The sequence below is a fragment of the Eschscholzia californica genome, unplaced genomic scaffold (genome assembly GCF_041429995.1).
Source record: "Eschscholzia californica isolate CP2 unplaced genomic scaffold, dmEscCali1.0.p SCAF_3, whole genome shotgun sequence".
In the NCBI taxonomy this organism is placed as follows: Eukaryota; Viridiplantae; Streptophyta; class Magnoliopsida; order Ranunculales; family Papaveraceae; genus Eschscholzia; species Eschscholzia californica.
The window spans coordinates 19,667,412-19,728,359 of record NW_028238420.1 but is presented as its reverse complement, the minus strand read 5'-3'; the positions used below and the strand labels follow the sequence as shown (position 1 = coordinate 19,728,359).

The following is a 60,948-nucleotide window of genomic DNA, read 5'->3' as shown; positions in this document are numbered from 1 at the left end:
TTTCGTGGGTTTTCTACAAAATTCTAAAACCCATCTTTGAATTTTGCTCATTAAATCTTTTTCGATTCTTTCAAACTACAAAAACGAAAATACAAAACACAATACTAAAAGTTAGGGTTTTACCCCATCAATATCATTATTTCTTACTATAAAAACGCCCGGAAAAACTTATTTAGGTGGAGATTGAGGGATTTTATCTTCCTCATCCATCTAAGGTTTGAGAAATAAGATAGTGAAGTGGTAGAAGTTGTAGTTTACTTGTAATAGCCGTAAAAGAACAAGAATAAAACTAACAAAAAGAAGAAGATGATGAAGATCAGGAAGAAGAAGAAGAATGGAAGTTAGCTTTTCTATTTTAATTTATTATATTTGTTTCTAGTCCTGAGATTAATTAGTTTTTTAATACTTAAGGTATTATAGAGTCGTCCCCTTATTAAATCAAAGTCAATAGAGTCAAGCATAACTGACTTGCACCGGACCCGAAAATAATTGTCCACATAAGATAATTGGTTGTCCATATATTGACCACCTTAAAATAATAATACGGGTAATTAACAATCATGCCATTTCTAATTTTTTGGTTCCCAAACTAACCTTGCATATTAAAACTCATTTTTTTCAAACCACCGAAACAATTTAGGGCTTCTTCTTCTTCTTCTTCTTCAATTTGCTTCATCAAACTCACTCTGATTTAATAGTAATATGAAATTCAAGTTTAGAGATTGAAGAGAAAGTTGAATTTGTAGAAGAACCTGATCTTTCTGTTGAAGGAAACACTTCTTCTTCTATGAAATCAAATTGAGATTAAGCAGTGAAAACATTGTAATTGGCAGTTTTTCAAGATACAGTTATTCTAGAATGCCCAATATTTTGACCTAAGTTTCTTGCGTAAGGTATTAAGAAATCTTCCTTTTTTCAGGGTTTTTGTTCGTGCCCTGAAAGTTCTTGATTTATGGACTGAAAGTGTTCAGGAAAAATGGGTAATGGTATTATATTGGGAGGATCCAATTTTCAACTCCAAATTTTGGTTAATTGTTGGGAGGGTTCAATTTTTATTATACGAGGTTTCCGCCGCGTCCTACGGACGCGACAAATCCCTCTTGGCTAACGCCGGATATGACATTTAAATCAAAATTCCTAAAAGGAACCCTCTGGAGATGGAATTTTATACCAGCCATCGGATAAGATCTCTGTCAAACTCCCAATAAAAAATAGACGATCAGACTTATCCTTCGTTACTTATCCCTCGTGTAACCGACTGACCAGTTTTACTATATAGGAATGGGAGGATTTGGTATTATAATGGCAATCATTAATTTGAAGAGTTTAAGGATCTCCATCCGGTCTTTAATGCATATATGGAAAAGCCCTCATTTGTGGGAGAATCACATTCATGCTATTTTATGGATGTGTTGAACTTTACTGCAAAAGGACAATTTATTCTTTCTTGTCAATTAGAAGAAAGGAACCGTTGTCTGTTGTTGCATCAGTTTAGATGTTAATTTCTCCACGATCAAATTCTAGAATAATTTGCTCCTTTAGTGAAGAATGTGACTTAGGAGTATATTAAAGAATTGGTTTGATTAATATTAGCGCTCATAGTTTATGTAGCTATTGCCTTGTCTGCATAACAGTATTATTCCTTGTGAGTTTTGGAGTATGAATTTCTCGGTTTCATAGAGCAACCACAAATCTTTTAGGGTTTCTAATTTTTTAGTTCTCAAATCTTCTTCTTTGTCTTTGATCTTCTACTTCTTAGTCTTCTCGGAATCTTCTTCTTATATATGCAGGGCTTAAGAGAAAAATACATATAGAGTATTGATTTCAGATGACCCAGCATGAAGATGAACAGACAAACCCAGACTAGACAACTAGTCCTCTTTTAAGCCCAAATGACTGGAAATATTTATACAAGTCATATTTGATTCACTTGAAACTATACTGCAATAATAGAGCTCTCAATAGGTAGATTCTTACTTTTGTTCCCACTTCTCAACCCCATTTTCTCCAATACAAAAGGCTTCACATTTTAAAGGAAGCAACATTTATGGGTACTAGAGAGAATACGCAAGGACAACACTAGAACTAAGTTCTTTCCTTCCCTTCAAACAATTCAATAGTTTTCTAACATACTTACCTTTTAGTACCCATCAATCAAGCACTCATCACAACAACTTTTTTTCTCCAAGAAAGTTCCCACAATATTAATATAATCTTTATATCCTTTCTTAAACATGCTCATCAGTCATCACTTTCTCAATATCAACATAGTTTATGATTCATGAGATCACCATGTATTGTTCACTAAGTCCAGGCATGGATAGAAGATGGGAAGATAGATTTACACCCCTAAGAAATCCCTTGTTTGTCCTCCTGCTTGATCAGTACTAGCATCCACCTTTCGGCGTTTTGCCGGGTAGGTCTCCAATGGATTTGATATGGAAAGATCTACTGATGGATTCTTTAAATGGGGCCCAATAACATTAGATGGGATTGAACCAAGAAATCCACTAAATTGGCTTACTTGCTTGGCATGGTTTTCACTGCACTTACTAGCTCCAAAGCTCATTAGAAATGATGTGTCGGAGGAAGTTACTCCTATTTCGGAAGCTTTTTGTAGCAAAGCGGTGGCCGACATATTCGCTACAAGTTGTTGGTGCGGCTGAGTACTATAAAGAGATGGAGCACTTACCAGTTGAAGAGTGCGAACATCTTTAGTGGACGTAAATTCACTCAAGTTCGTCAATGAAAGTTTGTTTCCAAGAACCCAATTTATTCGATGACAATCTGGTTCTTGAAGATTGGAAAATGGCAGACCAAATGGATCACCATAAAGTTTTCCTGAATCTATAGATCCAATTTGATGCAACTCTGGGATACTAACTGTATTTAGGTTAACTAGGGATCCTTGACCACCCATCCACAAAGAAAGACCCGGCATATTGCAACCCGTCCGTTGTTCTTTGTTGCTTGAAATTGGCTCGAACATAGAAGAGAAAGGTTGTACCATACTAGGTCCTAGAGGATTTCCAATAAAATGATAATTGGGTGTGATAGAGTGGTTGATATTACATGCTGCAGTAACTCTTGCAGTTTCTTCAGCTAGGGCATCACAGAAGGCTCTATGAGTAAGAAAGCTATCTCTCCTGCTCAAAAAAACATAATACACATTTCAGATTAAGTATAATCTGCAAAATGAAGAATGAAAGAAAACCTATAATAGAGATATATGAAAAAGAAAACAATGCATGGGAACAAGAAATGATACTACAATTTTACAAAAAAAAATTGCAGAAAGAGTGAAAACCTAGAAATGATGAACATTATACATAGATTTCTTAGTCCCTTTCTACAAACTCTATATGGAGAGAGAGAGAGAGAGAGAGAGAGAGAGAGAGAGAGAGAGAGAGAGAGAGAGAGAGAGAGAGAGAGAGAGAGAGAGAGAGAGAGAGAGAGAGAGAGAGAGAGAGAGAGAGATGGTTTCCTATAATGTCTGTCACATGCAAAACATTTACAGACAAAAAAACACATAACAACTCATAAGTATACTCTACCTTTGACTCCTAAATCCTTTCTTCTTCTTTGGCTATGGATTGCTAAGTACAAACAAACCTAGCTAGCTTGTTTCCAAGACTTGCCTCTAGGAGATGAAGACTGAACCATCACCTCCTAAGATAAATGCTAGAGAACAAGAAACACTAGGACGAAATCCTATGTGGCTTTTCGCGATTTGCGGTTCAGTGGATCAGAATCATCCGAAGCATGAATCACAACAAGCCACATAAAATTTCTGCCTAAGTCTGCTTAGTTTTTCTTATTCTCTAGCATTACTCCCTCCTAATACCAAGCTAGCTAACTTAAATCTATAAGCACCAAATTAAGCAAAATTGTCTCTCTGAAAATATGTAATAATAAGTAAAGAAAATCAATCTTAGTAATAGATAAAAAACCTTGAAAATAGAGTCCCGCAATCGCACTTGTACTCCCTAGTGCCACATGTTTTCGAGTGAGCCTTCCAATCCGACTGAACAGCGTATCGTTTCAAACATTTATCGCACTTCCACTTCTTCTCACCGTGTTTCCTGCAGAAGTGTTTTTTGATACCGGTAAGGTCACCGAGAGCCCTAGAAGGGTGATGGTGAACACAACTATTCTCTGGACACACATAAACACGTTTCTTTGGTTCTTTGCTACTTCTTTGCCTCAGCTTCCATGGAAGATTATGCCCTCTTCTATGTAGTTGAAGGTTTTGATCTCTTTGAAATCCTTTCCCACAAATTTCACACAAGAATCTGTTTGTAGCCATAAGAGTCTTGGGAGATAAAGCAATTACTTCAGCTTCAGGATCTGCATATGTCAAGTGCATACTTTTTAAGTTAAACCAAATCAATCAATTAAAGATAAAAAACCTAATCAAATCCATGAATATACCCCTTGATCATAAAAACACGAGTAATGCTAGAGAATAAGAAAAACTAGGCAGATTGTTGACAGAAATTCTATGTGGCTTGCCGTGATTCGCTGTTTGATGGATCAAAATCATCCAAAATACGAAACGCGACAATCTACCTAGGATTTCTGCCTAGAGTCTCCCTAGGTTTTCTTGCTATCCCGAACATTTTTATAAGAACATATGGAGTGAGTGTGAGAGAAAGAGAGAGAGAGGGAGAGAGGTACCTGGTGTTCCTGGTAGGTTTCTCTTTTTCTTTATGATGGGTTGGTTAATTGGTCCAACAAAATCTATGTTTTGAGTATTACTGATGAAAGTACTAGTCAGAATTGATGGTTGTTCTACTGCTATCTTATTCATTATCAACATTAGGTTAAAGAAAACAAGAAAAAAACAACAAGAGATCTGCTGATTCAAAAGAGAATTGTAGTAATGAAGATATGGTGATCAATGAGACCAAGAGAAAACCCAAGAGTATGGGTAGTCTTTTATGGCTCTAATATTGCTAATAAAATAAGCTCATAATGGATGATTCTCTTTCTCTCTCTAATTATCTTTCTTTCTCTCACCACTACCTCTCTCTTTGTGTGTTTTTGTGCACACTTGCAAGAATTGCAAGAATAATTTATGTATTAACGTATACACATGTATACACAAACACACCCGACCACTTGGGTGTGTCAATACCCACAAACACCCTCATGTACTTAGTCAACTATCAAACTCTAGTTGTTAAGATTACTTTAGATTGTATCTTGTTAATATCTTATCATACACTAACCTATATATATATACATGTATAACAGCCTAAATGAATACATAGAAATCATTTTCAATATCTCTTCTTTACTCATCCTGTTCGGTTCATCCCTCTCTCTCCTTTTCGATCTTCACTTCACACACAGACTCGGTTGAGTCTTCATATGGTATTAGAGCATATTTGTTTTTTTTAGTACTAATGGCTTCCTCAACTGATCTCTCGGGTTCCAATCCCTCTGGTTCTATCCCTACCAATGGTGCTCAATCATCTCCTTTGTTTGATGTTCACCATTCGGAATCGCCAACAACAATCTTGATCACACCACTTCTATCGGGAGACAATTATCCTTCTTGGTCTCGTGCCATGAAGATGGCTTTACGTGCCAAAGACAAGTTTGCTTTTGTCGATGGTTCTCTCCCACGTCCAACTTCTCCAAACGATCTCCATTCATGGAATCGTTGTAACGACCTTGTTACTAGTTGGCTATTGAACTCCGTAGAACCGGACATCCGTCAATCGATTCTTTACGATGACAACGCTGCAGAAATATGGCAAAACTTACATGAACGGTTTTATCAAACCAATGCCCCGAAGATTTTTCAACTCAAACGTGCTATTACATCTTTAAGACAAGATGGATCCGACGTTTCCGCATATTTCACACGTTTGAAGTCTCTTCAGGATGAACTTCAGTCACTCATTGTTTTTGAACCATGTATGTGTGGTCATGGAAAAACAATGATGGATCGCTTGAATCAAGATCGTGCCATGGAATTTCTCCAAGGTTTACACGATCGTTTCTCCTCCATTCGAAGTCAAATCTTGCTTATGGACCCGTTTCCATCCATATTACGTATACATAGCTTGGTCAAGAAGGAAGAGGTGCAACAAAACATTATGAATGACAATGTTATTACTCCAGAAGGTGCTGCCCTTGCGGTTCATCAATCGACTCATGGACATTTTAATCGATCGGACAAAGTTGACAACATTGAGAAACCACGTACTAAACGTCCACGTCCATTTTGTGAAAACTGTCGTATGCATGGTCATCTAATCACTACTTGCTATAAGATCCACGGATACCCACCTCGTCCTCGACAACACCATACTGCTGCTGTCCACTCGGTTCCAGCCAACAAGGAGGCGCCCCTAGCCACCTCTATGTCCCACGAGCAATATGTGAATTTATGCAACTTACTGTCCCAGCAGTCACGGTCCTCTGTAGGCACCCCACCGGTCCAACCTTCAACGTCTTCTCCTGGTCCTTCCACTACCGACCCGCATGTGAACCTTACAGGTAATTATTCTAACCACACTCCTGGGTTATAGACTCGGGTGCTTCCCGACATATATGTTCGGACTTATCTTTGTTTTCTATTTATTATCTAGCTCCGCCTAATTTCTTTGTCCGATTACCCGACGATAGTCGAGTTCGTGTATCTCACATTGGTTCGGTATCTTTTTCAAGCTCTCTCTCTTTACAACATGTATTACATATTCCATGTTTTAAATTTCATTTAATCTCCGTTTTCGAAGTATCTAAATCACTTGATTATGAAGTGATTTTCAATTCTTCTTCGTGTATCTTTCAGGACCGAATAACGGGAAAGAAGATTGGACATGGTGATCAAAGGGACGGCTTATATTTTCTTCACACGGAACCTAGAATTTTGTTTTCTTCGTTATTTAATTGCAATAATATTTCGGATTTATGGCATTGTCGCCTAGGACATCCGAGTTTTTCCCGTTTCAAGTATTTAGTGAATAAAATTTCGTGTATTCCGTTTAATTCATTGAATAAGAATTCTTGCAATGTTTGTCCATTATCAAAGCAAACTAGATTACCATTTCCCATTAGTACGTCTACTTCTTCCAAACCATTTGAACTTATTCATGTTGACCTATGGGGTCCTTTTTCTCTCCCTTCTCTTTCCGGAAGTCGTTTTTTTCTTACCATCGTCGATGATTTTTCTCGATGTACTTGGGTATTTCTTTTCTTTCCTCTAAATCAGATACTAAAAATTATCTTATGAATTTTTTAAGTTTTATTAAGACTCAATTTGGTTCTTCTATCAATACACTTAAATCCGGTCAAGGAGACATCCCTTTTCCTCAAATACAAACAATCCATTCCGACAATGGAACTGAATTCTTAAATCGTGACATCCAAACTTGGCTTCACGAAAATGGTATTATTCATCAACGATCGTGTCCTTACACCCCCCAACAAAATGGGGTTGTCGAAAGGAAACATCGCCATATTTTGGAAGTTGCCCGCTCACTACGTTTACAAGCAAATCTTCCACTTGATTTTTGGGCCGAATGTATACTAACGGCCGTCTATATAATTAACAAATTACCTACACCTCTTCTCGATGGGTTATCCCCACACGAGAAGCTCCTCGGATCTCCTCCAACCATTTCCCATCTTCGGGTTTTTGGTTGTTTATGTTTCGCCCGTCATCCCTCACCTAAAACTAAACTTGATCCACATTCGATTCCGGGTATTTTTTTGGGCTACCCTCATGGTCAAAAGGGATACAAAGTATTTTCTATCCAATCACGCAAAATTTTTATATCTCGTGATGTTATTTTTTATGAGGACCGATTCCCCATGTCTACCGTCGGCAGTCCTTCTCCCGACCGGATTCCTGTCCGTCCATTTATTCGTATTTCGGACGACGGTTCTTTCCAATTCAACTCTACTTCTCAATCCCTCTTACATCAGTCGGGCAATATAATGGACCCCTCCACTGACCCGTTGGTCCATATAGGCACCTCGGGAGAACATCACCCATCTTCTAGTTCGGATTTTGTGGGCACCCCCACCACCGAACCCATCTTAGACACCAACTTTAATATTGAACCTCAAGATTCTGGAGGCACCTCACATCAGGACGTCACTCCCGGTCCAGCAGATACAACAGTCCGTTCTACTCGGACTCGTCGACCACCCCTCCATTTAAAGGATTATATTTGTACTGCCATCCAATCTCCTACTCCCGAGGTTGATCACCCCTTACCTAATATTATAAATGTAGACTCTATCTCTTCACAACATAGAGCTTTTCTTACTTCGGTAATCTCAAACATCGAACCAAGATCTTATTCTCAAGCCATGACATCTCCTCACTGGCGTGACGCTATGGCAAAGGAAATTTCTGCATTAGAATCTAATAATACCTGGTCCTTGGTACCCCTTCCTCCTGGTAAAAAACCCATTGGCTGCAAATGGGTCTATAAAATCAAACATCGATCTGATGGTTCGATTGAACGGTACAAAGCCCGTTTGGTTGCCAAAGGCTATACTCAGGTCGAAGGCCTTGACTATAATGACACATTTTCCCCTGTAGCTAAACTTGTCTCGGTCCGAGCACTTTTGTCAATCGCAGCAATTCGAGGATGGTCTCTCCATCAACTTGATGTCAACAACGCTTTTCTTCAAGGGGATCTTGAGGAAGAGGTATTTATGAAACTTCCGCCAGGATTTTCTAGTCAGGGGGAGACTCGTGTTTGCAAATTAAACAAATCTCTTTATGGTCTCAAGCAAGCCTCTCGTCAATGGTTCGCCAAGTTTTCTTCGGTCTTATTACAAAAGGGATTCACCCAGTCCATGGCCGATTATTCTCTTTTCACTTTCAAAAACAAATCCATTTCTATCTATGTTTTAGTTTATGTTGATGATATCATCATCACTGGATCTAATGAATCTGCAATTTCTGATCTAAAGTCTTTTTTGGATCGCACTTTCTCCTTAAAAGATCTGGGTGATTTACAATATTTTCTCAGGATTGAGGTGTCTAGATCTTCCAAAGGAATTTTTTTATGTCAACGTCGTTACACACTTGACATTCTTGAAGATTCCGGTCTCACTACTTCCCGGCCTTCTTCATTTCCGATGGAACAGAAACTTCGCCTTCGTCCGGACGAAGGTTCTCCTCTTACTGATCCTACCGTTTATCGACGTCTAATTGGTCGTCTCATTTATCTTACGGTAACCAGACCAGACATCATGTATGCGATTAACACGTTAAGTCAGTTCATGCAAAACCCTCACACGTCACACCTTGATGCTGCACATAGGGTTCTAAGATACCTTAAAGGATCTTTTGGTCATGGTATTTTCTTATCTTCGACAAGTTCACTTCATGTGTCTGGTTATTGTGACTCCGATTGGGCCGGATGTCCCTCCACTCGAAAATGAACCACGGGCTATCTAACAATGCTTGGTAATAGCCCGCTATCCTGGAAATCTAAAAAGCAATCGACAATCGCTAGATCGTCTGCTGAGGCCGAATACAGGGCAATGGCTTCTCTTTCTTGCGAACTTCAATGGTTAAAATTCTTACTCCAGGATCTAGGTGTTGATCACTCTGACCCTATGTCTGTCTACTGCGACAACCGTGCTGCGCTCCACATTGTTGATAATCCAGTATTTCACGAACGAACGAAGCACATTGAAATTGACTGCCACCTTGTTCGGGAGAAGATAAAGAACAACTTAATTGCACCACGATTCACTCCAACGACTGAGCAACTCGCCGACATTTTTACAAAGCCTTTGGGTGCAGATCAATTTCAGAAGATCATTCGCAAGTTGGGCATCACTTCGATTTCTGCTCCAACTTAAGGGGGAGTATTAACGTATACACATGTATACACAAACACACCCGACCACTTGGGTGTGTCAATACCCACAAACACCCTCATGTACTTAGTCAACTAACAAACTCTAGTTGTTAAGATTACTTTAGATTGTATCTTGTTAATATCTTATCATACACTAACCTATATATATACATGTATAACAGCCTAAATGAATACATAGAAATCATTTTCAATATCTCTTCTTTACTCATCCTGTTCGGTTCATCCCTCTCTCTCCTTTTCGATCATCACTTCACACACAGACTCGGTTGAGTCTTCATATTATGGGTGCCAGTGAAAAAGTTAAAGTTGAAATTTTGGGAGGGGGAAATGATAGAGTGCCCAGCAATTTTGCCCATTAAAATGCCCAACTTTCCTTATTTAGAAATAAAAGCGGTCCCCACTGTAGTCAAACTTTGAAAAACCCTTGTCTTTTAGTGATTCCACATCAGCTGGGCAATTTAATGGGCTAAAAACTGGGCACTCTAGCATCTCCCTTTTGGGAGGTGGTTTCAGTGAGAGAGGGGGGGGGGGGGGGGGGGGGAGGTTTTGGGCTTAGAAAAACCCGAGGAAAGGGAGTCTCCATACTTTTCCCATTTGGAATGATTATCCCATGATTTGTTTTTCCCTTTTTCGTTTTGTTTTCCACCCATATATTTTTTAATTCATGGTTTCTTAATTGACATATTTGTTCATCAAAATGTGAAAAGAGATCCTTTACTCTAGCTAGGATAGGTTATATCATTTCCAACAAAAAAAAAAAAAAAAAGAACTAGATTATATCAACTCTAACTGTGATATATCACATACGTACATGGAACATCTTCCATGCATGTAATTGGTGTTGCATCTATTACTGTTACTAGAATATTTATAGGGTTCAAACCCTATATAATAAGTAACATAAGAGGTTTTAGGATTAGGTTCCGCCGAGTTCGAAACACGCGACATATCTCCCATGACTAACGCTAGTAGATAACATTTAATTCTGATTCACATTTAAACAAAACCTTAAAAAAGATATATTTTGAGATAAAAAATAGAGAAAGCAAGCAGTTTGTCAGCGGTGATGCTATGCCCAACCAATATCCCGACCGGAGTACTGGACCAGTTCAGATCTACTGAGAGAAAGTGTTATCATGCCCGTCCAAGTATCCCGGTCGGGATATTGGCCGGGCATAGCATCATTTTTGTTTTTCAATATACATAGTCTTCTCAAACGTGAGGTATTAGAAGAGTTCCCCAATCCTGAACCATTAGACAGAAAATCACCCAATTACTTAAAATAGAATAAATAAATAAACAAATGACATAGCCAAAGTATAAAAGTAAAAAAGAAGAGAGATATTGGAAAGAAAATAAAGAAGTTAAGGGATCAGAAATCGGGTGGGTAATTGTTCATAGTTGAAACTGAATTATCTGGAGAGAATAAGGAAAGATATATTAACCGACTGATCTAAATAGTGGAGCGAGAATGAGACAGACAAATGTAAATCGTGAGAGAGAAAAGTAGGGAGAGAAATTACGTGGGATAATAGTTATTTTACGGATGTCCTAACTGATTTTGGTATTTAAATATGTTTTAATTATTGACACTAATACCCTTCTCTTTTGAGTCGAACTCAATATACGATGAGGCTTATCCCTTGGATAACCGACTAAACTGTTTTATGATAATATATCTTTTCTCCATGAATGCTTCAATAACAAATTTTTTAATATAGTACGGTTTGAACTCTAGTTTTGAGAGTGGATAAATAGAAATGTCATAAGGAAGTAAATTCATTCTCGTCTCGACTTATTCTATTTATGTCTAACGAAGTTGTATATGAAGGAAGGTTTACTGTTCGTCAGTAATAACTATCCTTTATCACTCTGTAAAGACAATAACATAAATAGTTATACCGGTGACCCTTGGCCTGGTTAGGTCGATTAGGGTGAATTAGTTAATTCATCACAATCTTCATCTACTATATCTTTTTTATTTTTATGGTTATCTTTATAATCCTTTTGTGAGTAGATTTAAACTCTTTCAATGAATTGATTGTGAACTCTTGATTAATATAAATAAAGGTGAGGAAGGGTCATCAAATCCACTTGAATTTATATTGGATTAGGGTATTATAGCCAAAAGATCAGGAACATATAACGTCTTTATTTTTTCTCAAATTAAATTTCCGGTTCGAATCTTATCGACATCGTCCGTTTTTGTTCCATCAGACACAAAAGAACTAACTCTGTTTCTAATACAACCCGAGACTTTATTTAATAGGATAAAATAAGAAGAATACAAACTCGATTAAAGCGGGAAAACAACATCTATTACTGATCAAATAAGCCCTAGATTGTTTGAAGTTATTAAATTTTGAAGTCCAAACCTAAAAGTAAGTAAAAGTAAATTCTAATTAATTTCATTATTAAGTAATAATTCCTAATTAAAGGTAAAGTTAAAAAGACAGTGAGCTGACAAAGGCAGTGAATTTTTAGAAGTATGAGAAGTATCTCTTTCTCAGCTGACTTTGTGAATTTTTAGTAATAATTCTTAATCATAATCTAATGATGGTACTTTTCTCTTTTGCTTTTATGTTTTTTCTAGTATATAACTTTTGGATTTTTCTTGTTGAACTGTTGTGAGCCTAAGGATATTCTCTCCTTCACCAACACTCTCTTTCCAGGACTTCAACTTTCAAGATTTAATAGGATTCCCTCGTTAACCCCCACAAAACCTACCTTTTTTTTTTGTTGAAGGAAAATAGAAACTACAAAGAAACCCAAGCAACCCACACCAATTACAACGCTAAATCCCCCCGTAAGCTCGCTCCAGGAGTCCCAAACCCTATTACACTTATTTTGCCTACCCCACTTAGCTAATTTATCCGCCCATTTGTTGAGTTCTCTGGGAGTGTGGATGAATCTGATGGAGACGAAGTGACCTGATATATCACGGATGTTGTCCATTATTTTCTCTGTCTGCCACTCAATTGCCGAGCCACCATTGTTTAGGTACCTTATGATGTTCTGATTATCACTTTCCATAATAAGATGAGTAATCTGCAGATGTTTCGCCCACTCTATAGTTTTTAGAATGCCTAGACCTTCACATTCTTCTGCCGATTGGCCTCTGATGACACCTGCTATCGCAATAATAAATTCCGCCTTACCGTTGTGAATGATTCCGCCATATCCTGCCGGATCTAGAAGTGTCTTAAACGATGCGTCCACGTTACATTTGAGGTAGGGAGCTTCAGGAGGCCTCCAGAAAGGCGAGGGGTTTTTGTGGGTTACTGGTTTTGTTTTCTTTTGGATAGCAGCTGATCCTTTAATGTTGTTGATAATCTGTACCGGAGCTTGATTTTTCGAAGAAAAGCATTGTTCACATCTAGCTTTCCATATGAACCACAGGATATTAGCGTAAAGAGACTGCAACTCTGGTTCCAAGTTTTTCCACTCCAAGATCCAATCCTGTAAATTGTCAATTCTGTCCACCCTGATATTAAAGTAGAACCAAATAGTACGGGTAAAAGTGCAATGGAGCATAATATGAGATAACGATTCGACCTTTTCACAAAACCCACAAGTGAAAACATTGCCTATATACTGACCGATTTGTCCACGAACTGGAAGGCTGTTGGAACAACACTTCCACAAAAATAGTTTAATTCGAGGTATCGTTTGTATTTTCCATATATAGTTCCTATCTGGCTGATTGTAGTCCATATTTTTGTTCTCAAATGAAAGTACATAGATTTGATTGTGAAGTTACCTGATTTGGTGAGTGACCATTTCATAGAGTCATCTTTATCATGTTGTAAATTGATACTGCAGATCGCCTTTCCTACCTCGATACCAAAAAGTTGATGAATCAGGTCCATGTTCCACTGGTTATTAGTGATCAGTTGATCAACCGTCTGTAAACTGCAATTGTGGATATTAGTAATCGGAGGTTTGTGATTCGAAATCCAGTAATCCTCCCAAATGTTAACATTAGTTCCCTTGTTCACATCCCAAAAGATGAGATCCTGAACTTGTTTATAACGCTGCATCATAGATTTCCAAATCCAAGAGTGGTTAGTTTTAGCCACAGAAGGCTTGGTGTCTTTCGGGTAGTATTTTGCTTTCAGAATCTTCGTCCAAAGAGTATCGGGGTTTTTGAGAGCACGCCAAATGAGTTTACTAAGGAACGCTTCATTATCCAACAAGGGTAATCTAATACCAACCCCCCAGTTTGCGAGGCTTACAGATCTGAAGCCAGTTGATGATGTGAATGGTTTTCGATTTTCCCCACCAGAAAGACCTCTGGATGGTCTCAATGCGACTGCTTATGCCTTTAGGAATGGCAAAACATTGCATTTGGTATCGGGGAACGACCGCTGCGATAGTGGAGATCACGACAGAGCGACCAGCTTGGGATAAAAGGTTGGTATGCCATTTAGAAAGTTTATTTTGAATTTGGTTAAGGAGAGAGGAGAACACTTGCTTTTTATATTGGCTCCGATGAAAAGATGAGTACCCAGGTACTTGTCGAGGGAGGAAGCTTGGTGAACTTTCAGACTACGAATAATCATCCGCTTGAATTTAGGATGGGTGTTCTTGGAAAAGAAAATAGTAGATTTGACATAGTTAATCATCTGGCGCGAAGCCGCACTGAAAGTATCCAAAATGTTCTGGAGGTTAGTAATATTATCAAGAGAGTTTAGGCCGAAAATGAGACAGTCATCAGCAAAAAGCAGATGTGTAAGAGAGAAATCCGAATTAGGAAATTTGAACCCGATGAAATGGTTTTGACTGTTTTTGGATTCAAAGAGACGATTGAGGCCTTCCATAGCGAGAGCAAAAAGGAATGGAGATAACGGGTCACCCTGCCTAATGCCCCTGGAGACGTTGAAATTCTTACCTGGGCGACCATTGATCAGAATCGCCATCGAGGAAGTGGAGATGCAGGTATGAATCAGATTAATCCAGTGCTCCGCGAATCCCATCTGATACATGATTCTCTCTAAGAAGGACCACTCAACTCGATCGAAGGCTTTAGACATATCCAGCTTTAAACCAAAATAGCTTTTCTTCCCTTTTTTCCTCTTGAAAGAGTGCGACACTTCCTCGCTAATGATAATATTATCGGTGATTTGACGACCCGGAACGAAAGCCGCTTGGAAGGGAGAGATAATCTCAGGAAGGACAATCTTTAGCCGGTTGGCCAGGATTTTAGTGATCATCTTATAGGTGGTGTTTAGGAGACTGATGGGTCTATAGTCCGAAGTGGTTTGAGGAGTTTTGGTTTTAGGGATCAAACAGATATGAGTGTGATTAGAATTTGGCGGAAGATAGTTGTAGGAGAAAAAGTTGGTCACCATGTTGATGACATCCAATTTTACCGTATCCCAGTTAGAGTGGTAGAAAAAAGGAGGGTATCCATCCGGGCCCGGTGCAGCATCAGCTTTAAGCGAGAAAACCGCCGGACGGATTTCATCTTCATGAGGCGGCTTGATGAGGTTGTTGTTTTGGTTGGTCATGATCTGCGAAGGGAAAAGATTGATTAATTCCTCAGAGATATTGGATCCCATCGTCGTAGAGATCTTCTGAACATGGGTGGAAAAAATAGTAGCCACTTCCTCGAGATCATTCGTCCAGGAGTTGTCAGATCTTTTGATAGAGGTGATTTGATTCTTACGATTTCTCTGAATAGCTTTGGCATGGAAGAATTTTGTGTTTCGATCACCGAGGTATATATGAGCAACTCTAGATTTCTCTTTCCACAAGCTTTCCTGCTGGTTATAGGCTTCTTCCAACTTGTGGTTAAGATTATGAAGGACCTCAAGGGTAGGAGTAGATTGAAGGGCATTAGTGAGAGAGTTGATTCTGGGTTCGAGGTGTCCAAAGACAGTTTTATTCCACTTGGCGAGGTTGATAGCCAAGTAGTTAAAAGCTTATTCTGGATCGGATTGAAGGAATGGGGCCAATTATTGCTAATAAAACTGTTGCAATCCGGGTGAGTCATCCAGGTGCGGATAAATTTGAACGGCTTTCGACCAATCGGCCTTTGAAGGGTGGTAGTGAGGAGGATGGGGACGTGGTCAGAGCCCACCCCGGGCAGGTGATGAAGGATAGAGTCAGGGTAGTCCGTGGTCCACTTCTGGTTCGATAAAGCTCTGTCCAGCCATTCTCTAATCAAGTTGCCCGAAAATTGTCTATTGGACCACGTATAAGGGTCTCCGTTGAAGCCAAGATCATGAAGACCCAACATATTGATCTGATTGCGGATTTGCCGGGCATGGGAGGGGAACTCAGACTTCCCCCCGAGTTTATCCTCCGGATAAAAATAGAATTGAGGTCGCCTATAACCAACCAAGGAATAGAGGAATCCGGAGTAAGCTCAGAGAGCTGAGCCCAGGGTCCCATCCGATGAGAATTATAGGGGCACCCATAGAAGCACGAGATAAAGAATTCCTTATTATTGTCGTGGGTGCCTTTAAGGTGGATAATGTTTTTATCCGCAAAAGAAGGGTGGATATCCGTGTTATGGGACCAAAAGACCGCCAGGCCCCCGGCTCTGTTCACAGGTTCAACCGTGAAGTGCTTGTAATTGGCTTGCAGATTAATAAGCTTGCTAAGATTAGTATTGATACACTTAGTCTCCGATAAAAATATGATGTCTGGTTTGTGGGTTCGAACAAGAGACCAGAGATGCTTTCTGTTCAGAAAATTACCACAGCCTCTCATGTTCCAGGCCAAAATAGATAAGTCCTTATAGGGTTGGTCCATCAGGTCACCGACCACAGGGGCCCAACAAAACCAAGCCTAGCAGACTCCGGAAAGGAGCACAAGGCAAGGAGCGCCTCTAGCAGGAAGGGAAAGGAAACGGAAGAAAGAAGAAAGGGAGGGCCAATAAAACCAGACAACTAACACTACCAACAGAAGAAAGAACAGAAAAAAGGAAACACAAAACGTATTACATAAACCAAACAAAACAGCCAGCTACAACTGAAAGCCCATAACAAAACTAAACACCTCCCCCACGCGGTACAGTTGGCCAGGAGGAACAAAAGGGAGAGATCAACTCTCAACACCTAGCTAGGAGACAGCTAGAGATGACCCCTCCTTGCTACTGTACCAACAGGAAGAGCCGAGCTCAGGCCACACACCTGGCTACCCCAAAACACTACACCCAGCAAAGCAGAAACAGAAAACAAAGAGATAACTAATACAGAAAGCAAACTAAAAACAACTACAACAATCAAACACAGCTATAAGTAGATCATTCCGGTGGAGTTACGACACTCCCACTTCCTTGATTAGCAAGACCCCCGATACTCTGATTGACCAACCTTGCTTCGACTATCATTCTCTTCGCCTCTCGATTCTCCAATAGAATGGATTGAAGTTCATTGGAATCGTCTGAATGCTCATCCGAGCTAATAGAGTGGTGGGAAGGGCTTTCTCTAGCTCTCTTACCCGAGGGGGTAAAGAGCAAATGAGGGGGGGTTTGATGATAAACAGGTGATGGTGGGGGGGCTATGAGTAATGGTTCTTCAGGGCTACGATCACGGGTAGGAATCACATTAGTATCCATAGGGTCACTATCATCTTTAGAGGGATCTTCTAGCACCGGACAGTGACCTAGAGGATGATCAATAATCCTGCAGGTTTGACATATTGCCCCAGGGAATTTTTGGTATCTGAAATTGATATCAAATTCTCTATCAACAAAGACTGTGTTAATTGTGGCTAACAATGGGGAGCGGACATCATAAAGGAAATGTACCCTGATTACTTTGTTGTTCACAAAACTGAGATTACGAGGTTTAATCTAGATAATCTTACCCATTTGCTCAAAGATAACATCCAGGTCTTCTTTGTTCTGAATGGACATTGGTAGATTATACAGGTTACACCACATGGGTTCATAGAATAGGTCGTCAACTCCTTCCGAGAGTGGAAAATCAACTTGTTTAAGAACAAGAAGCATACCCCTCAAAATCCATGGACGACCAAAGTTCAATGCGTTCAGGATGAATAAGCTCTTTGGTTTTATAAGAAAGGTGTTAAGAGGACCTTCAACTGTAGAATAGTGACAGTCTCGGAAGAAAATGGATTGAGAAAAAAGCATTCGTTTCAGGTGAGCCAGGTTTGCCTCTTGGGGACAGCACCACCTAGCCACATAACCTTGGTTGATAGTCTGAAGATCTTGGTTGGTGGAAGGCTTTTGGTATTTAAGAGAGAGACGACCACGAGGGGCAAGAGCAAAGTGGGTTGCCATGGGGTTAAGATAATAGCAGGGATGAATAGAGGACTGTGACGAGAGGAGAAGAAGGACCAGGATATATATAGAGGTGCGGTAGGTCGGAGAGGAGAAGATGAAGCAATAACCATCGAGTGCCATGCATGCACAGGGATTGGTGAGAGTGTCACCCACTAGAAATGTTTACTCGCCGGAAATGACTATTGACATGCTAGAGAGATAAAGAAGACCAGCGGAAAAACAACCAAGACACTTCGCGAGAAAAAACCAATAAAACCAGAGAGAGAAGAGAGAGAAGAGAGAGAAAGGAAAAGGATAAAACCGAGGCACTTAAAACAAAATGACTAGAGAAGAGGAAGAGGCTTACCCTCGAGTAACTGATGGCGTGCCTGTTGTTCTTCTCGGGACAAAGCACGTCTCCAGTTGGATTAAACTCTTGAGATGATTCGTGGCCAATGCAGGAGGAAGCTTCTGGGATGGCTTTGACTTGCATGCAATGAGGACGAAGACCATTAACTGCTAGATCACGCTCAAGGTTGGTGATTACGAGAAGGATAGGAGACGTAATGAGGTGGGAAAGCAGCAGGGGAAGGATTGTGATGACGCTGATCTTAGTTAATGCACTCAAAAGAGTCTTGATGGAGTTGGCGGGGGAAGCTGATTAGGGTTTTCAAGGTGGAAAGGGGAGAGTTTGCTGACGTCATATCAGAGCCTCTCTCTCCTAAAAAAAACCTTCTTCCACTTGATCCCACAAAACCTACCTAAGAGCCCTAATTCATTACTATTGGATATCTTCCCATTCCTTTTTTTCTCTCCCCTCTTTCTCTTACTGTTAATTTTCTTTTAAATTAGTTATGTCATTCTATTAGGTGAGGTCAGGCCTGTGGCTGAGATTTTAGAGGCTTGGTGCCAAATCCTAAGGGCCCTTCGTATTACAATGTAAAACAAACTTTAGTAAGAACCCTTCTTATATTCACAAAATTTTTATGAAATTTACAAATTGGTTATGACTTTACGTTATCTTTCGACCAAAATCCACAACCAATATTAACAAAAAAAAAAAAAGAAGTTGACGTTTTTCTTAAAATTTTGTACGATATGCACACATTAATTGCCAAAACCCGGAAAAATCGTCAAATTTATAAATGTTATTTACTTTCGATTGTAAGAAGTATCGAATTTGCAAGTAAAATCAAATACAGAAAAGTATTTTTGAAAACACAAAACTAAAGCTTGATATTTATGGTTGTTGTTGGCTACTATACTGAAAGAAATCTCATTAAAAAAAGAAACTGAAATATAGAAAAAACACCCAATAATTGGCATTTGGGTGGTTTTGATCCCATGACCACCAGCACACAACGTCAATGTGAAGCCACTGAGGCACTAACTTGACCCTTGCGTAAGTATGTTGAAGAAAGATTATACCCTCAAACTCGGTTTGCACATGACAGTGGGCCCTTTGTGGTGGGGGGCCTGTGCGGGCGCACGACCCGCACCCCCCACCACATGACCCTGGGTGAGGTAGGGCAAATGTGGTCACTGGGCTTATTACGCATGGGTCTAAGGATTTTTTTTTAATCTCTTAGATCTGAATTTTTTTTTTTGCAATGATTAGATCTGAAATTTCAGATGTTTATTTTTCTTACTTAAGAAAATCTGACTAGTTGGCTGAATTGACTGAAAAAAGTTAATATTTTGGGGAAATAAGAAAAAAACTTAGAGTACAGAATTTCTTAGGGTCGGAAAACTACAAATTTCTTCCAAACACACTCTTCTTCTCATGTCGCCTCCAAAGATCGTCGGCCGTCATCGATCTTTCTCGCAGACTTAAATCTCTCTATCTCGAATCTCTTTTTGTCTCTCGAATCTTTCTTTTGATCTCTTTCCCTCTCTAGGGTTTCAGTAGAGATACAAGGAGAGTGAGAGGTCAGAGATAGAAAGATCTGACTGTATCTATTGGACCCATAAAACGATTGCCTGATGCATCGCCAGATCAAATAGAGAAGGGGAAATGACATCTCCGGCTTCGTCATGGGAGGAGAATTAATGGGTATAAAGGCATTACGAATTTCGTGTGGAATATTATTAATAGGAAATGGTTGTTTGTGCCCAAAAAATTATCATAATAACAAAAAAAAAACTAGATCTTTTCTTATTAAGTAGAAGTAACCAAAATATTATGGCTAATAATAGGTCAAGTTTACAATAATTTTGATAATTACTATTCAGGTCATTTTCTAATTGTTTGATTCCTAAAATACCCTTGTTCATTAGAAATCATTTTCTCTCTCAGGAAACCCAAAAAAGTTTTAGGGTTTTTTGTCCTTCCGCCTCTTCTTCATTTTCTTCTATTTCTTTTTCTTGTTTTTCTTCTTGTTTTTCTCTTTCTTTGAGTCTTCTTATTCTTCGTCGATTTTCTTCATCATAACCACCATTAAACTCGATTTTAACTCTTTTATTAACATGAACAATATTAAGAGATGAAGGATGATATGTGTTTTAGCTCTTCTTCTCGATTCTTCTTCCTATTTTTCTCTAATCTTTTTCTTGTTAAGAATGTTCTTCTTTTTCATTGATTTTCTTCATCATAACCACCATTAAACTCGTTTTAAGCTCTTCTTCTTCCTCTCTATACTTCTTGTTAAGAACAACTTAAGGGACATTTGATGATGATGATGAATCTGGTTTTGATGATGTTGCTGATGTTGACGATGTCCAACCAGATCTGAAACCCTAATCTATTTGATGATGACGAAGATGAAATTTTTAAATTTGAAGAAGAAGAAACTTCAGTGTTTTTATTCTCGATTTGCAAATCGAAATTTCAAAATCTGTAAATCGAATTTGCAAGATCTACAACCCGAGATTACATTTTGGAAAGCTTGCAAATCAAGGTTGCAATTTTCATTTTGCGAATCTAGTTTGTAATTTACATTTTGCAACCGTAATATGCAATTTACATTTTTGCGAACCCGGTTTTCAAGAATTGCAAACTCAATTTGGAGAAAAATGGCTAGAAAAATGTCGACATCTCAAGAAAAATCCTTTCTAAATATATGAGTTTCATAGAAATCCGACATCTCAAGAAAAACTATATAGGTTTAAAGTTTAAAGAAAAAAATGAATGAATTAGTTACACAAAATGACGAAATGGTATTTTAGTCTTTGAATGTTTTTTTGACTTGAATAATAACTATGAAATGTTTTGTGTTTTTCTACTTATTTTCAATATTATTTTGATTAATTTGGTTAATAATTCTTTTATTAATATTTGCTGGATTAACTATCACTGGTACTGCTTTGGAATTTCTTTTACTGCCACTCATAATCATAACAAGTCCAAATTGGATACTAGTAGGAATGATCTTGGTGATTGGCATGGTTGTGTTGTCGTAGGTATGTGAATCCATAATGGTTGCCTTTTGGTGGTGTTCATGGATATACAAGTACATGAGAAAGAGGAAGATATGAAATTGGATTAACCCCGATTCGTTATACCCGGGTTCATTCAAGAGATAGTGAATATCACAAAGAGGGATCTGGGAGAGAAGAAAAGCTGATGGTCGTGGTAGTCGGAAGTGGTGGGTGGAGGTAGTGGTCGGAATTGGTGGCTGCAGATGAAAGGAGATGGAAGAAGATGGAAGAAGAAGAAACTAGAAAAGCATTAAGGGTGGGTGGTGTTTAGAGGACAAATAAGATTACAATTTTTTTTCGTTTCCACCCAAAATTTGTACCCCAAAAAAAATTTCTTTGTTTCCACAAAACATCAATCTTGAAAAATAGTCTACATTTTTCAGACTTCAAAACAAGTCTGAAACAAGGTTCATCATCTAAAATTTGTCAAAATGACTTTCATGGCCCCATTAATAATAAATATTCTCTCCAAGTATTTGACAACCACCACAACAAACCAGACAACCACAACATGAACACCACCATCGCCACCCATACTACACCCACCACCACTAACAATACCGCCACCACCAATAATTAATACAGTCTTTAAGTATTTATGTGTGTCGATCTGCTGTTATAGTGATATAGAGCGACAGACAAAAGATATAGTGGTTGAATCCTTCGTCGATATACTATTAGAGAGAGAAGGCGTCTGAGAGAGAAATAACGACTGAGTGAGAGCAACTTAGAGAGAGAAAGACGAAACTCTTCACCATTGTACTATTAGAGAGAGAGCGACTGAGAGATAGATAGTGAGACGAAACCCTTCGTCGATCTACAGTTAGAGAGAGAGAGAGAGGGCAAAACGAAACCCTTCACCGACTAACTGTGAAAGAGAGAGAGAGATAGCAAAACGAAACCCTTTTCCGATCCATTGTTAGAGATCTATTGTTAGAGAGAGAGTAGACAAAACCCTTTGTCGATCTACTGTTAGATATCTACTGCAAGAGAAGGGGTGACTGAGTGAGAGGATCGACTGAGTAAGAGAGCTAAACTGTGGGGAAATAGAGAAAGAGGGAGGAACTTTTGCATTTTTTCCCAGGGAGATGGAGAAAGAGGAGGAGAGGGATGAGGGTTTTCTAGACAAGGGAGAAGGAGTAAATAGAGACTAGGTTTTGTTTGTCCAAAATATCAAATAGGGGTATAAATGTCTAAATTTTACTTCAGACATAACAATTCAGATTTAGAAAACAAACATCTAACTTCTAAAATAATTCAGTCAAGTCAGATTGGGCCAACTAAATTCATCCGGTACATATTGAGTCAAATTTTATATTCACTTCCAAATAAAACACAACCTAAGTCTAGTACATTTTTAAATTTATTATCATTTAATTATTAAAACGGTAAGAGGAAAGCACCTAAATATAAATTCTTATTTTAAGAGTATAATTTATCCGTGAGCTTAAAGAAATAAAATAGAAATAAAATAATGGTGTGTTTGGATGAAGGAATCATGAATCCACATATTCATGAGTTGAGTCATTTAGATTATGTTTTTTTTTGAGATAACCCAGAACTTTTATTCATATGTAGGATTTAAATCCAATACATTACATGGTTTCGACATTTTAACTCCTTTGGATACCACATGGATTTACTATCGTAAATTACAACATGAAACTACAAAAGTAAAGACAACATGAAGCAAAAGGAGTACAATAGTGCAAAAACGAAATAAAAAGACCCTAAAGGTCACAGATGAGAGGACCTTAAAGGTCGTGAAATATATCATACTTAATTATCTATATAATCAGGAGATATGAATTATGGTATCATCAAGAACACCACCAAGTTTCTCGGAGAAGTTACACCCTTGGTACCGACAATGTCAAATGTTGTTTCGAATATCGCCTACAACCAACCTTAATCTTTTCAGCAAGATCCATCGACAAATAACCCATTTGACTTGAAGGTTCAATACTGAGTCGATTTCCCCACACGAATGTATATAGATCAGCCGATCAGATCCAAACAAAGAAGAATCCGAATTCCCTTAAAATCGAGTCGAATAGACAAACGTTTGTTTGAACTCTAGAGTTTAGGGTTTCCGATGTCATAAAATACCGAGAGAGATCATGATGGTTCAGTACCGAGAAAGACATGAAAACGAGAATAAAGAAGAGAGAAACTCACACTGAAGGAGAGAGTCGTGAGTGCAAAAGATTTTTTTTTTGTCTGTTTGGTAACTAGTAAGAATCCTAAGATTTATAATTATTTGATTTTTTATTTAAAATGCATTTTTAAAATTAATATTTTCAAGAAACCGTTCGAAATGTCTTTTTATTTTTGAAAATCATTTTTTCCACAAGCCGTTATTCTCCGAAAATTGTTTCTTTCTCGAAAACTTTTTTCTCCACGAGAATTGTTTTCCTTACGAAAATCGTTTTTTTTCATGAAAACGGTTTTTGCGAAAAAGCAGTTTCTGAAAAAAAAAATTGTGATAAAAGTTTTTTAGAAAAAAAAGGATATTTCAGAACAAAATTATTTATGGAAAAAACGATTTCCGAGAAAAATTGTTTTCCTGAAAAATGTTTTCTGAAAGAAAGAAGAGCATCCGGTAGTGAGTGAGGGGCTTGACAGTATTGATGTGGTTAGTGAGTACCACGATGTGTTCAGAGATGTACCAGGGTTGCCACTATGCAGAGAGGTTGACTTCTGCATTAAGTTGGAACCGGGTACTAAGCCTATAGCTCGAACTCCTTACCGAATGGCTCCGATAGAACTGCGAGAGCTTAAGGACCAGATTCAGAAATTATTAGATCAGGGGTTCATATGTCAGAGTAGTTCTCCTTGGGGTGCACCTGTTCTTTTTGTTAAAAAGAAAGATGGGTCAATGCGGTTGTGTATCGATCATAGAGAGCTCAACACGGTTACTGTGAAAAATAAATATCCTTTACCAAGGATTGATGATCTGTTTGATCAACTAAGGGGGACCAAGTGGTTCTCTAAGATTAACTTAAGGTCGGGGTACCATCCGTTACAAGTTCGAGATGACATTCCTAAGACCGCATTTGTGACACGTTATGGTTCATATGAGTTTCTTGTTATGTCATTTGATTTGACTAACGCTCCTGCAGTGTTTATGGACCTCATGAATCGGGTGTTCAAGGACTTCTTGGATAAATTTGTGATTGTGTTTATTGATGACATTCTTATCTACTCCAAGACTAAGGAGGATCATGAAGATCACTTGAGATTGGTGTTAGAGAGACTGATGGAACATCAACTATATGCAAAGTTCGAGAAATGTGAATTTTGGCAAGAGGAAGTGAAATTCCTAGGCCATGTTATTTCTAAGGACGGAGTATTGGTTGACCCTTGTAAAGTTGAAGCTCTGCTTAATTGGAAGCAACCTATCTCGATTACGGAGATTCGTAGTTTTCTGGGATTGGCTGGGTATTATCGACGGTTCATCAAGGGGTTCTCAAGTATTGCAGGACCTTTGACGAATCTTACAAAGAAGGGAGTGGTCTTCTCATGGGATGCAAAGTGTGATAAGGCTTTTAAAGAACTTAAGACAAAGTTGACTACGGCACCGGTGTTGATCATTCTAGAGAGTGGCACCAGATTTGTGATTTATACTGATGCTTCTATTCAGGGTTTGGGTTGTGTATTGATGCAAAAAGATAAAGTGGTTGCTTATGCTTCTAGGCAGCTTAGGGCACATGAGCGAAACTATCCAACTAATGACTTAGAGTTGGCAGCCATAATGTTTGCCTTGAAGATTTGGAGGCACTATCTGTATGGTGAGAGGTTCGATCTCTTTACCGATCATAAGAGCCTCAAGTATCTCTTCTCATAGAAGGAGTTGAACATCCGTCAGCACAGGTGGTTGGAGTTGATGAAGGATTATAACTTCATGTTGCAATACCACCCGGGTAAGGCAAATGTGGTAGCCAATGCACTAAGCCGACAACCGAGGGGTATCGTGGCAACAATTATGATGGACCAGTGGAAGATGTTGGAGGATGTGGCAACATATGCCATTGACGTTGTTGGGTTAGGAGTTGACTCGTTATTTCTGGGTAGTATGGTTGTTAGACCATCTTTGCTGAATCGTATTGTGGATGCCAAAATTGATGATGAGTGGTGCCAAAAACAGGTTTCGTTAATGCAAGAGACTGAGACTGAGTTCAATACCGGGCAGGAAGGAGGATTGAGATTCCAAAGGAGGTTATATGTACCGGCAGATCCGGCCTTGAGACATGATATATTAGATGAAGCACACCGAAGTAAGTACACAGTTCACCTTGGGGGTAACAAGATGTACAAAGACTTGAAGAGGCAGTACTTGTGGTCAGGGATGAAGAAAGATGTTGCGGAGTGTGTGAGGAAGTGTAATGTGTGTCAAATGGTGAAAGCGGAAAATCGACATTCATCCGGACTCTTGGAACCGTTGCCCATTCCAGAGTGGAAATGGGAGAATATATCGATGGACTTCATCACAGGTTTACCGCGTTCTAGTAGAGGCTTTGACGCCATTTGGGTGATAGTAGACAGGTTTGCTGACGTCAAAAATTGGCTCCCGGTTAAATCAGCATGAAAAAGGGAGTTGATGCATGACAACCTTCGTTATGATGGTATATTCTGTTTGGAGAGGAGAGATTCCTCTGTTCAGCTCCGCTTCTCTGATCTGCTCCTCTGCCCTGCTCCGCTCTTTTGTTCCTTGCTCCAGCTCCTTTTCGTTTGTTCTCGAGGGGGGAAAACCTGCAAAGGGTTCGAAAACCGCTCCGATGCTCAAGACAGTCAGGGTGCTCTTTGCAATAAAAGAATGTATATTGATCGATCCTTTTGGGGGGCGAGTTGTGAGAACTCTGAGTATGGGGTGATCTTTTCTGGGGTGAAGAGATCGTGTCCTGCGAAGGACAAAGTGGGGGGCCTTTTATAGGCGAAGTTAAACCGACTGCGATTAGTGGCGGTGGCCATCAAACCGTAAGGGAAGTTACCTCTTTTGCGTATCTAGGGTTTCTCTTCGAGTCTATCCCGGATATTTGATAATTGAAAGTTCCTAAGTTCAAGGATACTTTTAATATATCTTGCCGGAGTGATAGACTTCAAAGGAGAAGTTTCCTCTTCTAGATACGTGGAGTCCAATCGGGCTTAAACACTTCAAGATGTGAGGCCGACTGAGATCTTTCTGGAAAGTCTGGGATTAAGTCATTAGGTTGCGCAGCGCTGATATCTCCCTAGTTTTGGGCATAAGATATGGGCCGAACCTGTGGAGACACCCCTTATTCCTTTTAAGATCCCAGGGCTGATCTATCCATGCCAAGGGCGTTCAGTGTAGAGCTGATTTCTTCCGGCCGACCTCCCGGTTAGGGGAACGTATGGTGGACCGTCAGGTGTTTAGCTGTCTTACTGCCTTAAGCCGAGTCATTCCAAGAGACTTCAGGTCTGATCTTGACTCTTCAGTCGTTAGTCAACGGATGAACATTTTATGCATCATCAAGGTTGACCAAGTCGGCTCACTTCCTACCAGTGAAGACGTCAGATAGTGGGTATCGACTGACACAATTTTACATCAAGGAGATAGTCAGGTTGCACGAAGTTCCGGTGTCTATTATTTCAGACAGGGAATCATCCTTTACTTCACGGTTTTGGAAGAGTTTCCAAACTTCTATGCGGACATCTTTACATTTCAGTACAACTTTTCACCCTCAGACTGATGGGCAGACAGAGCGAGTTAACAGAGTACTTGAAGATATGTTGCGATGCTCAATACTAGATCTTGGAGGGAGTTGGCAAGATTATTTGCCTTTGGTGGAGTTCGCATATAATAATAGTTACCAATCTAGTATTGGCATGACACCTTTCGAGGCATTATACGGGAGACCTTGTCGGTCACCATTGTGTTGGACAGAGGCAGGTGACGCTAAACTAGAAGAACCAGAGGTGATTCGGGACACTTTTGAGAAGATTGGTTTGATTCGAAATAGGCTCCAAGCAGCTCAAAGTCGTCAGAACAGTTATGCTGACAAGCGACGCAAGGATTTGGAGTTTATCATTGGAGATGAGGTCTTATTGAAGGTGTCACCTATAAAAGGTGTTTTACGGTTTGGTAAGAAAGGAAAGTTGGCTCCCAGATATATTGGACCTTTCAGAACAGTTGAGAAGGTGGGAAAAGTAGCCTATCGTCTTGACTTGCCTGCAAGCTTCACAGGAGTCCACAATGTCTTTCACATTTCGATGCTTCGAAAACATGTACGAGATGGAGATCAAAATTCAGTGATAGATTTTCATGATTTGGAGCTCCATACAAATGTATCATATGAAGAGGAACCAATTCATATCATTGATCGTAGAGAGCATGATCTTCGCCGAAAGACGATTCCCATGGTCAAGGTTAAGTGGAATCACCACAATGACAAGGAAGTTACTTTGGAGCGGGAGGATGGTATGCAGCTTCATTATCTCCATCTTTTTCCCTCGTCAGGTATGATCGATTTCGAGGACAAAATCTTCTTTTAGGGGGGAAGATTGTAGCACCCTCACTTTAGAGGCTTTAAAGTGGTGCCCACTAGCAATAGTAGGTGGCCCTAATAGCATAACTTTTTTGATTCACAAACCCACCTGTTTACCCTAATTTCACCTTCTTTCTTGCCTCTCGTTTTTTTTTCATATTGGTGGGCAGTAGCAAACTAGTTGTGGGGGACAATTAGAGAGAGAAAACTTGAAGGCTAGAGATAGAAAGTGAAGAAGAGAAAGAAGGAGCTTCAAGGGATTTTACTAGGGGCTTAATTTCTTCTTCATTGTGCTACAAATCAGGTAGGTTTCTTCTTCCCTAGGGTTTACATTGCCCTCTTCAATTTTTAACATAGTTTTGATAGTAGGACTTGATGATGCATAAAAATGTCCAGACGTTGACGAACGTCTAAAGAGTCAAGATCAGACCTGAAGTCTACTGGGTCAATCCGGCTTAAGGTAGCAGGATCGCTGAGCCCCTGATGGTCCACAAAACATTCCCCTAACTGGGAGGTCGGCCAGAAGAAACCAGCCTTGCAAACGCCCTTGGCATGAACAGATCATCCCTGGGGTCTTCAGAGGAGTAAGGGGGGTCCAAACAGATCCGGCAAATGTCTTACGCCCAGAACTGGGAAGGCAGCAGAGCTCAGCGATCTATCGACTTAATCCCGAATCTTCCAGAAGGATCTCAGTCGGCCACATATCTCGAAGTGTTTAAGCCCGCTTGAACTCCACGTAACTGAAGGAGGAAACTTCTCCTCTAGGATCTATCACATCGGCAAGATATCTACAAAGAATCCTTGAAGTTAGGAACTTCCACTTATCAAAGATCCGAGATAGACTCTAAGAGAAACCCTAGATACTCGTGAGAGGAAACTTTCTCTTTGGTCTGACGGCAGCCGCCTCACCATCGCCACTAATCAAAGTCGGCTTAACATTGCCTATAAAGGGCCCCCATATCGTCCTTCAAAGGACACGATCTCTTTACCCTAAAAAGATCACCCAAAACTCAGAGTTCCCATAACTCACCCCCTAAATGGATCAATCAATATTCATTCTTTTACTGCAAAGAGCACCCTGTCTGGCTTGAGCGTCGGAACGGTTTTCGAACCCTTTGCAGGTTTTCCCCACTATGGAGTAGACGAACAGGAACTGAAGCTACGAACGAGGAGCAGGAGCAAGGAGCAAGGTGTAGGAGCAGGGAGCAAGGAGCAGAGCAGGAAGCGTAGCAGGAAGCGGAGTAGTAAGCAGAGCAGGAAGTGGAGGCACTGAGTGGAACATCACTCAACTTAACAGAACGATCACACATAACGGAGGTTGTCATGCATCAACTCCCTATTTCGTTCTGATTTAATAGAAAGCCATTTTTTGACATCAGCATTTCGCGCTAGAAGGAGGGCATCTCCAGCAAAATCAACAATTCGGTAACCCGAACCTTATTTAACCATTTTTCGGATGAACTATTTTTCTTAAATCCATCAGGAAGCTATGACGTCAGAACACGACCCCATCACCAACCCCGAGGAAAAATTACTTTCCCCAAAAAATCAGGAACCGGAGGCCGAAGAACCGAGAAGAGGTGAATTCCAAGAGGGAGAGGAAAGGACGACGGACCTCACCGTACCAGTACAGAATGGGGAAAAGGCCAGTGAGGTAACCTACATTAGAAACACCTAAAACGAAGTCGAGAAGGACGAACTGGAATCCTTTCTAAAGGCACATCGTTATATTTTCGCTTTCGGTAGCAATGAAGTGTCCGGAATAGATCCCGGGATCATCACTCACAAACTCAACGTGAGGGAAGGGAGCCGGCCTGTGAAACAAAAAAAGAGGAACTTCGCACCCGCCAAACAGGCTGAGATAGCTAGGCAGGTGGAGAAACTCTTAGCATCACGAGTCATAAGAGAAGCACGATATCCAGAATGGCTGGCCAACGTGGTGCCGGTAAAAAAGAAGAACGACATATACCGAATGTGCATAGATTTCACCGACCTCAACAAAGCCTGCCCGAAGGACAGTTTCCCGTTACCATCTATAGACCAGCTGGTGGACTCCACTGCCGGCCACGAACTACTCAGCTTTATGGATGCTTTTGCAGGAGACCATCAGATTGCTATGCACTGGAAAGATCTGAAGCACACTTCCTTCCTAACCGACCGAGGGCTATATTGCTATTAGCAGATGCCCTGCGGCCTCAAAAACACCGGAACTACGTATCAATGCCTTGTCAACGGGATTTTCGGAGACCAGCTTGGGAAAACGGTCGAATGCTACGTGGACGACATGATCGTGAAAAGCAGAGTTCAGAAAGACCTGATACCCAGTCTGAAAATCGCCGTCGACAGACTTCAGGCGTATAACATGAAGCTGAACCCCGAGAAATGTGCATTCGGAGTAACTTCAGGAAAGTTCTTCGGATTCATGGTAAGCCACATAGGGATAGAAGCTAACCCGGCTAAAATCACAGCGCTGAGAGACATGCCCAGCCCGAAAAGCCGAAAAGATGTTCAACGATTGACGGAAAGGCTGGCGTCTATCTCTAGGTTCCTCAGCAAAATGGGAGATAAGGCCCTACCTTTCTTCAAGACTCTCCGCAAGATACCAGATTTCACATGGACGAACGAAGCAGAAGAAGCATTCCAAGCACTGAAGACACATATGATGGGGCTACCATTGTTAGTTAGCCCCAGTCCTGGGGACGAGCTAACCTTCTATCTCGCAACTTCGGGAGAGGCAGTCTCAGCGGTGGTGATCAAAACGATAGAAGGAATAATACATCCGATATGTTTCGTGAGCAAAGTATTGGGTGGAGCAGAGCTGAATTACCCGACTGTGGAAAAGTTGGCATTCGCGCACTTCCTAACAGCCAGAAAGCTCCGCCCCTATTTCCAGGCTCACGCAATAATTGTACAAACGGATCAACCGCTCAGGAACATACTCCAGAAAATGTATCTTTGAAGAAGGTTAACCAAGTGGGCAGTATAATTAAACGAATTTGATATTAGATACGAGCCTCAGACCGCGATAAAAGGGCAAACATTAGCCGATTTTGTAACAGAATGCTTCATTACAACAACCAGCGTTGGACCAGAGCGGGTCTGGACTCTTTTCGTAGATGGAGCCTCTAGCGAAGCAATTAAAGGAGCAAGAGCAGTGCTGATTAGCCCAGAGGAGGAAAAAACCTTCCAGACCACCACGTTCAGGTTCGCGGTAACCAATAATGAAGCCGAATACGAAACCCTATTGGCGGGGTTTATAGTTGGCTTTGAAAGCCAGAGCCGCGAATGTCAGAGTATAACAGTGACTCCCAGTTAGTCGTGAATCACGTCAATGGAGACTATGAAGCGAAGGGAACCGACATGATAAAATATTTGATAAAAGTCAAGGAATTGGCAGGGCACTTCGAGAAGGTCACCTTCACCAGGATACCTCGCGAAGAAAACACATTGGCCGACGCTTTGTGTAAAATGATTAACGGACCAGCCACTCTTCCCGGAGTAGTATTCCGCATGTTGGAAGAAAGGAGCATTGACAAGGCGCAAGAGATAATGGCCATTAGAGTAGCACAAGGGGAGACTATACGTAGAATAACTATCGAACCAAAAACTGTCAGAAGACGTCAACGAAGCCAGGAGGATACGTAGGAATGCTTCGAGATACACCCTGCTTGGGGGGCTATTGTACCGGAAATCTCTCGTTCACCCGTTGCGACGTTGTTTAGCAAAGGATGAACAAGAATATGTGATGGAAGAAGTACATGAAGGGACTGCAGGAAATCATGCTGGCCCGAGAATGTTGTACAGGCAGCTGACTTTAGCTGGGTATTCTTGGCCAGGAATGCTAGAAGATTGTATCAAGTACACCAAATACTGCGAATCATGCCAGGTGTACGCTAACGACTATCGGTTACATCCTGCTGAGCTAACGCCGATTACAAGCCCCTGCCTTTTCGGGTAGTGGGGAATACACTTAGTAGGTCCCTTCCTAGCAGAAACAGGGGGGAAAAAGATGCTGCTAGTCCTGGTAGATTACTTCACCAAATGGGCGGAGGCAGTAGCGTTGACCATGACTCGAACGGAAGAGATTACCAGCGTATTATGGACCAACATAATAACTCGGTTTGGGGTTCCCAGGATCCTAATCATGGATAACGGGCCGCAATTCAACAACGAGGCCATGAAGGAGTTCCTTACGGAGTACAGAATCAAACCAGCGTACGTCAGCCCAGCACATCCCGCTGGAAACGGACAGGTCGAGGTAACTAACAAAAATCTGGTCAAGTACATTAAAATCAAATGCTATAAAAACAAAAACTGGGTGAATGAACTTCCGGATGTGTTGTGGACCTACCGCATCACACCGCGAAGAGCCACAGGAGAAACGCCCTTTCGAATGGTGTATGGCATGGACGCCGTACTGATTGTAGAAATAGGCAAACCGAGTCTAAGGGTAAAGCACTTTGACCCTGTGACCAATGAGCAGCTAGCGCTAGAACATCTGGACCTAATCGACGAAGTTCGAGATCGGGCAGAGCTAAAAATCCTCGCCATCAAAGACATAATGACTAAGCAGCACCGATCTCACATGAGAATAAGAAAGTTTGATGTCAGAGACATGATAAGAAGAAATTCCAGATTGACCCACAAACCATCCGCATCCAAACTCTTCCCCACATGGTAGGGGCCTAACAAGATAATGAAAGTCGTGGGCCCCGGTACGTACAGGTTGGAGAATGCGTCAAGCCAGATCCTCACACGCCCCTTGGAACACCGAATACCTCAAGTTCGCCTTCCAAAAGAAAAACACCAACGTATCTTAAACACAATACCATCAGCTGAGTCCACAAGGAAATAGATAAACCAGTCTGTATGATGTTAAATTGATGAAGGATGCTATAGGAAATCAAATCAGATTTTAGCACACTCAGGAGCCTGAACTAATACACTCACTCGACCCTAGTAGAGCTAACAACCCTAGCAGTAGAGATAACAATCAGATATCTAAAGGAGGAATCCTAATAAAACTCACCTCGCCTTACTCTGGCAATAACAGGCAGCTCTGGTAGCTAAGGCAATGACCAGAAACCTTAAGGAGCAGTCCTAGTTAAACTGAAACTTGATTCGAGTAAAACGGACCCCTCACCAAGGTCTCAAGGAGGAGTCCTAGTTAAAACTGACCGTGCTCAAGCCGGCAAAATTAGGTAGCTGTGGTAGGTAAGGCAACGACCAGAGAACCTTGCAAGGAGCAATCCTAGTTAAACAGAAGACTTTAGTTGAGTGAAACGCGATCCCCATTGAGGGTCGCAAGGAGAAGTCCTAGTTAAGTTACAACCCTGGCAAAGGTGACCGGCGGTATAAGGAGAAGTCCTTGCGAAGCTAGTCATGCAGAAGCAGACAAAAATAGGCCTGGTAGCCCAAGCTACGACCAGGGTACGGGAGGAGTCCCGCCGAAAACTAGTTGTGCTCAAGCCAATGAAACCAGCTCTAGTACCCCAAGCTACGACTAGAGGTTTAAGGAGAAGTCCTAGCGAAACTAGTCGAGCTCAAGCCGACGAAACCAGCTCTGGTAGCCCAAGCTACAACCAGAGGTTTAAGGAGAAGTCCTAGCGAAACTAGTCGAGCTCAAGCCGACGAAACCCGCTCTGGTAGCCCAAGTTACGACTGAGGTTTAAGCAGAAGTCCTAGCAAAACTAGTCGATCTCAAGCCGAAGAAACCAGCTCTGGTAGCCCATGCTATGACCACAGGTCCAAGGAGAAGTACTAACCAAACTAGTTGTGCTCGAGCCAACCAGCCCTGGTAGAGAAAGCAACGACCAGGGGTCCGAGGAGAAATCCTAGCTATATTGGTTGAGACCAGACTAATAAAAGACAGCCCTGGGAGCGATAGCCATGATCAGGAGCACAACCAGAAACGAAAATCACTATGATTCTCGGAGTTATGCTAATTTGGGTTTTATTTTGCAGAAGGAAATAGATTAGAGCATAATAGAATAGGTCTAACCCTCTTTAAATTTGCAGAAGCGATCATTGGGAGCATGCGTAGTAAGTTTAGGAAAACATTAGTAAGCTTGGGTCTACAATAACCACAAGGGCAATTGATTTTACAGGACGACTGGACACAAGGAAAGCAAACAGAAGAACTACTGATGTCGAAAATTGGCTCCCGGTTAAATCAGCATGAAAAAGGGAGTTGATGCATGACAGCCTCCGTTATGATGAAATATTCTGTTTAAAGAGGGGAGATTCCTCTATTCAGCTCTGTTTCTCTACTCTTCTCCGCTCATCTGCTCTGCTTCTCTACTCCTTGCTTCTTGCTTCAACTCCTGACTCCTTGCTCCAGCTCCTGATTCTTTGCTCCAGCTCATGATTCCTTGCTCTTGTTCGTCTCTTCCCAAAGGGTGGAAAACCTGCAAAGGGTTCGAAAACCGCTCCGACGCTCAAGATAGTCAGGGGGCTCTTTGCAGTAAAAGAATGAATATTCATTGATCCTTTTGGAGGGCGAGTTATAAGAACTCTGTTTTTGGGGGTGATCCTTCTGGTATGAAGAAATCTTATTTTTAGGAGAGAAGGTGTGTTTGTTCTGCAGAGATCGTGTCCTTTGAAGGACGATGTGGGGGGCCTTTTATAGGCGAAGATAGGCCGACTGTCCTTAGTGGCGGTGGTGAGGCAGTTGCTGTTAAATCGTAATAGAAGTTACCTCTTTCGCGTATCTAGGGTGTCTCTTTGAGTCTATCCCGGATCTTTGATAAAGGAAAGTTCCTAAGTTCAAGGATACTTTGTTGATATCTTGCCGGAGTGATAAAGTCTAAAGGAGAAGTTTCCTCTTTTAGATACGTGGAGTCCAATCTGGCTTAAACACTTCAAGATGTGTAACCGACTGAGATCTTTGTGGAAAGTCTGGGATTAAGTCATCAGGTCGCGCAACGCTGATTTTTTCCCAATTCTGGGCGTAAGATATGTGCAAAGCTGGTTTCTTTTGGCCAACCTCCCAGTTAGGGGAATGTGTGGTGGACCATCAGGGGTTTTAGTTGTCTGGCTGCCTTATGCCGAGTTGTTCCAAGAGACTTCTGGTCTGACCTTTGACTCTTCAGACATTAGTTAACGCCTGGACATTGTATGCATCATCATGAGTCCCGCCACTCCTTAGTTGAAAGTAGAGAGACTAAGGAGTAGAAGTAACTCGTGTGTTTTGATTTGAAGGCCAGAAGCCAAAAGTATTACCTATCCTAGAGCTGTATCGTGACGCTTTTTGGGCCTTACCTAGACCGTGGCCGTTTGGTGGAGTTTTTTGTCTTACTGTTAGTACTCCAGAGCTGATTGATGTTCATGAATTGGAGATTTTCTTTGACTAAGTGTTAGCTTTGCTAGAGCTGATCCGACTGTGTTCTGACACGTGGCTTATTATTCCAAGACACGTTTCGTCTTCTACGCAAGCAATTAATTCCTCTCCATGCATGATTTTATGACGTCACAGATTTGATTTTCTGATTGCCTATTTTCGACGCTGATCCCTCTGAATTACTATTCAAGGCAGCATTTTTGGCATGCGTGGACACGTGGTATCTTGCTAGTGGGAGAGCGGGTGCATTCCCTAAGGTTCTATTAATTCCTAACGCTATCTTTGGGCCGATCTGGACCGTCGATTGTCTCTAGCTATTGATTGAAGAGATGTTAGGGTTTTTCCAGCTGTGACTACTACCGCGTGTCCCTTTCTTATTGGCTCGGTGCATGTTAGCTTAAACCCTCAAGCTGAGTCTTTTTAAGCCTCCGGATTTGCTCATATTTCCTTCTTTTACTTTCCTCGTCTAGTCAGTTCTTCATTTCTTGAGTATGTGCTCTCGTTTTGCAAAAGAATGGCGACTCCTTCTTCCGCCGCTGATTTCTCCGGTCAAAATCATTTTACAAGTCGTATGACTCAAGGGGAGATTGACATTCTTCGGGATGCTCACGCAATTCCAGCCACTCTTGAGCTTCTTCTTCCATCGCCCAAAGACAAGATTTACCTTATTGACGACCACCGCGTTGGTGTATACGAGGTTTTCTTCAATCTGGGGTTGGTGGTTCCTTTCCCTCTCTTTCTTGTTGACTTGCTGAACTAATATGTGCTACAACTGTTTCAACTGAGTCCTAACGCCATAATGACCATCATGGCCTTTTACTTCCTCTGCCTTCATCATGGCGAGAAAGCGAGCCTTTGTGCTTTCGACAAGATTTTTTCTTTTAAGTCCAGTGACCGGTGCTAGCATTACTTTTCTTCTCGTGTAGGTCCATTCTTTTCTGCTCCGAATATCCCTAATGTTTACAAGGATCGATTCCTTTTTGTTCGTCCCTCTCTTGCGACCGAGGACTATGGTTTTCGTACATCCGATTTTGTTCATGTTCGTCCGAAGATCATCCCTGATGAGGGAGATGTTAGTTGTTTTGAAGTATTAATCGCTTTGGATAGGGGGAAAGAGGGTTTCATCCCTGAAAGTGTCGCTGACTTACAGGACCTTTATCAGAAAAAGACGCTTCCTTCTCTTCCTGGTGAGTTTTGGTCGGATATGCTTCTTCTTTTCTTTTCGGTATTTCCTTATGTATCTGATCTTCTTGATCTCCTTCTTATTTTTCAGCTTTCCTGGGAAAACGGAATAGAGCTGAACATATTCCATCTTCTTCTGGTGTTAAAAGATCTCGTACTAAGTCTCTGGTCAGCCAGAGTTCAGCCGGCGTCGTTATTCGGGAACCCGTCAGCCCAGCTTCTCCTTCGATTCCTACCAGTTCTTCTTCTCCTGCTCCTCTTTCGATTAATCGTGGCGTCGTTGCCTCCCGGACTAGGGCGAGCATTCATTCTTTGGCTAGCAAAAGGAAATCTTCGTCTGTCCTGAGTTTATCGGCGAAGATGTCTACTTTGCCTAAGGACGTTTCTCGTCACGTGACTTCTCTGATTGATGGCCTTTATCTTCATTCCCAGAATGAGGTACTCCCAGCAACAGTTCTTTGCTTTCTCCTTTTTCTTCCTTTTCTAATTTTACTGTATTTTTCCCCTGTTCAGAATTATCAGGTCAGTCACGATGTCGCGTCCCACTTATCCTCAATTGAGCGGCTGGAGTCCCAGCTTGCAAAAGAAGAAAAAGACGCTTTGTCTTATAAAGCTGAAGCTGAGATCTTGGCTAATGATGTGAAGATAGTTTCCACCGAACGAGATTCCTGGAAGTTGGAGGCGGAGCAGTGTAAAGCCAGTGTTGAACTTCAATCTTATCTGTTCGACGCTCGTGTCATTGGTCTAGAAAAGAGACTTCAAGCCCTTCAGGAAAAAGAAGCCACCTTGATTCAACCAAGGGAAAAGGACAGGGCTGCTCTTCAAGCTTTTTATAAGAATATCTTCGAGTTGGCCGACTCGAACCGTAAGAAGGCGATAACGACTTTTAAAGAGGGGGATGAGTTTTTGGCGATCTTGAGGCAGCAGCGTAAATCCGCGTTTCAGGTCGCCTCGGACGCAGCTCGCCGTTTTTACATCCCCAAGGAAGTCACTCCCCTACGTCATCTTGACAAAGAGCGAGTAGCCTTGTCCGTTAATGCTGTTGTTGCTGATCGAGGTTTGGAGGATGACTTTCCCTTTAGCGAAGACGAGTACGGGATCAGGAGGTTACCAATTCCGTGGTCCATGTGGGTGATGATTCTGACGAAGGCTCTGTTTCCTCCGTTCCTGGTCCCGATGATCGTTCCGATCCCGATGATCGTTCTGGTCATTTCCCTTCTGGTGATGAACCATAGTTGTCATTGTCTCCCTTTTGTTTTTTGGATATTTTTGTTTTATTGTTCGAATGGGGACCCTGCTACAATAGCTTTCTTCTGTTTTAATCCTAATGGTTTTGATTTGCTTTCATATCCTATTGCTGCGCACATAAGTATCTCCCAAGGTAGGGCACAGTCAATCCATCCTAACTTACTAATGCAATTTCCTAGGCTTACTACGCATGCTCCGAATGATCGCACCTCCAGAAATAATTTCAGACCAAGCCTAGCATGCTCTAAGCTTACTATTTCCCTCTGCAAAATAGAACCGAATTAGCCCTACGTAAAAAGTTTTGAATAGTGTTAGAGTTTTTAGCTCTGTCCCTGGTTGTTTATACCAGCGCTGTCTTCGCATAACTAGTTTTACCAGGACTCCTCCTTAGACCTCTGGTCGGGGCTTTCGCTACCATAGCTGATATCGCTAGCTTGAGCTCGGTAAGTTTCATTAGGACTTTTCCTTAGACCTCTGGTCGTGGCTTTCGCTACCAGAGCTGGTATTGCCAGCTTGAGCTTGGCTAGTTTAACTAGGACTTCTCCTTAGGGCCCTCGGTCGTCGCCATATCTACCGAGGCTATCCTTTCCCTGGTCGTGGCTTTAGCTAGCAGTGCTGTTTTCGTCGACTAGAGCTCGACTAGTTTTCACCGGGACTCCTCCCGTGTCCTCGGTCGTGGCCTTAGCTACCAGGGCTGTCTTCCTCATTTTAAGCATGAATAGTTTTGTAAGGACTTCTCCTTATACCCCCGGTCACCTTCATCGGGGCGGTAGTTTTATCTAGGACTTCTCCTGGGGGATCCTTAGGGACCACGTTTCACTCGAGTAAAGAGTTGAGTTTAGCTATGACTCCTCCTTGTGAGGCCTCAATTGTAGCCGTAGCTACCGGAGTTACCTCCTTTGTCGGCTTCAGCCAATCAGTGTAACTAGAACTTCTCCTTGGGACCTTGGTGAGGGGTCGGTTTTGACTCGAGCAAAGTTCAGTTTAACTAGGACTGCTCCTTAGGGCCCTCAGTTGTTGCCGTGTCTACAGAGGCTATGTTGTCCATGGTCGTGGCTTTCGCTTAACAGGGCTGTTTAAATTAGGGCCCTTGGTCGCTGCTCTCACCTACCTAGGTTGCCCTTTAGGTCCCCTTGTTGTGGCTTTCGCTATCAGGGCTACCTGCTCGATTCAGAGCGAGATGAGTTTTAGCTAAGACTCCTCCTTTAGGTTCTAGGATGGGAAGTATTATACTAGCAAAAGCATCTAAGTTGGCTAAACATAGCTAAAATCCTCTATAACTCTCTTACTTAACTCGTTACCATACAAGTAGATCTATGTTTCATCTTCTTGAGTCTGATTCATCCTTCGGTGTTCTAGGATGTATCGGTGTCTTTCTTCTGGAATGCGAATCTGAGATGCTCCCCGTTCTAGGGGTGTGTAAGGACGTGACCTAACGTATTCTCTAACCTATAGGTGGCAGGTTTAACGATTTCTACTATCTTATAAGGCCCTTCCCATGTGGGAAAGAGTTTGGCCGCTGATGGTTTCTGGGTGAATTTAGAGTTCCTCCATACCATGTCTCCGACGTCGAATATTCTTATCTTCATGTGGGACCTATGTTGTTTGGTCGTAGTGTCTTTGAAGGCGAGATTTCGCAGCTCCTCCCTGTCTCGAACTTCGTCGACTAAGTCTAAGTGTTCTAACATTAGTTGTTCATTGGTTTCAGGATCGAACTGTCTTACTCTTAGACTTGGTTTGCTTATTTCGACGGGTAGCATGGCGTCCATGTCGTACACCATTCGAAAAGGCGTCTCCCTCGTGGCTCTTCGTGGTGTGACGCGGTAGGTCCACAGCACGTTAGGGAGTTCGTCGACCCAGTTTTTGTTTCTATAGCACTTAGTTTTAATGTACTTAACCAGAGTTTTGTTGGTTACCTCTACTTGTCCGTTTCCGGCGGGGTGTGCTGGGCTCATGTAAGCCGGCTTGATCCCATACTCCGTGAGGAACTCCTTCATAGCATCATTGTTGAACTGCGGCCCGTTGTCCATGACCAAGATTCTCGGGACTCCGAATCTGGATATTATGTTCGTCCATAATATACTGACGATCTCCTTCGTGCGGGTTCGGGCAGTGCTACTGCCTCCGCCCACTTGGTGAAATAATCTACCATAACCAGCAACATCTTCTTTCCTCCTGTGCCAGCCGGGAACTGCCCCACCAAGTCGATTCCCCATTTTGCGAAGGGGCAAGGACTAACGATAGGCGTCAGCTCTGTGGGATGTAAACGATAATCGTTAGCGTATACCTGACATGGCGTGCAATGCCTGGTGTGGCTTATGCAATCTTCTAACATTCTTGGCCAATAATACCCAGCCAGGGTAAGCTGTCTGTTCAGAGTTCTTGGTCCGGCGTGATTTCCAGCTGTTCCTTCGAGTATTTCCTTCATCACATATTCTAGTTCGTCCTTCGGCAGACAACGTCGTAAAGGGTGAGCCAGGGATTTCTGGTATAGCAGTCCTCCAAGCAAGTTATACCTCCCGGCGTTTCTACGTACCCTTCTAGGTTCGCTGGCGTGTTCAGGAAATTGTTGTGTCAACAGATACCCAATGTATGGTCTCATCCAGGTATCCCCATGGTCTATTCTGATCGCCATAATTTCCTGTGCTTTATCGATGCTTATTTCTTCTAGGGTGTGAGAGATTACTCCGGGGATTGCGGTTTGTCCGTCGATCATCTTTGACAGCGCGTCAGCCAGAGTATTCTCCTCCCGGGGTATTCTGGTAATGGCGAACTTTTGGAAGAAGCCGACTAGTTCTTTTACCTTCTTTAGATACTTAATCATATCTGTTCCTTTCGCCTCATAGTCACCGTTGACGTGGTTAACTATCAGTTGAGAATCGCTGAAAACCCGGACACTTGCGGCCCTGGCTTTCAGAGCTAATTTGAGTCCCGCCAGTAAAGTTTAGTATTCGGTTTCGTTGGTTGTTACCGCGAACTTGAACGAGGTAGTCTGGAAGATCTTTTCCTCTTCAGGACTGATTAACACCGCCTGCTCCTTTCAAAGATTCGCTTGATGCTTCGTCCACGAAGAGAGTCCAAATCTGCTCTGGGCCAAGGCTTGCCGCTGCGATCGAGCATTCTGTTACGAAATCTGCCAATTCCTGCCCTTTTATGGCGGTTCGGGGCTCGTACCTGATGTCGAACTCACTCAGCTCCACCGCCCATTTCGTCAATCGCCCTGAGAGATCCATTTTTTGGAGTACATTCCTGAGCGATTGATCTGTTTTGACCATTATTGTGTGTGCTTGGAAGTATGGGCGTAGCTTCCTAGCAGTCAGAATAAGCGCATACTTCAATTTCTCTATAGTCGGGTAATTCAGTTCTGCCCCGCTTAATACTTTGCTCACAAAGTATACGGGGTGCATGACTCCTTCTGTTGTTTTGATTACCGCTGCTGAGACGGCCTCTCTAGAAGTCGCAAGATAAATAGTGACTCGTCCCCGGGGCTCGGCTGACCAGCAGTGGTAGTTTCATGAGATGTGCTTTCAACTCCTGAAACGCCTTCTCTGCTTCATCGGTCCAGGTGAAGTCAGGTACTTTTTGGAGAGTTTTGAAGAAAGGTAGGGCCTTGTCCCCCATCTTGTTGAAGAATCTAGAGAGTGATGCTAACGTCCCAGTTAGTCGCTGAACGTCTTTCCGACTCTGCGGGCTGGGCATATCTCGTAGGGCTGTGATTTTGACAGGGTTGGCTTCTATCCCTCTATGGCTAATCATGAACCCCAGGAACTTTCCCGAAGTTACGCCAAACGTGCATTTTTCAGGGTTCAATTTCATATTGTAGGCTTGGAGTCTGTCGAAGGCGATCTTAAGGTTGGTGATCAGGTCTCGGCGAGCCTTGCTTTTCACGATCATGTCATCCACTTAACATTCAACTATTTTCCCGAGCTGATCCCCGAATATCCCGTTAACCAGACGTTGATATGTTGCTCCGGCATTCTTGAGACCGAAAGGCATTTGTTGATAACAGTATAGCCCTCGATCTGTCAGGAATGCGGTATTCTCTTGGTCAACTCAATGCATGGCGATCTGGTGGTATCCAGCGAAGGCATCCATGAAGTTTAGTAGTTCGTGGCCAGCCCTGGAGTCTACTAGCTGATTTATGGACGACAGCGGAAACTATCTTTTGGGCAAACCTTGTTTAGGTCGGTGAAATCTATGCACATTCTCCACGTTGCATTCTTCTTCTTGACCAGAACCACGTTGGCCAGCCATTCCGGGTATCGGGCTTCCCTTATTATTCCCGATGCCAGGAGTTTCTGAACTTGCTCGGCTATCCCAGCCTGCTGTCTGCTGAAAAAATCATTTTCTTTTGCTTCACCGGCATGCTTCCTTCTCTGATATTCAATTTGTGAGTGATGATCCCCGGATCTACCCCGAGCACCTCATCTGTCCCAAACGCAAAGACATGGCGGTGTTCTCTCAAGAAACTGGTTAGTTCTGCCTTCTCGTCGTCATCCAACGTACTCCCGACATAAGTCACTTCACTGGCCTTTTCTCCAATTTGTACAGGTATAGTTAAATCTGCTGTTCTTTCCTCTTCTTCTTGGATTTTTTCATCTGTCGGTGCCTCTGTTTCGTGTATTTGTCTTTCTGGAGGAGGTGGCTCCACCGCTGGATTGGTGGCCTCTCCCAGTCCCGACATCATGTTTTCCTGACAGATCTTTATAGAGAATAGTTAGTTTCGAAAAAAGTATTGAGTAAGGTTCGGGTTACCGAATCTGATGATTTGCTGGATAGATACCCTCCTTCTAGCGCCAAATGCTGATGTCGAAAATTGGCTCCCGGTTAAATCAGCATGAAAAAGGGAGTTGATGCATGACAGCCTCCGTTATGATGGTATATTCTGTTTAGAGAGGGGAGATTACTCTGTTCAACTCTGTTTCTCTACTCTGCTCCTCTGCACTGCTTCTCTGCTCATTACTTCTTGCTTCAGCTCCTGACTCCTTGCTCCAGCTCTTGACTCCTTGCTCCAGCTCCTGATTCCTTGCTCCAGCACCTGATTCCTTGCTCCAGTTCGTCTGTTGCCAAAGGGGGGAAAAATTGCAAAGGGTTCGAAAATCGTTCCGACGCTCAAGACAGTCAGGGTGCTCTTTGCAGTAAAAGAATGAATATTGATCGATCCTGGGCGAATTATGAGAACTCGGTTTTTGGGGGTGATCCTTCTAGTATGAAGAGATCTTATTTTTAGGAGAGAGGGTGTGTTTGTTTTTCAGAGATCGTGTCCTTTGAAGGACGATGTGGGGGGCCTTTTATAGGCGAAGGTAGGCCGACTGTCCTTAGTGGCGGTTGTTGATGTCGAAAATTGGCTCCCGGTTAAATCAGCATGAAAAAGGGAGTTGATCCATGACAACCTCCGTTATGATGGAATATTCTGTTTTGAGAGGTGAGATTCCTCTGTTCAGCTCTGCTTCTCTGCTCTGCTCTACTCCTTTGCTCCGCTTCTCTGCTCCGTGTTTCTTGCTCCAGCTCCTGACTCCTTGTTCTAGCTCTTGATTCCTTGCTCCTGTTCGTCTGTTCCCGGGGGGGGGGGGGGGGGGAACCTGCAAGGGGTTCGAAAATTGCTCCGACGCTCAAGACAGTCAGGATGCTGTTTGCAGTAAAAGAATGAATATTGATTGATTCTTTTGGAGGGCGAGTTATGAGAACTCTGTTTTTGGGGGGCAATCCTTTTCATATGAAGAGATCTTATTTTTGGGAGAAAGGGTGTGTTTGTTCTCCAGAGATCGTGTCTTAGAGAAAGAGTCTGTTTTTCCCTCTGGAGCTTGTGTCCTTTGAAGGACGATGTGGGGGCCTTTTATAGGCGAAGGTAGGCCGACTGTTCTTAGTGGCGGTGGTGAGGCGGTGGCCGTTAATTCGTAATAGAAGATACCTCTTTTGCGTATCTAGTGTTTCTCTTTGAGTCTATCCCGGATCTCTGATAAGTGAAAGTTCCCAAGTTCAAGGATACTTCGTTGATATCTTGCCGGACCGATAGATTCTAAAGGAGAAGTTTCCTCCTTTAGATACGTGGAGTCCAACCGGGCTTAAACGCCCTTGACACGTGGCTTATTATTCCAGGGCACGTTTCGTCTTCTGCGCAAGTAATTAATTTCTTATCCATGCGTGATTTTATGACGTCATAGATTTGATTTTCTAATCCTGTGCTCCCGGCGCTGATCGTTTGGATCTTCTTACACGGCAACCTGCTCTGCCATTTGTGGACGCGTGGGGCGTCGTGACTGGTGAACGAGGCACTTCTCCTTGAAATCCGCGGAAGCCTCTTTGGTAACCGCAGTTCTTGAGGCGTTCGTGCCTTCGAGTCATTATTCCGTTGAGTGTTTTCGAGGCGCGTCTGCTCTATTGCTTTTAATGCTTCTTATCTGTTTCGAGAGGTCTCCTGGTTATCCCCTCTTACTATAAATAGCCTGCTTTAGCTTCCCAATTATTTCAGTACCGGAAAATTTGAAAAACGTTTCGAAATTTCTTTCCTCCTGTTGTTGCCTTATTATTTCTTCCTGTTTACTTCCCGAAGGTTCAGGATGAGGCCTCTGTTTGAGTTCATGCCAAGCGTTCGCTTTGATGAATGTTTCTTCATAATGACCGTGATAAAGGATGGGTTTCTTCATAATGGCCGTGATAATTTTACGCGCCATTATGTTTGAGCCCGGAAGAAGATGAGGCCCGTCGGAACTGCCTTTTGCCTAGGTGCTCAGGGCTGGGTGATGATGCCCCGAGGGCTTCTTCGTCCTTAACTGCACCTCTGAATGGTGGTTCCTGTCAGCCTTTCCGCTTTTCTTCTTTCAAACTCCATGATGATTCTTTTGCAGTCGCTCATGTTTTTTGATCCGTTTTCCTTTACCTCCACTACAAAAAATACAGCTTTTAGGGGCACACAAAAACCGTCCCTAAAATACGAAATACCGTCCCAAATACCCTTTTGGGACAAATTGTGGTTTGTCCCAGAAAGAGGTGTCCCTGATAGTATTAGCGACAACCTTAGGGACAAATTTATTTGTCACTAATATATTATGGTGACAATAACTCTTTGCCACCAAAAGTATTTTTGACGATTTTATCAACACAAATTAATGTCACAAATGGACATTAAGGACGCTTACATTTGTCACTAATATGTATTAGGGACAAAATTGAAGGGCAAAAACAGTGTGTCACAAAAATTAATAGTGACACTTCTTTGACGTCACTAATAATTACAAAAATTTCTGCATCATATTTTTATATACTAGCTTTCCAGGCTAAAGCCTACTACCGTACCTGTAACACTACAAAACCTACACTAATCCAATCCAAATCAACATTACGAAATAATATAAGATTATCATTACAGTGAGAAAGAACTAAAGTAAAACAATATTTAACCATAAATCTTCAAACTAAGGTCGCTTTTCTTTGCATATCAAAAGAGAACACATTTCCAAGTAATTTCCAATATCTATTATTTCAAAACTCAATTCAAGTATCAACTAACTAGAATACTACCTAAGCAATAATAACAAATAAAATATAATAATAGTTGCGCCGTCCACTCGTGTCTCCATCACCAAAAGTCAGTATCCCTTCGTATAGCGATGTAGCACACTGGAATGAAACAAAACATAATACATAAGATTCAACTAAACAGAATCATGAAATATATGTAAGTAACAATATCAAAGCATACAGTAAAAAATATCTTACTCAAGAAGAGTTCACTTTATATCTGTTAGCGAGGAAATTATAATGAAACATAGAATTTCAAACTCAGTACGAGTTTAACATCTACAAACATCATCATATAAAATTTCATAGAACATTGTTGAAGTAATAGTGCAATAAATGTAACTCAACAAGCAACCATTATGATGTGAGAAAAGAGATCTCTTTATTCCCAAATACACGCACTTTAGATGTATATGAAGTTACCAATTCAATATATTAGTTAGAGATAATTCATGTTGTGCTAAACAATGTACTAGAACTGAAAATGATCAATTATACATAACGTGTAAGATTCACCTGAAAAGACACAATGACATTATAAGAAAGAAAAACAAGTCACCTACAGGCTTATTTTAAGAAAGATATAAACAATGTCATTCCTACTATTCTAGATACAAGTTCAAATGTTTCTTCACATCAAACATTTGCATCTTTACCATTTTATGAGACGTTTTGTTGGAGAAAGACAAAATTACGATACAAAAAAAAAAGAATAAAACTACATAGGTTATATATTTTAAGATAAATAAAAAATGTGTCTTCTTTTCTTGTAAATAAACATTGTTACTACGCAATCTAATATTTACATAAAATGTGAGAAAGTAGTGTTCACTTCACAAGTATTGTCAACTAATAACATGAATGATATAGAAAAATACCTTATATTAGTCGCGATAAGTAAATTAATTTGGACTGCTAGGATGACTTTCAGATAATAAGTTAGGCGAATATGTATGTACCTACAACAAGATAATATAGATTATCATGACTTATTGTAAGTAAACATACATTGATATAATAACTCTGTAAGTTTATACCTCTTGGTTGTTAAGACGTTTGAAATAAGCTCTCATATCTGCAAGTTCAGTTTCCATTTCTTCCACTTTTCTCTTTAAGTTTAAAACCTCTTCATCGTCTCCGCGAGTTTTAGCTTTTGACAATCCTCCCCACAGATTTTGGAGTGCCTTTTCCGTAGCAACGAATGTGACCTCTTTTTTCAGGTCCCATAACTTCACAAAATATGTTATCTGGCCCATCACTATATACAAGCAATCCCTCTTGATTAGCCTCTGACCAATTTCTTCATTTGTTCCTTCAAATATTTAATGTAATATGAGTACGAAATATATATATGTATGTGCAAAAGAAAAGTAACATAGATTAATTTCATCATTACCATTTTCGCAGCTGCTTCGCGTGTTACTGGTTCATTGTTCTTCCGTGTGTGAGTTTTAAGGAACACTTCAAATTGCGATGCAGGTGTGCCCGGTGGTGCTGTTCTTTCAGGATCGTTCTCAATCTAAAAACTGCACAGAATTTAAATATGAAATCTGTTTATGAGCTAAATAATATTAAGTTACTTCTCACCTCAATAGCGTATTTCGCATAGCTTTTTGATCCACCAGTATGTGGTATTTTTTGTTTTTTTCTGTTCTCAGAGTTTTTTGCTGCTCTTTCCTACATAACAAATTTAGTTAGTCATTGAAATGATAATATCAAACCGAAAAATGATGATAAATAAAATAGTTAGTGCAAGTAAAGTTTAGAAATTACTACAACTTTACTATCAACCCATATACTTATAGCTGTTCTCCATCATTCCAAAGGTACTTCATCTGGACGATTCATAAGTCTTTCGGTCAATGTTAAGAAAGGAGAAAAGTAATCACGTTTTGGTTCATACTTGTTATCTCTCCAAGCCTTGTTTAACTTGTCAACCACCCATTCCATGTTCTTGTCTGAGATGGCAAAATATCTTGTAATGTTGCGGACTGCATCATCCTTTCGCTCTTGGGGAAGCTCTTTCCATGTAGCTTGATGTATGGGTATGGCATCTCTACCAATTCGTCCAACCAAAGCTGATAACTGTGTTGAATTTTCTTCAACTGGTTGTCCACGTTTCCAAGATACTTGTCGTGGTTCCTTTATCTTTGCCAACCAACTTAACTTCCCTTTTCCTCTCCCTTTTGTAGGACTATTCTGTGCTCGAGCTTCATCCATTGATACGTATAAGCTTAAAGAAACAAATTCAGATTAGTACAAGTTAAATAAATAAGAACAAACATCATTACATAACCACGATATTAAATTTCGCTTACTCAAAAGTCACATAAATGTCGAACATAAGCAGTAATAAGAAGTTAAAATATACCAAGCATGACATAAATACTAATGATAAATGAGTCAACATCAAAACTAAATACATTCAAGCATCAGAGTCATCAAGATCAAGTATATTCAACAACTCTTCCATGGGTAAAGGCATATACCCCGTCATGATCCATGGGTATATTCAACAACTCTTCCATGGGTAAAGGAGCAGAATTTTTTACCCATACAAAGGTATTTAAGGGTTTGGTCCATACTCACCTTTCTTGTTCATTAGGATTTTTTTGTTATATCTCTCTCAATGTTATAATGGTTTGTTATTCAAGTTTTTTAGAAGAAATCAGAATAATAAGAAGAAGTAAACAAGAATATGAACAACAAGATATGAATAATAATGAGAGAAGAAGAAGAAGAAGAAGAAGAAGAAGAAGAAGAACAAAACCTGATTTTGTTTCAGCAATTTGGAGAAGAAATCAAAGATGGAACAACACCTCTTGATCACGGGAAGAATAGCTGAGACGTTGAAAACAAAATCTCAGCAATAACAATAATAATCAGAAGAAGAAAGAGGCGAATAAGAAGAAGAAAAAGAGGAGAAGAACACCGACCTAGTTTTGTAACCAATTTTGGAGAAGATTGAAGCTCCAATTGCCTCCACGGGAAGAAGCTGAGAAGAAAAAAACCGAGAAAGAAAATTGGAAGAAAAGAACCCTAATAATTTGACCTAGTAACCCACGTTTAGTATCAATTGATTTGGCGCCAAACTTTTGCCTCCAATATTTCACCCAAAATTTGTGTACTAAACATTACTTTGACCAAAAATTTCGTTTGTCCCCAATTAACTAATACGTTTCAACAACTATAAGTTATTGCAATTTTCATAGGGATGATTATCTCGTCCCCAATATAAACGTAATTGTCCCTAATATAAATTTACTAGGGACAAATATACAAAATCGTCCCCATTGTAACTTTTATAGGGACAAACATAAAAAGTGTGTGCCCCTAAAAGCCGTATTTTTTGTAGTGCTCGACAATTGGGGCATTCTGTAATTTCTTCTGTAATAGACCCGAATGCCAGTGGTGGTTTTGGGTGTCCTTGTAATTTCTTCTGTAATAGCTCCTTCTTATGAATTAGTAAAGAATTACATTTTCTTCATTACTTTTGTGCTTTCCTTTATTTCCCACGTTTGGGTCTGCTAGATTCCCACGACTGCTCGCCGCGACTCTTCGTTGATCACGCCCTATCATCATGGCCCCTTTTACCCTATAAATAGACGTTTAAGGCAAGAATAGATTTTTTTCAAATCTCACCATGTCTCTTTTAATGGTTAGCGGAACTTTCCCTGGTAGTGATGTTAGGGTTGCCTTCTACATGGTTCTGAACCGTGATGAACTTTCCATTGAACACTTCTGCATGGAAGTGGCTGGCGAGGGCTTTGTTGAAGTCCTTCGTCCGCATGATCTTATGAACGACAATCAGCTCTCTACCCTCAGTTCCTTTAGGCCGCTTTATCCTCTAGTTTATTCTTTGACTAGTATTACCAGCACTTCTGAGCCTGCTCTTTTTTCTGCTGTGGGTTTTCTGGTTCGTCGCCGTGGGGTGGTCGCCTTCTGGCCGTCATGATCAGAGCTTCGGTAGATATTTGTGGTCCGTCTTCATCTTCTTCTTCCTCTGGTGAATAAGAGTTTGCCGCCAAACTGTATTTTCCTGTTTTCTTAAATATGTAATCAAAAAGTTAATGTAATTAGCCCTATACTTACTAATGCAATTTTTCTTAGGCTTACTACGCATGCTCCAAATGATCGCTCCTGCAAAAGAAATAATTTCAGACCTAGTCTAACATGCCCTAAGCTTACTATTTCCTCCTACAAAATAGAACCCGAATTAGCCCTGCGTAAGATGTTTTGAATAATGTTAGAGTTTTCAGCTCTGCCTCTGGTTGTCTATTCCAGAGCTATCTTTGTATAACTAGCTTCTCCAGGACTCCTCCTTGGTCCTCTAATTCTGGCTTTCACTACCCGAGCCGATATTACCAGCTTGAGCTCGGTAAGCTTCACTTAGGACTCCTCCTTAGGCCTTCGGTCGCGGCTTTCGCTACTAGAGCTAGTTTTGTCGGCTTGAGCTCAACTAGTTTAACTAGGACTTCTCCTTAGGCCTCTGGTCGTGGCTTTCGCTACCAGAGCTGGTTTTGTCGGCTTCAGCTCGATTAGTTTAACTAGGAATTCTCCTTAGGCCTCTGGTCGTGGCTTTCGCTACCAGAGCTGGTTTCGCCAGCTTGAGCTTGGCTAGTTTAACTAGGACTTCTCCTTAGATCTCTTGTCGTGGCTTGGGCTACCAGAGTTGATTACGTCGATGTGAGCACGACTAGTTTTCGCCGGGACTCCTCCCGTGCCCCCTGTCGTGGCCTTAGCTACCAGGGGTGTCTTCCTCATTGAAGCATGAATAGTTTCGCAAGGACTTCTCCTTATACCCCCGGTCACCTTCATCGGGGCGGTAGTTTTATCTAGGACTTCTCCTTGGGGATCCAAAGGGACCACGTTTTACTCGAGTAAAAGGTTGAGTTTAACTAGGACTCCTCCTTGTGAGGCCTCGGGTCGGAGCCGTAGCTACCGGAGCTACCTCCTTTGCCGGCTTCAGCCGATCAGTGTAACTAGGACTTCTCCTTAGGACCTTGGTGAGGGGTCAGTTTTTACTCGAGCAATGTTCAGTTTAACAAGGACTGCTCCTTAGGGCCCTCGGTTGTCACCGTTGAAGGGATTTATACCCTTGTACTAGTGTTTATAGCGGATAACAACATATAATGTCTAACACTAATATCCCCAATATCATCATGCAAAACTAGTAATTAACTAAATAAGAAGACAGTAGATTACCTTAATCGCTATTTCCTTCGAGCTAATTGAATAGATTAAAGAAGACCAAGAGCTTCAAACGTAGCTCCATTACTTGGGACACTGAATAGTGTATTTAATCTCCCTTCTTGAAAACTCGCTAGCACTCCAATGGTGGTTTGATAATAAGAAGACCTTCTTCTTGCTTGACTAGAGGATAGCTTGGGAATTAGCTCACTTTCTCCTCTCTACTTGATGTGGTAGAGTAAGAAAGCTTAGAGAGAAATTCCACACCTTATTCTCTGCCGTAGAAGTGTTTATATAGAACCCTAATAAGACTCCACCTCCTTTTAGGTTTCCTAAAACACCTTTAGAATAAGTTTTAGGGAAATTGTCGAAAATAACAACTATTGATATTTTCTTAATTCCCTAAAGAGGAAGTGTCCAAACACCACGAAAATTGGCAGATATAATGCTTATTATATCATCAACTAACCCTCCAAAATTCAGCCCAATCCGAGTCCTAGAAGTACCCGAATCGGTCTAGGCCCAAAACCTTATTTCGGCCTTTTTGCTATCTTTTGCCCAAATTCTATTTAGGCCTATGAGATATGTTTATGGGACATTCCCAATGTTATATCACACTCCCACTAGTCATATCATCCGATTAAATACCCATTCTTATGTGTAACCCGATGTAGGATCCGATCGAAGTTAGCCGCGAATTACTACGTAATTCGACGATCGTAGTTGGTTTCTAGTTAAACACTACAATCCCTAAATCAATCGGACTTGATGATCTTCTTCATCAATTGTCCTAGCCGACATATTGCTCGCATTGCCATCTTGGTCGAAGGACATCTCCTTCAACTCCTTCAGACTCCCACTTGAACTTAGAACAAGTGCAATGCCTCGATTCCCGTGTCAATTTAGTATCCCATCTGATACGTCACGTCATTCAGACTTTCTTGATCTCCGAGTACAACTGTAAAACACAAACGATTAATTCTTAATCCGTTTGAGCGCGGCCACGCATTTTCAGTTGTCACTCATCAAGTGGCCTTGAGACACTTTTGACCTAATGTGGTTACGATGACACAATCCATTCTTGCGCTCCTGATAGGCCTAAAATAGGTCTATTCCCCAAGTGTAGGGATCAAGTTATAGTAAAGTTTGTAAATCGGGAAATCGTTCCAAGGGACAAGTAATTTTATCTAAATCTTAAATTAAAACCCCTTTCATTAATTTTGGTTGGTTTTTGGAAACTATTTTAAAAGAAAACAATAAAAGACTAAAAGAAATGAAATCAGATGAGAAAGAAGAATCTAGGGTTCTTGATTCCTTGATTCCACCACATAAATGGACTATCTAAAACATGCACTCAATCAACAAATTCCTTTTTCATATATAACTCAAAATCTAACATAATAAACTATTTAGATTTCGGAAGATATTCTTTAATAACACATTTTAAAATCAAGTAATTTTAATTGATCATCATATAAATGCTATATTCCTTAATAATCATTCATCATCTAATAAGCATACCCCATCTAATAACTTAACAAAAGCATGAAATATCTCACTATGAAGCATGAACAATGAAAAGACCATAAAATCTACATAAAATGACAATTAATAAGCATTGAAGTTCAATAGAAGGTTTTATTAAACAATAACATACTTCAAAATAAGCCCAAGTATGGGTTTCATCTACAACCCTAGGTACAAGATAATGAAAAGATAATGAAAAGAAATCACCAAATGAGATTTAGATCCATAGCTCCTTGTGCCTCCATGTTGATGTCCAATATTAGCTCCAAATATTTCCAAGAATATTACCCAAAACTCCAAATAATAGCTCTTTAGAAGATAAAAGAAGAGAAATTTAGAAGAGTTATAGAAGAAGAAGAGATCTTAGAGAAGAAGTTATGGAGAAATTAGAAGCTTAGAAAAAGAAATTAGGAGTAGAAAGAAATTGTAGAGAATAGATGAAGGTGGCTAGAGAAAGAAGAAAGAAATAGATTTAGGGTTAGAAGATAGAAGGAGAAGTGGCTTAGAAATTAGAGAAGGAAGCCTTTTGAGAGGGATTTTAAGTCTAGAGAGAAAAAAAAAGGTAGAGATTTATTTATAGATGGGTTGATGGCTAGGGTTTTAGGAGTTAATTGGGAGAAAATGGGAGAAAGAGGGTTAAAATAGGAAGTTAGGGTTGCAATCTACTCAAGAAATGATTTCTTATTGGTTGAACATAAAGTGAGACAAAAAGGAAGGGCTTTTAGGTAATTTTGGGGGTTAAAAGGAGAAAAGTGGGGACCACGGTATTGTGTCCGGTTTGTGCATTCAGGACGTGCCACGTCACCTGCTATTATCCCACCAGCCAGAATGGTGCCCGAAAGTGTCCCACCAGTCTACATTGTTTGACTCCAACTTTGACTATGCATATCTCACTCTTTCGGACTCCGAATTGACTTCCGTTTTCTCCTACGAGCTCGTCTCGGACTCTACTTTTCACTCGTCACTGACCTTGTCCAAATTTCCCAGAATACCCTTGACTCCAAATGACCAAAATACCCTTCAAGTAACTTCCTCCCGTTTTTAATCACTTTTCACACATAACTCTACAAAAGACACCTAATCAAGAAAACCAACCATTTTATTATAATAAAGACACGAAACAGACTAACTCGGCTAAATTAAACGACTCAGATGGGATATTTTCATGACCCATCAGCTCCCACTTAACTTCATGTCTATCTTGTTCTTCCCAGTATCCGTCTTTATAACCTCCTTTTACGGCGCGGCGTTTGACGGAACCAAAGTCGGGCATTCCTTACATAAGATGAGTGGAGCACTCATGTTTTGAGGAATCTCTCCAATTGTCTTTATGAGAAGTATTTGACGTTTATCAAGAGTGATGTACTTCTCATTAGAGGGTTATCCGTATAAACCTTTTAAACACTATTCCTATAGCCCATGAAACTGCGCTATCCCATCGACTCCCGTACTAGTCTTCACGAGTCATTGTTATCCATGCAATGACCTGGACTAGGGATTTGATAATAAATATTCCAAGTTCACTTAATAGGGTTTCATTCATCAGATCACGTATCTGACAAACCTATTCGGAATGTTTTATCATCAATGGACTGTCGTTTAAACACTAAACCAAATTTAGACGACTTGTGAAATAACTCTATTATTTCTGATAACGAGAGTTGTAAATCTGAGCCTCTTCCGTAAAACTCTTTTTACCCACTCAGTTTTACTTGTCGAGGTTTATTCCAAATTTACCTCATGCCTTAGATTGTGTATGAATCTCATACTATGTCTTAGGTGACAGTTTAATTTGACTACCGTGGTAGTCGGTTTTAAACTTTGCTTATTATCAATTAATTTGAAGATTGCTATCTTCAACCTTGATAATATCTAGTAATCTTTACTAGAGTTAAGGCTTTTAATTTCTTATGTAGAATTTGCAACGGTTACGGCTTAAACACTTTTAAGCCTACTTTCCTTCCATGTCTGGAAGTTTGCTACGATGACAATTTGTACTACTTTCATCCTTTAGCCTTCTGGGATGTTTCAGTAGTGATTCGGGTTTCCAATCCGAATTGGATGTCTAAATACTCATCATGTTCAACATGACTTGACTTTATGTTTTCAAACATAAACGTCTCTCTCATGCGTGCTTGTTCATCGGTGTCTTTTCAAACTCCGATTTGGCAACGCTCTTTGTCATGAGTTTTGGGTCGAAATTCTTTTAGACTTTTCCGAGTCTTAGATTTTCTGTTTCGGATCTCAAGCATCTCAGCGTACTGAGTCTCTCTAATCCTATCATCTTTTTGATCTATGCTTATAGATCTTCAGATGCCCAAAATGACATTTCATCCTTGTGCGTGGTCCTTTTATTGAGTCAGTGTGTTCACTGTTACACAACATCTTATGTCGTACTCAATCTTTTGTATGTACTCTGCATACGAACCCGGAAGGTTTGTTTCTCCCGCTTACCTTCTTCAAACTCGTGATTCAAGATTTTTCTTCATTCCTCAGGAATCAAATTTCTTTGGTTGCCTCTTTGAATCGAAGATTCTAACTCTTGCGTGCTTTTATTCCGTCGATGGATTTCTGAAGCATGCCTATGGACATAACTTGATTGGAAGAATCTTATTCTTTTTGTCTAGTTTCGGGAAACATGAATGTTTCCATCCTTCTCAGTTTTCTACTTTGGAAAACCAATTTAGGTCTTCCGGTTACTTAAATTATCAAGCTTCATGTCTTGACGAGATATGGATTCCATGATGATTTTGGCTTCTAACCAAAATCTAGAGTCAGTTTTCGTTTCTGCGCAGGTCTTTTATCTCTTCAGAAATAACCTTTATTTTCCGAGTCTTTGAGATTTGACCTTTTAGGGATTTTGAACAACAATTTGGAATTTTCTCAACTACTTTGAGATATTCCTTTAGAGACACTTTCACTTGCTTTGAGAGTTCTCCTGCGAATAACATTCGCTTTTGTGCGGTGGGTTTATAAGATCATATCTTTAACCTTTCCTTATCGGAGAAGCCGCAGTTTGTTGCTCTTGGTCGAATTTAATCATCTTGTACAAGTTCCATGATCGTTCTTCATGACTCTTCATGATTTTTCTCATGATCGAATTAAATCGACTTGTACTTTTCTCTCATTTATTCTTGTAATAATTAGTGCTTTTCTCCCAGACTACTAGGTGTGCTAATTACTAGAAGAATACTATCATGAGCAACAAATACTTTGTTCTTTTGATTGGTTGTGGAAGAAGCCCAAATTTCTTTCAAAAAGAAATGTGTCAGATAATAGCTAGTTTTGTAACGCTTTTTACAAATTTTAGCTTTAGACGGAATTTTGGTAGTTTTGTGGGAAGCTATGTCTAGACTTAATGGATTTTGGAGGATAGAGTTTGATTCGTGTTCTTCATCTTAATCCTTTTGGACACTCCAAATATGGATAGGTTAGAAGTACGTTTGAAGATCAATCTCTATTTCTGACTCAAGACTTTCTTTCTTGTCAGTTGATTCATGTTTTGGTTATTTGAACCTATCTTGTAGGTGTTTAACCAAGTTTAGAATCCTTAGATATAGATTGTTTAATTTAGCACTTTTAATAACATCTCAATTTAGAAATAAAGTTCTTTATTGATTCTCCATAATACTTAGTACAGAGATGATGTTAAAAACTAGAAAAACGCTTAATCTAGATTAGTGCCTAAAGTGGACTTCGATCCCTTTCAGCATCCTTAGCAGTCGAGGCTTCTGCTTCCTCTTGGATCTTGTCTTCCTTAGTCAAATACTCAGTTCCCAGCAGCACCTGTACATTCACAATGATAGGGCAATTTTAGGTATCATATACCAAAGTTTGGTAATTTTACAGTATTTGATAAGTTAACTGTTTATACCTGAATTGGAAGCCACTGTTCCATTCTTCTTGTCCTCCAAGAATTTAGGGCAGTTTCTTTTCCAGTGGCCCTTGCCATCACAGTAGAAACATTTGGTGTCAGGAGGAGGACCTTTGTCTTTAGGTTTGGCAACTCGTTTGCCTTTACCTTTTGACGCGGTTTTCTTCTTCTGTTTTCCACCTTTCTTGAACCCTTTGTCCTTTTGTACCATAAAAACGTCCTTCTTAGTCTCTACTATAGCGACGTCCTTTTCGGCTGTTAGAAGCATAGAATGAAGTTCCTCCAACGTTTTATCCCATCCATTCATGTTGTAGTTCATCTTAAACTGATTAAAACCACTATGAAGGGAGTGAGGGATAGTGTCGGTAGCCGTCTGTTGGCTATAAGGGAAACCTAGTTTAGCCAGCTTGCCGATGAGCCTGATCATTTGACGAACATGAGGCCCAACTGCTTTTCCCTTTTCAAGGCGCATGTCCATAATTGCTTTAGAGGTTACAAACCTCTCCAATCTCGACTATTTCTGGAACATTTCCCGAAGTTGTCGTATCATGGAGTAAGCATCCATGTCTATGAACTGCTCTTGCAGAGTCGGTTCCATGGTTGCTAGCATTAAGCAAGTTACAGGCTCTGCCATTTTCCTCACACTCCTTTCTTCATTTATCTTTTCTTTAGTCGAATTATCATCCAATACAGGAATTGGACTTTCTAGTACATGTTGCTTTCCTTCCATTCTGAGAACAATTCCCAGGTTCCTCTCCCAGTCAAGGAAGTTGTGCTCATTCAGCTTCTCCTTGTCGAGAAGTGAGCGGAAGTTGAAAATATCCTTTGTCATCTTTGAACTACATAAAAGAAATGACAAAGTTTTAAAACTCGTTATCGTTTTGAAAAACATTAGTTTTCCCACGTTATTCAATAAAAATCGTCCCCGATTGAATAAGTGATTCCAAGACCCCAGTTCTTCGGAGTAAAGCAGACGAAGGCCCTACCCTTTGACTCCGTCATTCCGGGTGAGTGAACTACTTCACTGATCATACCTTATGACTCTTGGTTGATAGATTTCATTAATGAATGACTAATCTATCCTTTTGCCTCGAGTATCCAAGACTCTCTTGCTGATCTCGTTGAGTAGAACCATTTAGACGTGTAGGCCTCTTCTATAGACCTACCCGCATTGTCCCAAGGTAGAGGAGGTACTCTGCGGAGGTCGACCCACCTTCCTCGAACAAGGGCGCAACGAGTGTCTTAATCTGGATAGGCGATTACTCAAGATTACGTTTTGGGGACTTTTACGCTAGTCTGGCGTTTGTTATAGTGAACTATATAGCCTAACTAACATCCATGACATAAAGCGTAAATAAGTAAGTAAATGCGCGCGAGAAAGTAAATCAAGCAGACATGAATCCTAGTATGGCCCCTAACCTAGAAGATCTAATCTCATTGGTTTTCTTCTTGTTTCGCCTTTTGGTTCGTCTTAGATCGCCATCTTTGAACCTCCATTGATTTCTCCCACTCGCCCTTGGATTTCATCCTCGAGTTTCTTCAATGGACTCATAGACCCTAAACTCTAATTACAAGACTCTAACGATTCGCAGATCGTATAAACTTGAAATTAAAATTAATTACAAAGCATGCACCCATCCGTGCTTAAAACAAGAATAAGAAATAAATCTATGACCATACTAGTTTCCCGCATTCACATCACATGCATTCATATAATATATTAAGACTAAGAATTATATATGCATGATTATCTAGGGAGACACTTTTGTCGACATCACATGTCACATTACGGACCTTAAGTCTAAATTCGAAGAATTCAACTAATGGTGCGTTCCGATTTTATCTTTTATGATTTCTAAATCAACTTCAAGGAAAACTCCGTTTCGGGTTTTGAAAGCCCGGGTCAATTTCGGAAAAATATTGGTTCGATTCTTAATGATTTCATAAATCAATTTAAAGAGAAATCCGTTTTTGGCCTTCTGGATGGCCTGGATTAATTTTGGAACTATTTGGTTGGAATCGAAAGAAATTTTGGCAAAACCTCCCACTCTAATGATGGTCCCTTTTCGTGGTCCGAAAAGCCTCGAAAAAGCCCGGGACAAGTCCTAGACAAGTCCCGGCCCAAGCCCACAAAAGGGCTCGGACAAGGTCCGGACATAGCACGACCCATAGGGCCGGCATGTCCTGGCCGAGGCCTATCAAGGCCTGGTCTCGTCCTGGCCGGAGCGAGGACGCTAATCCATGTACCAGACGCGTCTAGTGCTGGACCGGACCAGCACTAGGTGTCTCGGACTAGTCCGAGACACCCAGAACCTCTCAGACGCGTCTGGCCGAGAGCTCTGGACGAGTCCAGGAAGCTACCAGTGCAACTTCTGGTCGCGTCTCCAAGACACGCCCTAGCTGCTCTGGACGCGTCTTAGACGCGTCCAGCAGCAATCTGTTGCAGCTGCTGGACGCGTCTCCTGGACGCGTCTCAGCAGCTGCTCTGGACGCTTCCAGTGGACGCGAGCAGCAGCTTCTGTCCGGACACTAGCGTTTCCAAAACCCTAGTTTCCGAAAAAAAAAAATTTTTTGTTGTGCAAATCTCTATTTGCTAACTTCCAATTTTTAAAACTCTTTCTAAATTTTGAAATCCTTTTAGAACACCTCTAAAATTTTTCAAAACTTTTAGAAACTTTTAAATTTTCTAAATTTTGTTTTGGGAATTTCCTAAAACTCAAAACACTTCTTTTAGAACACTTCTAAATTCCAATTTTTTTTTGTTTTTGGGAGTTTCCTAAAACTCAAAAACAACTCTTTTAATCAACCAATTTTGGATCAAAATTCTAGGTTTTTGAAACTTTTTCAAGAACAATTTTGAAAACCAATTCAAAATCAATGAAATTCAATGTTTTGAAACTCTTTCAATCATCAATTTTGATTTTTAATTTGAAAACTAGTTGAATCATATTCATTGTAATCAAATCAGGAATTTATAATACCCTTTAGAACACTTTTAAAAACCTTAATAAACTCAAACTATCAAACTATCAAGCATATCAAATATCAATTAGTTCGATTCTTAGCAAAAACTAGTTAATTGCAAGAGGCTCTGACGCCACTGAAGGGATTTATACCCTTATACTAGTGTTTATAGCGGATAAAAACATCTAATGTCTAACACTAATATCCCCAAGATCATCATGCAAAACTAGTAATTAACTAATAAGAAGACAGTAGATTACCTTAATCGCTATTTCCTTCGAGCTAGTTGAATAGATTAAAGAAGACCAAGAGCTTCAAACGTAGTTCCTCTACTTGGGACACTGAATAGTGTATTTAATCTCCCTCCTTGAAAGCTCGCTAGCACTCCAATGGTGGTTGATAATAAGAAAACCTTCTTCTTGCTTGACTAGAAGATAGCTTGGGAATTAGCTCACTTTCTCCTCTCTACTTGATGTGGTAGAGTAAGAAAGCTTAGAGAGAAATTCCACACCTTATTCTATGCCCTAAGAGTGTTTATATAGAACCCTAATAAGAATCCACCTCCTTTTAGGTTTCCTAAAACACCTTTAGAATAAGTTTTAGGGAAATTGTCGAAAATAGCAACTATTGATATTTTCTCAATTCCCTAAGGAGGAGGTTTTCAAACACCACTAAAATTGTCAGATATAATTCTTATTATATCAGCAACTAACCCACCAAAATTCAGCCCAATCCGAGTCCTAGAAGTACCCGAATCAGTCTAGGCCCAAAACCCTTATGCGGGCCTTTTTGCTATCTTTTGCCCAAATTCTATTAAGGCCTATGAGATATGTTTATGGGACATTCCCAATGTTATATCACACTCCCACTAGTCATATCATCCGATTAAATACCCATTCTTATGTGTAACCCGATGTAGGATCCGATCGAAGTTAGCCGCGAATTACTTCGTAATTCGACGATCGTAGTTGGTTTCTAGCTAAACACTACGACCCCTAAATCAATCGGACTTGATGATCTTCTTCATCAATTGTCCTAGCCGACATATTGCTTGCATTTCCATCTTGGTCGAAGGACATCTCTTTCAACTCCTTCAGCCGTAGCTACAGAGGCTATCCTGTCCCTGATCGTGGCTTTCGCTTAGCAGGCTTGTTTAAATTAGGGCCCTTGGTCAATGCTCTCACCTACCAAGGCTGCCTTTAGGTCCCCCGGTCATGGCTTTCGCTGTCAGGGCTTCCTGCTCGATTTAGAGCGAGATGAGTTTAATTAGGACTCCTCCTTTAATAGCATTTCGCGCCAATTTTTTTTATTTTATAAGGTAAAATATGTAGCTAGCAATGCTACTTCTTTTGCCTAATGGCTATATTAAAAAAGGAAAGATAGTAGGGGTAGTGATGACCTTAGTTTTTCAGCTCTGTATATCTGCCGTTGGGTCATCGTAGAACACTTTGTCTCCTGCAATGGTGCTAGATTCACTTCCTTTTGCTCGCAGCCCTGGGCGGAGACGAGATAACATTCCCGGGCTATTTTCTAGTATCCCCTGACCGTTCCGAGAGATTTGTCCCCGGAATTGGGAAATTCATCATAAAGTGGTTCATGAAAACTATTGCTCCTGACTCCCTCAGGAAGTTTCTACCCAATATGATGTTATAAGCGTACATCTTATTGACGATTGCGAAGTTTAGCATTATCGCCTTTGCTGATTCTCCTTCGCCGATCAAGGTAGAGTTGCTATTCCATCTGTTTCGACCTGATTGTCTCCGAATCCTGTCAAACAAGATATAAGATTTGAGATGGCGTTCGCTTACCCCGAGTTTCTAGAAGCACGTTCGACTCATGACCTCCGTGGAGCTCCTTGTATCGACTAGAATGCGTCCTATCCTCCAATTGGAGTTATTACCCTGACCAAATCGTCGTCTGTAAAGACAATGGGTGGAGTTTCCACGGCAGGCTTGATTAGGAAGACCGGCTGATTTTTTGCTTCGTTGGCGTACCTGCGTTGTTCACCTTTGGTTGTTCCTCCGAGGGTAGGTCCTCCTGCTATGGTATTGATTTTCCCCATTACTCCGATGGGCCCCTCT

The 60,948-nt window shown here is 40.9% G+C and overlaps 4 protein-coding genes across 5 annotated transcripts; 1 reads left to right on the top strand and 3 right to left on the bottom strand.

Moving 5' to 3' along the window:
- Window positions 1-1,866: 1,866 nt before the first annotated feature.
- LOC147548905 (zinc finger protein MAGPIE-like) lies at window positions 1,867-5,060 on the bottom strand. The gene is made up of 3 exons (XM_086672383.1): window positions 4,678-5,060; window positions 3,951-4,347; window positions 1,867-3,146 (listed from the first exon to the last, which is right to left on the bottom strand). The coding sequence occupies exons 1-3, from the start codon at window positions 4,817-4,819 to the stop codon at window positions 2,342-2,344; spliced, it is 1,344 nt and encodes a 447-aa protein (XP_086528509.1). The 5' UTR covers window positions 4,820-5,060; the 3' UTR covers window positions 1,867-2,341.
- A 348-nt stretch (window positions 5,061-5,408) lies between these two features.
- Window positions 5,409-6,542, top strand: LOC147548904 (uncharacterized). Its single transcript, XM_086668150.1, has one exon. The coding sequence runs from the start codon at window positions 5,409-5,411 to the stop codon at window positions 6,540-6,542; it is 1,134 nt and encodes a 377-aa protein (XP_086524276.1).
- Window positions 6,543-39,853: 33,311 nt separating this feature from the next.
- On the bottom strand, window positions 39,854-40,426 carry LOC147548903 (uncharacterized). The gene has a single exon (XM_086668149.1). It carries the CDS (start codon window positions 40,424-40,426, stop codon window positions 39,854-39,856), a length of 573 nt encoding a protein of 190 aa, XP_086524275.1.
- A 4,686-nt stretch (window positions 40,427-45,112) lies between these two features.
- On the bottom strand, window positions 45,113-48,353 carry LOC147548902 (uncharacterized). Of its 2 annotated transcripts, XM_086669576.1 has the most exons (7): window positions 48,249-48,353; window positions 48,083-48,153; window positions 47,216-47,629; window positions 46,900-46,989; window positions 46,709-46,838; window positions 46,350-46,624; window positions 45,113-45,411 (listed from the first exon to the last, which is right to left on the bottom strand). In XM_086669576.1, the coding sequence occupies exons 3-5, from the start codon at window positions 47,530-47,532 to the stop codon at window positions 46,832-46,834; spliced, it is 414 nt and encodes a 137-aa protein (XP_086525702.1). In that variant the 5' UTR covers window positions 47,533-47,629; window positions 48,083-48,153; window positions 48,249-48,353; the 3' UTR covers window positions 45,113-45,411; window positions 46,350-46,624; window positions 46,709-46,831. The 2 variants fall into 2 exon arrangements, with proteins under 2 accessions (XP_086525702.1, XP_086525701.1); XM_086669575.1 differs by lacking the exons at window positions 48,083-48,153; window positions 48,249-48,353 and having other exon boundaries at window positions 46,709-46,831; window positions 47,216-47,641.
- Window positions 48,354-60,948: the final 12,595 nt, after the last annotated feature.

Coding starts and splice junctions, on each gene's coding strand:
- LOC147548905 (XM_086672383.1), bottom strand. CDS start 4,819: ATGTTGATAATGAATAAGATAGCAGTAGAACAACCATCAATTCTGACT. Junction 4,348..4,677: donor AAACCTACCAGGAACACCAG/GTACCTCTCTCC, acceptor TGACATATGCAG/ATCCTGAAGCTGAAGTAATT. Junction 3,147..3,950: donor TGCGGGACTCTATTTTCAAG/GTTTTTTATCTA, acceptor TTTTTTGAGCAG/GAGAGATAGCTTTCTTACTC.
- LOC147548904 (XM_086668150.1), top strand. CDS start 5,409: ATGGCTTCCTCAACTGATCTCTCGGGTTCCAATCCCTCTGGTTCTATC.
- LOC147548903 (XM_086668149.1), bottom strand. CDS start 40,426: ATGGCGATCAGAATAGACCATGGGGATACCTGGATGAGACCATACATT.
- LOC147548902 (XM_086669575.1), bottom strand. CDS start 47,532: ATGGATGAAGCTCGAGCACAGAATAGTCCTACAAAAGGGAGAGGAAAA. Junction 46,990..47,215: donor AAGGCTTGGAGAGATAACAA/GTATGAACCAAA, acceptor TTTGTTATGTAG/GAAAGAGCAGCAAAAAACTC. Junction 46,832..46,899: donor ATGCGAAATACGCTATTGAG/GTGAGAAGTAAC, acceptor TGCAGTTTTTAG/ATTGAGAACGATCCTGAAAG.